General features: G+C 43.9%; 2 protein-coding genes and 1 pseudogene across 2 annotated transcripts; all 3 read right to left on the bottom strand.

Annotated features, from left to right (window-relative positions):
- Window positions 1-43694: 43694 nt before the first annotated feature.
- LOC125541375 (equilibrative nucleotide transporter 3-like) lies at window positions 43695-45856 on the bottom strand. Its single transcript, XM_048704803.1, has 9 exons — window positions 45809-45856; window positions 45569-45673; window positions 45303-45458; window positions 45083-45226; window positions 44849-44954; window positions 44570-44745; window positions 44318-44478; window positions 43973-44231; window positions 43695-43802 (listed from the first exon to the last, which is right to left on the bottom strand). The coding sequence occupies exons 1-9, from the start codon at window positions 45854-45856 to the stop codon at window positions 43695-43697; spliced, it is 1263 nt and encodes a 420-aa protein (XP_048560760.1).
- A 1053-nt stretch (window positions 45857-46909) lies between these two features.
- LOC125535667 lies at window positions 46910-48122 on the bottom strand (annotated as a pseudogene).
- A 7806-nt stretch (window positions 48123-55928) lies between these two features.
- On the bottom strand, window positions 55929-57325 carry LOC125541374. The gene is made up of 3 exons (XM_048704802.1): window positions 57183-57325; window positions 56425-56623; window positions 55929-56329 (listed from the first exon to the last, which is right to left on the bottom strand). The coding sequence occupies exons 2-3, from the start codon at window positions 56617-56619 to the stop codon at window positions 56081-56083; spliced, it is 444 nt and encodes a 147-aa protein (XP_048560759.1). The 5' UTR covers window positions 56620-56623; window positions 57183-57325; the 3' UTR covers window positions 55929-56080.
- Between the last annotated feature and the right edge of the window lie 14764 nt (window positions 57326-72089).

Here is a 72089-nt window from a genome sequence, read left to right as displayed (position 1 = left end):
TGTGCAAGAGAAATCAAGTCAACACAATTTTTGGAAACGATTAGATCATGAAACAATTTGCATCGGATGGTTAAATGACCACGTTCATTGCAAAGTTCACAAGTACGGCCAAGAAAATTTAAATTTTCAGCACAAACATCTAGCCTTTCTTGCAACCATTTAGTTTCTAAGTACTTATGCCTCTTGCAAATTATATCTTCCCTAATTGGTGTGTACTTGCAAACTCTATGCACTCCACAAAAATCGACATGCTTATAAGAGACATTTTCATCATAACTAGTGCAATCATCATTAGTACTATGGATATTCAAAGAGTTCATACTAATAACATTGCAATCATGCTCATCATTCACAGATTTAGTGGCAAACATTTTAATGCATTCTTCTTCTAACGCTTTGGCACAATTTTACTTTCCATCATACTCACGAAAGATATTAAAAAGATGAAGCGTATGAGGCAAACTCAATTCCATTTTTTTTGTAATTTTCTTTTATAAACTAAACTAGTGCTAAAACAAGAAACAAAATATTCGATTGCAAGATCTAAAGATATACCTTCAAGCGCTAACCTCCCCGGCAACGACGCCAGAAAAGAGCTTGATGTCTACTACACAACCTTCTTCTTGTAGACGTTGTTGGGCCTCCAAGTGCAGAGGTTTGTAGGACAGTAGCAAATTTCCCCCAAGTGGATGACCTAAGGTTTATCAATTCGTGGGAGGCGTAGGATGAAGATGGTCTCTCTCAAGCAACCCTGCAACCAAATAACAAAGAGTCTTTTGTGTCCCCAACACACCCAATACAATGGTAAATTGTATAGGTGCACAAGTTCGGCGAAGAGATGGTGATACAAGTGCAATATGGATAGTAGATATAGGTTTTTGTAATCTTAAAATATAAAAACAGCAAGGTAACTAATGATAAAAGTGAGCACAAACGGTATTGCAATGCGTTGAAACAAGGTCTAGGGTTCATACTTTCACTAGTGCAAGTTCTCTCAACAATAATAACATAATTGGATCATATAACTATCCCTCAACATGCAACAAAGAGTCACTCCAAAGTCACTAATGGAGGAGAAAAAATGAAGAGATTATGGTAGGGTACGAAACCACCTCAAAGGTATCCTTTCTGATCTATCTATTCAAGAGTCCGTAGTAAAATAACATGAAGATATTCTTTCCGTTCAATCTATCATAGAGTTCGTACTAGAATAACACCTTAAGACACAAATCAACCAAAACCCTAATGTCACCTAGATACTCCAATGTCACCTGCAGTATCTGTGGGTATGATTATACGATATGCATCACACAATCTCAGATTCATCTATTCAACCAACACAAAGAACTTCAAAGAGTGCCCCAAAGATTCTACCGGAGAGTCAAGACGAAAACGTGTGCCAACCCCTATGCATAGGTTCATGGGCAGAACCCGCAAGTTGATCACCAAAACGTACATCAAGTGGATCAATAGAATACCCCAATGTCACCACGGGTATCCCACGCAATACATACATCAAGTGTTCTCAAATCCTTAAAGACTTAATCCGATAAGATAACTTCAAAGGGAAAACTCAATCCATTACAAGAGAGTAGTGGGGGAGAAACATCATAAGATCCAACTATAATAGCAAAGCTCGCGATACATCAAGATCGTACCAACTTAAGAACACGAGAGAGAGAGAGAAAGAGAGAGAGAGAGATCAAACACATAGCTACTGGTACATACCCTCAGCCCCAAGGGAGAACTACTCCCTCCTCGTCATGGAGAGCACTGGGATGATGAAGATGGCCATCGGAGAGGGATTCCCCCCTCCGGCAGGGTGCCGGAACGGGTCTAGATTGGTTTTCGGTGGCTACGGAGGCTTCTGGTGGCGGAACTCCCGATCTATTGTGTTCCTCGAAGTTTTTAGGGTATATGGGTATATATAGGAGGAAGAAGTACGTCGGTGGATCTCCGGGCTGTCCACGAGGCAGGGGGCGCGCCCAGGGGGTGGGCGCACCCCCCACCCTCGTGGGCAGCCCGGGACTCTCCTGGTCCATCTCCAATACTCCGTGGGCTTCTTCTAGTCCAAAAATAAGTTCCGTGAAGTTTCAGGTCAATTGGACTCCGTTTGATTTTCCTTTTCTGTGATACTCCAAAACAAGGAAAAAACAAAAACTAGCACTGGGCTCTAGGTTAATAGGTTAGTCCCAAAAATCATATAAAATAGCATAAAAATGCATATAAAACATCCAAGGTTGATAATATAATAGCATGGAACAATAAAAAAATAGATACGTTGGAGACGTATCATGGAGCACTGGAGCTTGCATACCTTGTCAGCATTCTTAGGATCGACAAACCTTCCGGCTGCATCATATAAAATTCTTCCTTAAGGAAACCATTAAGGAATGCCGTTTTGACATCCATTTGGCATATCTCATAATCGTAGAATGCGGCAATTGCTAACATGATTCGGACGGACTTCAGCTTTGCTACGGGTGATAAGGTCTCATCGTAGTCAACCCCTTGAACTTGTCGATAACCCTTAGCGACAAGTCGAGCCTTATAGATGGTCACATTACCATCCGCGTCAGTCTTCTTCTTAAAGATCCATTTATTCTCTATGGCTTGCCGATCATCGGGTAAGTCTGCCAAAGTCCATACTTCGTTTTCATACATGGATCCTATCTCTGATTTCATGGCTTCAAGCCATTTGTTGGAATCCGAGCCCGCCATCGCTTCTTCATAGTTCAAAGGTTCACTATTGTCTAACAACATGATTTCCAGGGCAGGGTTTCCATACCACTCTGGTGCGGAACGTGTCCTCGTGGACCTACGAAGTTCAGTAGCAACTTGATCCGAAGTTTCATGATCATCATCATTAACTTCCTCTCTAGTCGGTGCAGGCACCACAGAAACATCTTCCTGAGTTGTGCTACTTTCTGGTTCAACAGGCAGTACCTCATCAAGTTCTACTTTCCTCCCACTTACTTCTTTCGAGAGAAACTCTTTCTCTAGAAAGGATCCATTCTTGGCAACAAAGATCTTGCCTTCGGATCTGAGGTAGAAGGTATACCCGATAGTTTCCTTAGGGTATCCTATGAAGAAGCATTTTTCCGACTTGGGTTCGAGCTTTTCAGGTTGAAGTTTCTTGACATAAGCATCGCATCCCCAAATTTTCAGAAACGACAGCTTAGGTTTCTTTCCAAACCATAATTCATACGGTGTCGTCTCAACGGATTTTGACAGAGCCCTGTTTAAAGTGAATACGGCAGTCTCTCAAGCATAACCCCAAAATGATAGCGGTAGATCAGTAAGAGACATCATAGATCGCACCATATCTAATAGAGTCTGATTACGACGTTCGGACACACCATTTCGCTGAGGTGTTCCAGGCGGCGTGAGTTGTGAAACAATTCCACATTTCCTTAAGTGTGTTCCAAACTCGTGACTCAAATATTCCCCTCCACGATCTGATCATAAGAACTTCATTTTCCTGTCACGTTGATTCTCTACCTCACTCTGAAATTCCTTGAACTTTTCAAAGGTCTCAGACTTGTGTTTCATTAAATAGACATACCCATATCTACTTAAGTCATCAGTGAGGGTGAGAACATAACGATAGCCACCGCGAGCCTCAACGCTCATTGGACCGCACACATTAGTATGTATGATTTCCAATAAATTGGTTGCTCGCTCCATTGTTCCGGAGAATGGAGTCTTGGTCATTTTTCCCATGAGGCATGGTTCACACGTATCAAATGATTCATAATCAAGAGACTCCAAAAGTCCATCTGCATGGAGTTTCTTCATGCGTTTGACACCAATGTGACCAAGGCGGCAGTGCCACAAGTATGTGGGACTATCATTACCAACCTTACATATTTTGGCATTCATACTATGAATATGTGTAACATCACATTCGAGATTCAATAAAAATAAACCATTGACCAGCGGGGCATGACCATAAAACATATCTCTCATATAAATAGAACAACCATTATTCTCGGATTTAAATGAGTAGCCATCTCGCATTAAACGAGATCTTGATACAATGTTCATGCTCAAAGCTGGTACTAAATAACAATTATTGAGGTTTAAAACTAATCCTGAAGATAGATGTAGAGGCAGCGTGCCGACGACGATCACATCGACCTTGGAACCATTCCCGACGCACATCGTCACCTCGTCCTTTTCCAGTCTCCTCTTATTCCGCAGCTCTTGTTTTGAGTTACAAATATGAGCAACCGCACTGGTATCAAATACCCAGTAGCTACTACGAGTGCTGGTAAGGTACACATCAAGAACATGTATATCATATATACCTTTGGTGTTGTCGGCCTTCTTACTCGCTAAGTACTGAAGGAAATATGCCCTAGAGGCAATAATAAAGTTGTTATTTATATTTCCTTATATCATGATAAATGTTTATTATTCATGCTATAATTGTATTAACCGGAGTGTCCCTAGTATGCCTCTACTTGACTAGCTCGTTAATCAAAGATGGTTAAGTTTCCTAGCCATGGACATGTGTTGTCATTTGATGAATGGGATCACATTATTAGAGAATGATGTGATGGACAAGACCCATCCGTTAGCTTAGCATAATGATCGTTCAGTTTTATTGCTACTGCTTTCTTCATAACTTATACATGTTCCTCTGACTATGAGATTATGCAACTCCCGAATACCGGAGGAACATCTTGTGTGCTATCAAACGTCACAACGTAACAGGGTGATTATAAAGATGCTCTACAGGTGTCTCTAATGGTGTTTGTTGAGTTGGGATAGATCGAGATTAGGATTTGTCACTCCGTGTATCGGAGAGGTATCTCTGGACCCTCTCGGTAATGCACATCACTCTAAGCATTGCAAGCATTGTGACTAATGAGTTAGTTGTGGGATGATGCATTACAGAACGAGTAAAGAGACTTGCCGGTAACGAGATTGAACTAGGTATGAGGATACTGACTATCGAATCTCGGGCAAGTAACATATCGATGACAAAGGGAACAACGTATATCGTTATGCGGTTTGACCGATAAAGATATTCATAGAATATGTGGGAGCCAATATGAACATCCAGGTTCCGATATTGGTTATTGACCGGAGATGTGTCTCGGTCATGTCTACATAGTTCTCTAACCCGTAGGGTCCGCACGCTTAACGTTCGGTGACGATCGGTATTATGAGTTTATGTGTTTTGATGTATCAAAGTTTGTTCGGAGGCCCAGATGAGATCGGGGACATGACAAAGAGTCTCGAAATGGTCGAGACGTAAAGATCGATATGTTGGAAGGCGGTTCCGAGTGATTCGGGTATTTTTGGAGTACCGGAGAGTTACGGGAATTTGTATTGGGCCTTAATGCGCCATACGGGAAAGGAGAGAAAGGCCTCAAGGGTGGTCGTGCCCCTTCCCCATGGACTGGTCCGAATTGGGCTAGGGAAAGGGGGCACCCCCTTCCTTCCTTCCCCTTCTCCCTTCCCTTTTTCCTATTCCATGTGGGAGGTGGAATCCTACTAGGACTAGGGAGTCCTAGTAGGACTCCACACTTTGGGCGCGCCCTATGAGGGTGGCCTCCTCCTCCCTCTATCATTTATATACGTGGCCAGGGGGCACCCCATAGACACACAAGTTGATCATTGATCTCTTAGCCGTGTGCGGTGCCCCTCCACCATAAGCCACCTCGGTCATATAGTAGCGGTGCTTAGGCGAAGCCCTGTTCCGGTAGCATCATCATCACCGTCATCATGATGTCGTGCTGACGAAGCTCTCCCTCGACACTCAGCTGGATCGAGAGTTCGTGGGATGTCACCGAGCCGAACGTGTGCAAATCACGGAGGTGCCATACTTTCAGTACTAGGATCGGTCGATCGTGAAGACGTATGACTACATCAACCACGTTGTCATAACGCTTCCGCTTACGGTCTACGAGGGTACATAGACAACACTCTCTCCTCTCGTTGCTATGAATCACCATGATCTTGCGTGTGCGTAGGAAATTTTTTGAAATCTCTGCGTTCCCCAACGGTGGCATCAGAGCCAGGTTTATGCATAGATATTATATGCACGAGTAGAACACAAAGGAGTTGTGGGTGTGGGTATATACATATTGCTTTCCGTCACTAGTTGTTTCTTGATTCGGCGGTATTGTTGGATGAAGCGGCCCAGACCGACATTACGCGTACGCTTACGCGAGACTGGTTCTACCGACGTGCTTCGCACACAGGTGGCTGCTGGGCGTCAGTTTCTCCAACCTTAGTTGAATAAGATTCAATGAACAGGGTTCTTTCTGAAGATCAAAAAGCAATCACTATACCGCGTTGTGGTTTTTGATGCGTAGGTAAGAACGGTTCTTGCTCAGCCCGTAGCAACCACATAAAACTTGCAACAACAAAGTAGAGGACGTCTAACTTGTTTTTGCAAGGCATGTTGTGATGTGATATGGTCAAGACATGATGCTAAATTTTATTGTATGAGATTATCATGTTTTGTTAAAGTTATCGGCAACTGGCAGGAGCCTTATGGTTGTCTCTTTATTGCATAAGATGCAAGCGCCATATAATTGCTTTACTTTTATCACTATGCGATAGCAATAGTTGCAAAAGCAATAGTTGGCAAGACGACCATGTGACGAAACGTTGATAAAGATCAAGATGATGGAGATCATGGTGTCATGCCGATAATGATGGAGATCATGATGGTACTTTGGAGATGGAGATCAAAGGCACAAGATGATGATGGCCATATCATGTCACATATTTTGATTGCATGTGATGTTTATCTTTTATGCGTCTTATTTTGCTCAGTATGACGGTAGCTTTATAAGATGATCCCTTACTAAAATTCCAAGGTATAAGTGTTCTCCCTAAGCATGCACCGTTGCGACAGTTCTTCGTGCTGAGACACCACATGATGATCGGGTGTGATAAGCTCTACGTTCGCATACAACGGGTGCAAGCCAGTTTTGCACATGCAGAATACTCGGGTTAAACTTGACGAGCCTAGCATATGCAGATATGGCCTCGGAACACTGAGACCGAATGGTCGAACGTGAATCATATAGTAGATGTGATCAACATAGAGATGTTCACCATTGAAAACTACTCCATCTCACGTGATGATCGGACATGGTTTAGTTGATATGGATCACGTGATCACTTAGATGATTAGAGGGATGTCTATCTAAGTGGGAGTTCTTAAGTAATATGATTAATTGAACTTAATTTATCATGAACTCAGTCCTGATAGTTTTTGCATATCTATGTTGTAGATCAATAGCTTGCGATGTAGCTCCCTGTTTATTTTTTGATATGTTCCTAGAGAAAAATAAGTTGAAAGATGATAGTAGCAATGATGCGGACTGGGTCCGTGATATGAGCATTATCCTCATTGCTGCACAGAAGAATTATGTCCTTGATGCACCGCTAGGTGATAGACCTATTGCAGGAGATGCACACGTTATGAATGTTTGACAAAGCTCAGTATGATGACTACTTAATAGTTTAGTGCACCATGCTTTACAACTTAGAACCGGGACTTCAAAAATGTTTTGAACACTAAGATGTTCTAAGAGTTGAAATTGGTATTTCATACTCATGCCCGTGTCGAGAGGTATGAGACCTCTGACAGTACTTTGCCTGCAAGGTGGAGGAGAATAGCTCAACCAGTGAGCATGTGCTCAGATTGTCTGGGTACTACAATTGCTTGAATCAAGTAGGAGTTAATCTTCTAGATAAGATAGTAATTGATAAAGTTCTCTAGTCACTATCACCAAGTTACTAGAACTTAGTGATGAACTATAATATGCAAGGGATGACGAAAGTAATTCCCAAGCTCTTCGCGATGCTGAAATCAGTGAAGGTAGAAATCAAGAAATAGCATCAAGTGTTGATGGTTAACAAGACCACTAGTTTCAAGAAAAGGGCAAATGGAAAGAAAGAGGAACTTCAAATAATAAAGGCAAGCAAGTTGCCACTCCCATGAAGAAGCTCAAAGCTAGACCCAAGCCTGGAACTGAGTGCTTCTACTGCAAAAGAAATGGTCACTTGAAGTGGAACTGCCCTAGATACTTGGCGGATAAGAAGGATGGCAAAGTGAACAAAAGTATATATTTGATATACATGTTATTGATGTGTACTTTACTAGTGTTTATAACAACACCTCAGTATTTGATACTAGTTCAGTTACTAAGAGTAGTAACTCGAAACAGGAGTTGCAAAATAAAGAGAGACTATTTAAGGGTGAGGTGATGATGTGAGTTGGAAGTGATTCCAAGGTTGATAAGATCACCATCGCACACTGCCTTTACCTTCGGGATTAGTGTTGAACCTAAAATAAATGTTATTTGGTGTTTGCGTAAAGCATAATATGATTGGATCATGTTTATTGCAATATGGTTATTCATTTAAGTCAAGGATAATTTTTATTCTGTTTACATGAATAAAACCTTCTGAGGTCATACACCCAAGGTGAATGGTTTATTGAATCTCGATCGTAGTAATACACATATTCATAATATTGAAGCCAAAAGATGCAAAGTTAATAATGATAGTGCAACTTATATGTGGCACTGCCATTTAGGTCATATTGGTGTAAAGCGCTGCAACCTCTTGAGCACTGCGTTGGTTTTCCCTTGAAGACGAAAGGGTGATGCAGTAAAGCAGCGTAAGCATTTCCCTCAATTTTTTAGAACCAAGGTATCAATCCAGTAGGAGACCACGCACGAGTCACCTTGTACCTACACAAACAAATAAGAACCTCACAACCAACGCAATAAAGGGGTTGTCAATACCTTCACGGCCACTTGCAAGAGTGAGATCTGATAGAGATGATAATAATAAGATAAATATTTTTGGTATTTTTATGATATAGATTGAAAGTAAAGATTGCAAAATAAAATAGATTGGAAACTTGTCTGATGGAGAATAGACCCGGGGGCCATAGGGTTCACTAGTGGCTTCTCTCAAGATAGCATACGTATTACGGTGGGTGAACAAATTACTGTTGAGCAATTGATAGAAAAGCGAATAATTATGAGAATATCTAGGTATGATCATGTATATAGGCATCACGTACGTGACAAGTAGACCGACTCCTGCCTGCATCTACTACTATTACTCCACACATCGACCGCTATCTAGCATGCATCTAGAGTATTAAGTTCATAAGAACAGAGTAACGCCTTAAGCAAGATGACATGATGTAGAGGGATAAACTCATGCAATATGATGTAAACCCCATCTTTTTATCCTCGATGGCAACAATACAATACGTGGCGTTTCCCTTTCTGTCACTGGGATCGAGCACCGCAAGATTGAACCCAAAGCTAAGCACTTCTCCCATTGCAAGAAAGATCAATATAGTAGACCAAACCAAACAGATAATTCAAAGAGACTTGCAAATATAAACCAATCATACGTAAAAGAATTTAGAGAAGATTCAAATATTGTTCATGGATAAACTTGATCATAAACCCACAATTCATCGGATCTCGACAAACACATCGCAAAAGAAGATTACATCAAATAGATCTCCAAGAGAATCGAGGAGAACTTTGTATTGAGATACAAAGAGAGAGAAGAAGCCATCTAGCTACTAGATATGGACCCGAAGGTCTGAGGTAAACTACTCACACATCATCGGAGGGACCATGGAGTTGATGTAGAGGCCCTCCGTGATCAATGCCCCCTCCAACGGAGCTCTGGAAAAGGCCCTAAGATGGGATCTCTTGGGTACAGAAGGTTGCGGTGGTGGAAATAGGGTTTCGTGGTGCTCCTGGATGTTCTCGGGGTATATGGATATATATAGGAGGAAGAAGTAGGTCGGTGAAGCAACGAGGGGCCCACGAGGGTGGAGGGCGCGCCCAGGGGGTGGGCGTGCCCCCTTCCTCGTGGCCTCCTCGATTGTTTCTTGACGTCCACTCCAAGTCCCCTGGATCACGTTGTTCCAAAAATCACGCTCCCGAAGGTTTCATTCCGTTTGGACTCCGTTTGATATTCCTTTTCTACGAAACACTGAAATAGGCAAAAAAACAGCAATCTGGGCTAGGCCTCCGGTTAATTGGTTAGTCCAAAAAATAATATAGAAGTGTAAAATAAAGCCCATTAACATCCAAAACAGATAATATAATAGCATGGAACAATCAAAAATTATAGATACATTGGAGACGTATCAAGCATCCCCAAGCTTAATTCCTGCTCGTCCTCAAGTAGGTAAATGATAAAAACAGAATTTTTGATGTGGAATGCTTCATAACATATTTCTCAATGTAATTTTTCTTTATTGTGGCATGAATGTTCAGATCCGAAAGATTCAAGATAAATGTTTAATATTGACATAAAAATAATAATACTTCAAGCATACTAACTAAGCAATCATGTCTTCTCAAAATAACATGGCCAAAGAAAGTTCATACCTACAAAATCATATAGTTGGTTCATGCTCCATTTTTGTCACACAAGAATGCTCTCATCATGCACAACCTCGATGACAAGGCAAGAAATTGTTTCATACTTTACTAATCTCAGACTTTTTTCAACTTTCACGCAATACATGAGCATGAGCCATGGATATAGCACTATGTGGAGAAGACAAAAAGGAGAAAGTCTCACATCAACACGGCTAATCAATGGGCTAGGGAGATGCCCATCAATTGATGTCAATGCAAGGAGTAGGGATTGCCATGCAACGGATGCACTAGAGCTATAAATGTATGAAAGCTCAACAAAAGAAACTAAGTGGGTGTGCATCCAACTTGCTTTCTCACGAAGACCTAGGGCACTTGAGGAGGCCCATTGTTGGAATATACAAGCCAAGTTCTATAATGAAAAATTCCCACTAGTATATGAAAATGACAAAACAAGAGACTCTCTATCATAAAGATCTTGGTGCTACTTTGAAGCACAAGTGTGGAAAAAGGATAGTAGCATTGCCCCTTTTTTATTTTTTATTTTTGGGGGGCCTTCTTTTTTTGGCCTTTTTCTTTTTTTTATTTGTTGTGGGACAATGCTCTATTAATGATGATCATCACACTTCTATTTATTTACAACTCAATGATTACAACTCGATACTAGAACAAGATATGACTCTATATGAATGCCTCCGGCGGTGTAAAGGGATGTGCAATGACTCATGAGTAACATGTATGAAAGAATTATGAACGGTGGCTTTGCCACAAATATGATGTCAACTACATGATCATGCAAGGCAATATGACAATGATGATGCGTGTCATAATAAACGGAACGGTGGAAAGTTGCATGGCGATATATCTCGGAATGGCTATGGAAATGCCATAATAGGTAGGTATGGTGGCTGTTTTGAGGAAGATATAAGGAGTTTTATGTGTGATAGAGCGTATCATATCAGGGGGTTTGGATGCACTGGCGAAGTTTGCACCAACTCTCAAGGTGAGAAAGGGCAATGCACGGTACCGAAGAGGCTAGCAATGATGGAAGGGTGAGAGTGCGTATAATACATGGACTCAACATTAGTCATAAAGAACTAACATACTTATTGCAAAAATCTACAAGTCATCAAGAACCAAGTATTACGCGCATGCTCCTAGGGGGATAGATTGGTACGAAAAGACCATCGCTCGTCTCCGACCGCCACTCATAAGGAAGACAATCAAATAACACCTCATGTTTCAAATTTGTTACACAACGTTTACCATACGTGCATGCTACGGGACTTGCCAACTTCAAAACAAGTATTTCTCAAATTCACAACTACTCAACTAGCACAACTTTGATATCACTATCTCCATATCTCAAAACAGTCATCAAGTATCAAACTTCTCTTAGTATTCAATGCACTTATATGAAAGCTTTTTATTATGCCTAAAAGAAAATTGCCATGTTGTTCTAAAGGACTCTCAAAATAATATAATTGAAGCATGATAGATCAATTATTTTTATAAAATAAAACCACCACCGTGCTCAAAAAGATATAAGTGAAGCACTAGAGCAAAAACTATATAGCTCAAAAGATATAAGTGAAGCACATAGAGTATTCTAATAAATTCCTATTCATGTGTGTCTCTCCCAAAAGGTGTGTACATAAAGGACGATTGTGGTAAACTAAAAATCAAAGACTCAAATCATACAAGACGCTCCAAGCAAAACACATATCATGTGGCGAATAAAAATATAGCTCCAACTAAAGTTACCGATGAACAAAGACAAAAGAGGGGATGCCTTCCGGGGCATCCCCAAGCTTAGGCTTTTTGGTGTCCTTGTATTTTACCTTGGGGTGCCTTGGGAATCCCCAATATTAGGTTCTTGCCACTCCTTGTTCCATAATCCATCAAATCTTTACCAAAAACTTGAAAACTTCACAACACAAAACTTAACAGAAAATCTCGTGAGCTCCGTTAGCAAAAGAAAAGAAAACACCACTTCAAGGTACTGTAATGAACTCATTCTTTATTTATATTGGTGTTAAACCTACTGTATTCCAACTTCTCTATTGTTTATAAACTCTATTACTAGCCATAGATTCATCAAAATAAGCAAAGAACACACGAAAAACAGAATCTGTCAAAAACAGAACAGTCTGTAGTAATCTGTAGGTTTCGAATACTTCTGGAACCCCAAAAATTCTAAAATAAATTTATGTACATGAGGAATTTATCTATTAATCATGTGCAAAAAGAATTAACTAAATATCACTCTTTAGTAAAAAAATGGCAGCAATTCTCGTGAGTGCTAAAGTTTCTGTTTTTTACAGCAAGATCAAAAAGACTTTCCCAAAGTCTTCCCAACGGTTCTACTTGGCACAAACACTAATTAAACACAAAAAAACAACCAAAACAGAGGCTAGATAAATTATTTATTGAATAACATCAAGGAAAAACATTGGGTTGTTCCCAACAAGCGCTTTTCTTTAAAGCCTTATAGCTAGGCATAAGATTTCAATGATGCTCACATGAAAGACAAGAGTTGAAGCACAAAGAGAGAATCATAAAACACGTGACAAACACATCTAAGTCTAACATACTTCCTATGCATAGGCATCTTATAGGCAAACAAATTATCAAGGCAAGCAAAAACTAGCATATGCAAGGAAGTGGAAAGAAACAATAGCAATCTCAACATAACGAGAGGTAATTTAGTAACATGAAAATTTCTACAACCATATTTTCCTCTCTCATAATAATTACATGTAGGATCATAAGCAAATTCAAAAATATAGCTATCACAAAACATATTCTTAACACGATCCACATGTATGCAAAAGTTGACACTCTTCCAAAATAGTTGGATTAACATTAACTAAAGTCATGACCTCTCCAAACCCACTTTTATCAAAAAATTCATAAGATTGAACATTCTCCAAATATGTGGGATCTAAAGTTTACACTCTTCCAAACTCACTTTCAATAATATTGCAAACACTATTATCAATCTCATATTCATCATGGGGCTTAAATAAATTTTCAAGATCAAAAGAAGAATCACCCCAATCATGATCATTGCAACAAGTAGTGGACATAGCAAAACTAGATCCCCAAGCTTAGGGTTTTGCATATTATTAGCACAATTGACGTTAATAGAATTTATAATAACATCATTGCAATCATGCTTTTTATTCAAAGATCTATCGTGAATCACTTCATAAAGCACTTCATCACAATTTTCAGATTCACGAATTTCAAGCAAAACCTCATAAAGATAATCTAGTGCACTCAACTCACTAGAAATTGGTTCATCATAATCGGATCTCTTAAAAAGATTAGCAAGAGGATGAGGATCCATATCAATAGATTTTAGCAAGTGAAAAGATGCAAGCAAATAGAAGGCAGATGGTAAGCACGAGCAAACAGAAGGACGAACGGAAGAGGGGCGAATAAAATGGCAAAGGTTGAAAGTGGGAGAGAGGAAAACGAGAGGCAAATGGCAAATAATGTAATGCGAAGGATAAGAGTTGTGATGGGAACTTGGTATGTCTTGACTTGGCGTAGATCTCCCCGACAACGGCGCCAGAAATCCTTCTTGCTACCTCTTGAGCACTGTGTTGGTTTTCCTTGAAGAGGAAAGGTGATGCAGTAAAGCAGCATAAGTATTTCCCTCGGTTTTTGAGAACCAAGGTATCAATCCAGTAGGATACACGCGCGAGTCACCTCGTACCTACACAACAAATAAGAACCTCGCAACCAACGATAAAGGGGTTGCCAATCCCTTCATGGCCACTTGCAAGAGTGAGATCTGATAGAGATGATAATAATAAGATAAATATTTTTGGTATTTTTATGATATAGATTGAAAGTAAAGATTGCAAAATAAAATAGATTGGAAACTTGTATGATGGCGAATAGACCCGGGGCCCATAGGTTTCACTAGTGGTTTCTCTCAAGATAGCATAAGTATTACGAGGTGGGTGAACAAATTACTGTCGAGCAATTGATAGAAAAGCGAATAATTATGAGAATATCTAGGTATAATCATGTATATAGGCATCACGTCCGTGACAAGTAGACCGACTCCTGCCTACATCTACTACTATTACTCCACACATCGACCGCTACCCAAGCATGCATCTAGAGTATTAAGTTCATAAGAACAGAGTAACGCCTTAAGCAAGATGACATGATGTAGAGGGATACCTCATGCAATATGATGTAAACCCCATATTTTTATCCTCGATGGCAACAATACAATACGTGTCGTTTCCCTTTCTGTCACTGGGATCGAGCACACGCAAGATTGAACCCAAAGCTAAGCACTTCTCCCATTGCAAGAAAGATCAATCTAGTAGGCCAAACCAAACTAATAATTCGAAGAGACTTGCAATATAAACCAATCATACATAAAAGAATTCAGAGAAGATTCAAATATTGTTCATAGAGAAATTGATCATAAACCCACAATTCATCGGATCTCGACAAACACACCGCAAAAGAAGATTACATCAAATATATCTCCAAGAGAATCAAGGAGAAAATTGTATTGAGACCCAAAGAGAGAGAAGAATCCATCTAGCTACTAGCTATGGACCCGAAAGGTCTGAGGTAAACTACTCACACATCATCGGAGGGGCCATGGATTTGATGTAGAGGCCCTCCGTGATCAATGCCCCCTCCGGCGGAGCTCCGAAAGAGGCCCCAAGATGGGATCTCTTGGGTACAGAAGGTTGCGGCGGGGAAATAGGGTTTCGTGGTGCTCCTGGATGTTCTCGGGGGATATGGATATATATAGAAGGAAGAAGTAGGTCAGTGGAGCAACGAGGGGCCCACGAGGGTGGAGGGCGCGCCCAGGGGGGTGGGCGCGCCCTTGCTCATGGCCTCCTAGATTGTTTCTTGACGTCCACTCCAAGTCCCCTGGATCATGTTTGTTTCAAAAATCACGCTCCCGAAGGTTTCATTCCGTTTGGACTCCGTTTGATATTCCTTTTCTACGGAACACTGAAATAGGCAAAAAATAGCAATTGGGTTTGGGCCTCCGATTAATATAATATAAAAGTGTAAAATAAAGCCCATTAGCATCCAAAACAGATAATATAATAGCATGGAACAATCAAAAATTAAGATATGTTGGAGACGTATCAAGCGCATGAAGAAACTCCATGCTGATGGGCTTTTGGAATCACTTGATTATGGATCATTTTGGTGCTTGCTGAACCATGCCTCGTGGGAGATGACTAAAACTCCGTTCTCTGGCACAATGGAGCAAGCAACTACTTATTGGAAATAATACCATACTGATGTATGTCAATCCGATGAGTGTTGAGCTCGCGGCGGTATCATTATTTTATGATCTCACGGATGATTTGAGGATATGTATAATCTACTGATGAAACATAAGTCCTGAAACATTGAAAGTTCAGAGAACTTCAGAGTGAAGTGGAAAATCATCATAACAAGAAAATAAAGTTTCTGCGAATCCTGATCGTGGAGAGAATTCTTTGAGTTACGAGTTTGTCTTCATTGAAACATGCAGAATAGTTTTTGCAACTCACGCCACCCTGGAACACCACAGCGTAATGGTGTGTCCGAACGTTCATAACCGTTAACTTTATTAGATTATGGTGGCAATCTATGATGCCTCTTACCGATTTATCACTATCTGTTTTGGGTTATGCATTAGAGACAGTTGCATTTCACGTTTAAATAGGGCACATCTAAATCCGTTGAGACGACCACCATATGAACTTTGGTTTTAGCAAGAAACCTAAGTTGTCGTTTCTTAAAGTTGGGGCTATGATGCCTTATGTTGAAAAAGTTTCAACCTGATTAAGGCTCGACCGAAATCCGGAGAAATGCGTCTTCATAGGATACCCAAAGGAGACTATTGGTACACCTTCCTATCACGGATCCGAAGGCAAGATATTCGTTGCTAAGAATGGATCCTTTCTAGAGAAGGAGTTTCTCTCGAAAGAAGTGAGTGGGAGGAAAGTAGAACTTGATGAGGTAATTATACCTGTCCCTTATTGGAAAGTAGTTCATCACTGAAATCAGTTCAGTGATTCCTACACCAGTAAGTGAGGAAGTTAATGATGATGATCATGAAACTTCAGATCAAGTTACTACTCGAACCTCGTAGGTCAACCAAAATACGTTCCGCACCAGAGTGGTACGGTAATCCTGTTCTGGAGGTCATGTTACTTGACCATGACGAACCTACGAACTATGAGGAAGCGATGATGAGCCCAGATTCCGCGAAATGGCTTGAAGCCATGAAATCTGAGATGAGATCCATGTATGAGAACAAAGTATGGACTTTGATTGACTGCCGTTGATCGGTGAGCCATTAAGGATAAATGGATTCTAAGAGGAAGACACACTTATAGTAGTGTTACCTATCTACAAAGCTCGATTGTCACAAAAGGTTTTCGAGTAAAGTTCAAGATGTTGACTACGATGAAATTCTCAGTCGTAGTGATGCTTAAGTCTATCTGAATCATGTTAGCAATTGCCACATTTTATGAAATCTGGCAAATGGATGTCAAAACTGCATTCCTTAATGGATTTCTTAAAGAAGAGTTGTATATGATGCAACAAGAAGGTTTTGTCAATCCTAAAGGTGCTAACAAAGTGTGCAAGCTCCAGCGATCCATCTATGGACTGGTGCAAGCATCTCGGAGTTGGAATATATGCTTTGATAAAGTGATCAAAGCATATGGTTTTATACAGACTTGCGGTGAAGCCTGTATTTACAAGAAAGTGAGTGGGAGCACTACAACATTTCTGATAAGTATATGTGAATGACATATTGTTGATCGGAAATAATGTAGAATTTTCTGGAAAGCATAAAGGAGTGTTTGAAAAGAGTTTTTCAAAGAAAGACCTCGATGAAGCTACTTACATATTGAGCATCAAGATCTATAGAGATAGATCAAGACGCTTGATATATTTTCAATGAGTACATACCTTGACAAGATTTTGAAGTAGTTCAAAATGGAAAAGTCAAAGAAGGAGTTCTTGCCTGTGTTGCAAGGTGTGAAGTTGAGTAAAGACTCAAAACCCGACCACGGCAGAAAATAGAAAGAGAATGAAAAGTCATTCCCTATGCCTCAGTCATAGGTTCTATAAAGTATGCTATGCTGTGTACCAGACCTATTGTGTACCTCACCATAAGTTTGGCAAGAGGGTACAATAGTGATCCAGGAGTGGATCACTGGACCAGCGGTCAAAAATATCCTTAGTGGAATAAGGAAATGTTTCTCGGTTATGGAGGTGACAAAGAGTTCGTCGTAAAGAGTTACGTCGATGCAAGCTTTGACACCGAATCTGGATGACTCTAAGTCTCGATCTAGATACATATCGAAAGTGGGAGCAATTAGCTAGAGTAGCTCCGTGCAAAGCATTGTAGACATAGAAAATTTGCAAAATACATACGGCTCTGAATGTGGCAGACATTGACTAAATTTCTCTCACAAGCAAAACATGATCACTCTTTGGGTGTTAATCACATAGCGATGTGAACTAGATTATTGACTCTAGTAAACCCTTTGGGTGTTAGTCACATGGAGATGTGAACTAATCACATAAAGATGTGAACTATTGGTGTTAAATCACATGACGATGTGAACTAGATTATTGACTCTAGTGCAAGTGGGAGACTGAAGGAAATATGCCCTAGAGGCAATAATAAAGTTGTTATTTATTTTCCTTATATCATGATAAAATGTTTATTATTCATGCTAAGAATTGTATTAACCGGAAACTTAGTACATGTGTGAATACATAGAAAAATAGAGTGTCCCTAAGTATGCCTCTAGCTTGACTAGCTCGTTTATCCAAGAATGGTTAAGTTTCCTAGCCATGTACATGTGTTGTCATTGATGGAACGGGATCACATCATTTAGAGAATGATGTGATGGACAAGACCCATCCTTAAGCTTAGCATAGTGATCGTTCAGTTTTATTGCCTACTGCTTTCTTCATAACTTATACATGTTCCTCTGACTATGAGATTATGCAACTCCCGAATACCGGAGGAACACCTTGTGTGTTATCAAACGTCACAACGTTAACTGGGTGATTATAAAGATGCTCTATAGGTGTCTCCGATGCTGTTTGTTGAGTTGGCATAGATCGAGATTAGGATTTGTCACTCTACGTATCAGAGAGGTATCTCTCGGCCCTCTCGGTAATGCACATCACTCTAAGCCTTGCAAGCATTGTGACTAATGAGTTAGTTGTGGGATGATGCATTACGGAACGAGTAAAGAGACTTTTCAGTAACGAGATTGAACTAGGTATGAGGATACCGACGATCGAATCTCGGGCAAGTAACATACCGATGACAAAGGGAACAACGTATATCGTTATGCCGTTTGACCGATAAAGATCTTCGTAGAATATGTGGGAGACAATATGAACATCCAGGTTCCTCTTTTGGTCATTGACCGGAGACGTGTCTCGGTCATTGTCTACATAGTTCTTGAACCCGTTAGGGTCGCACGCTTTAACGTTCAGTGATGATCGGTATTATGAGTTTATGTTTGATGTACTGAAGTTTGTTTGGAGTCCGTATGAAGATCGGGGGACATGACGAGGAGTCTCGAAATGGTCGAGACGTAAAGATTCGATATATTGGAAGGCTATATTCGGACATCGAAAAGGTTTCGAGTGAATTCGGGTATTTTTTCAGAGTACCGAAGAGTTACAGGAATTCGTATTGGGCCTTAAATGGGCCATATGAGAAAGGAGAGAAAGGCCTCAAGGGTGTCGCCGCCCTTCTCCATGGACTGGTTCCAAATTGGGACTAGGGAAAGGGGGTGCCCCCTTCCTTCCTTTCTCCTTCTCCCTTCCCTTTTCCTATTTCATGTGGAGGTGGAATCCTACTAGGACTTAAGGTCCTAGTAGGACTCCCACACTTTTGGCCGCGCCCTATGAGGGCGGCCTCCTCCTCCCCTCCATCCTTTATATACCGTGGCCAGGGGGCACCCCATAGGACACACAAGTTGATCATTGATCTCTAGCCGATTGTGCGGTGCCCCTCCACCATAATCCACCTCGGTCATATCCGTAACGGTACTTAGCGGAGCCCTGTTCCGGGTAGCATCATCATCACCGTCATTCATGCCGGTCGTGCTAACGAAGCTCTCCCTCGACACTCAGCTGGATCGAGAGTTCGTGGTCGTCACTGAACCGAACGTGTGCAGATCACGGAGTGTCCGTTACTTTCAGTACTAGGATCGGTTGATCCTGAAAGACGTATGACTACATCAACCATGTTGTCATAACGCTTCCGCTTATGGTCTATGAGGGTACGTAACAACACTCTCCCCTCTTGTTGTTATGCATCACCATGATCTTGTCGTGTGCGTAGGATTTTTTTGAAATCATGCGTTCCCCAACAATTACTTGGGGCAGTTCCGCTTCCAGTGACCATTTCCCTTGCAATAAAAGCACTCAGTCTCAGGCTTGAGTCCATTTTTTGGCTTCTTCCCGGCCACTGGCTTACCTGGTGTGGCAATTCCCTTGCCGTCCTTCTTGAAGTTCTTATTACCCTTGCCTTTCTTGAAACTAGTGGTCTTATTCACCATCAACACTTGATGTTCCTTATTGATTTCCACCTCCGTTGATTTCAGCGTTGAATATAACTCAGGAATGGACTTATCCATCCCTTGCATATTGTAGTTCATCACAAAGCTCTTGTAGCTAGGTGGAAGCGACTGGAGGATCCTGTCAATGACCGAGTCATATGGAGGATTAACTCCCAGCTGAGACAAGCGGTTGTGCAACCCAACATTTTGAGTATATGCTCGCTGACAGAACTGTTTTCCTCCATCTTACAACTGTAGAACTTGTCAGAGACTTCATATCTCTCGACTCGGGCATGAGCTTGAAAACCATTTTCAGCTCTTGGAACATCTCATATGCTCCGTGCTGCTCAAAACGCTTTTGGAGCCCCGTTCTAAGCTGTAAAGCATGCCGCACTGAACCAGGGAGTAATCATCACTACGCGACTGCCAGGCGTTCATAACGTCTTGAGTTGCTGGGAAAATGGGTGCTTCACCTAGCGGTGCTTCAAGGACATATGCTTTCTTGGCAGCTATGCGGATGATCCTCAAGTTACGGACCCAATCCGTATAGGTTCTACCATCGTCTTTCAACTTGGTTTTCTCTAGGAACGCATTGAAATTGAGGGCAACATTGGCGTGGGCCATTGGATCTACAGGCCATTGGATCTACAAGATAGATTGTAAAGACAAATTTAGACTAAGTTCATGATAATTAAGTTCATCTAATCAAATTATTAATGAACTCCCACTTAGATAGACATCCCTCTATTCATCTAAGTGATACATGATCCGAATCGACTAGGCCGTGTCCGATCATCACGTGAGACGGACTAGTCATCAACGGTGAACATCTCCATGTTGATCGCATCTACTATACGACTCATGTTCGACCTTTCGGTCTCTTGTGTTCCGAGGCCATGTCTGTACATGCTAGGCTCGTCAAGTCAACCTAAGTGTTTTGCATGTGTAAATTTGGCTTATACCCGTTGTATGCAAATGTTAGAATCTATCACATCCGATCATCACGTGGTGCTTCGAAACAACGATCCTTTGAAACGGTGCACAGTTAGGGGAAACACTTCCTTGAAATTTTGTGAGGGATCATCTTATTTATGCTACCATCGTTCTAAGAAAATAAGATGCAAACATGATAAACATCACATGTAAATCATAAAAGTGACATGATATGGCCAATATCATCTTGCTCCTTTTGATCTCCATCTTTGAGGCGCAGCATGATCACCTTCGTCACCGGCATGACACCATGATCTCCATCATCATTATCTCCATCATCGTGTCTTCATGAAGTTGTCTCGACAACTATTATTTCTAATATTATGGCTAACGGTTAGCAATAAAGTAAAGTAATTACATGGTGTTTTCCATTGACACGCAGGTCATACAATAAATTAAGACAACTCCTATGGCTCCTGCCGGTTGTCATACTCATCGACATGCAAGTCGTGAATCCTATTACAAGAACATGATCAATCTCATACATCACATATATATAATTCATCACATCCTTTTGGCCATATCACATCACATAGCATACCCTGCAAAAACAAGTTAGACGTCCTTTAATCTCTTTTGCATGTTTTACGTGGCTGCTATGGGTTTCTAGCAAGAACATTTCTTACCTACGCAAAAGCCACAACGGTGATATGCCAATTGCAATTTACCCTTCATAAGGACCCTCTTCATCGAATCCGATCCGACTAAGGTGGGAGAGACAGACACCCGCTAGCCACCTTATGCATCAAGTGCATGTCTGTTAGTGGAACCAGTCTCACGTAAGCGTACGTGTAAGGTCGGTCCGGGCCGCTTCATCCCACAATACCGCCGAATCAAGATAAGACTAGTAACGGTAAGCAAATTGACCAAATCATCACCCACAACTACTTTGTGTTCTACTCGTGCAAAATATCTACGCATAGACCTAGCTCTGATGCCACTGTTGGGGAACGTAGTAATAATTCAAAATTTTCCTACGTGTCACCAAGATCAATCTAGGAGATTCTAGCAACAAGAGAGAGAGGGGGATTGCATCTTCATACCCTTGAAGATCGCTAAGTGGAAGCGTTACAAGAACGCGGTTGATGGAGTCGTACTCACGGCGATTCAAATCGCGGAAGATCTGATCTAGCATCGAACGGACGGCGCATCCGTGTTCAACACACGTACATCCCGGGGATGTCTCCTCCTTCTTTATCCAGCAAGGGGAGAGGAGAAGTTGAGGGAGAACTATAGCAACACGATGGCGTGGTTATGGAGGAGCTCGTGGTTCTCTGGCAGGGCTTCGCCAAGCACTACGGAAGAGGAGGAGTAGTTGGAGAGGGGGAGGGCTGCGCCAGGGGAAGGGTATGGCTGCCCTCCCACCCCCTCATTATATATAGGGGGAAGGGGAGAGGGGGAGGCTCCCTAGGGTTTCCCCTAGGGGGCGGCGGATAGGGCAGATTGGATCTCCCTAGGGAAACCCTAGGGAGACTTGCCCCCCAAGCCAAGTAGGTGGAGGCCTGCGTCCCAAGCCAGGTGGATGCGCCCCACCTCCCCAAGTAACTGGGAAAAGGGTGTGGGGGCGCACAGCCCCTTAGTGGGCTGGTTTTCCCCCTTCCCTTGGCCCATGAGGCCCTGCAACACTTGACGGGGCTCCCGAAACACCTTTCGGTCATGCTGGCCATAGCTTGGTACCCCCGGAACACTTCCGAATTCCAATACCCTTTGTCCAATATATCGATCTTCACCTCCGGACCATTCTGGAACTCCTCGTGACGTCCGGGATCTAATCCGGGACTCCGAACTACCTTCGGTAACCACATACTATTCCCGTTACAACTCTAGCGTCACCGAACCTTAAGTGTGTAGACCCTACGGGTTCGGGAACCATGCAGACATGACCGAGACCCCTCTCCGGCCAATAACCAATAGCAGGATCTGGACACCCATATTGGCTCCCACATATTCCACGATGATCTCATCGGATGAACCACGATGTCGGGGATTCAATCAATCCCGTATACAATTCCCTTTGTCTATCAGTATGTTACTTGCCCGAGATTTGATCGTCGGTATCCCAATACCTTGTTCAATCTCGTTACCGGCAAGTCTATTTACTCGTTCTGCAATGCCTGATCCCGTGACTAACTCTTTAGTCAAACTGAGCTCATTATGATGATGCATTACCGAGTGGGCCCATAGATACCTCTTCGTCATACGGAGTGACAAATCCTAGTCTCGATTCGTGCCAACCCAACAGATACTTTCAGAGATACCTGTAGTGCACCTTTATAGTCACCCAGTTACGTTGTGACTTTTGATACTCCCAAAGCATTCCTACGGCATCCGAGAGTTGCACAATCTCATGGTCTAAGGAAACGATACTTGACATTAGAAAAGCTCTAGCGAACGAACTACACGATCTTGTGCTTGATACGTCTCCGTCGTATCTACTTTTCCAAAACACTTTTGCCCTTGTTTTGGACTCTAACTTGTATTGATTTGAATGGAACTACCCGGACTGACTGTTTTCAGCAGAATTGCCATGGTTTGTTTATGTGCCAGAAAACAAATATTCCTGGAATGACCTGAAACTTTAGGGAACATTCTTAGAAAAAAACAATAAAAAATCCTCGCCAAAGATGAAGACCAGGGGGCCCACACCCTTCTCATGAGGTGGGGGACGCCCCCCCCCCCTAGGGCCGCCGCCCTACCGACGGTGGGCCCCCCTAGTGCGCCCCTACCTCGTGGGCCCCCTGGAAACCCTCCGACGCCAACTCCAACTCTATATATTTGCTTTCGGAGAGAAAAAAATCAGAGAGAAGAAATCATCGCGTTTTACGATACGGAGCTGAAACCTCTCGGGAGGGCTGATCTGAGTCCGTTCGGGGCTCCGGAGAGGGGGATTCATCGCCGTCGTCATCATCAACCATCCTCCATCACCAATTTCATGATGCTCACCGCCGTCCGTGAGTAATTCCATCATAGGCTTGCTGGACGGTGATGGGTTGGATGAGATTTACCATGTAATCGAGTTAGTTTTGTTAGGGTTTGATCCCTAGTATCCATTATGTTCTGAGATTGATGTTACTATGACTTTGCTATGCTTAATGCTTGTCACTAGGGCCTGAGTGCCATGATTTCAGATCTGAACCTATTATGTTTTCATGAATATATGTGAGTTCTTGATCCTATCTTGCAAGTCTATAGTCACCTATTATGTGTTATAATCCGGCAACCCTGAAGTGACAATAATCGAGACCACTCCCGGTGATGACCATAGTTTGAGGAGTTCATGTATTCACTATGTGCTAATGCTTTGTTCCGGTTCTCTATTAAAAGGAGGCCTTAATATCCCTTAGTTTCCAATAGGACCCCGCTGCCACGGGAGGGTAGGACAAAAGATGTCATGCAAGTTCTTTTCCATAAGCACGTATGACTATATACGGAATACATGCCTACATTACATTGATGAATTGGAGCTAGTTCTGTGTCACCCTATGTTATGACTGTTACATGATGAACCGCATCCGGCATAATTATCCATCACTGATCCGGTGCCTACGAGTTTTCCATATACTGGTTTACGCTTATTTACTTTCCCGCTGCTACTGTTACAATCACTACAAAATACCAAAAACATTACTTTTGCTGTCTTTACTTTTGTTGCTGCTACCACCACTATCATATTACTTTGCTACTAAACACTTTGCTGCAGATACTAAGTTTCCAGGTGTGGTTGAATTGACAACTCAGCTGCTAATACTTGAGAATATTCTTTGGCTCCCCTTGTGTCGAATCAATAAATTTGGGTTGAATACTCTACCCTCGAAAGCTTGCGATCCCCTATACTTGTGGGTTATCAAGACTAATTTTCTGGCGCCGTTGCCGGGGAGCATAGCTCTATTCTTTGAGTCACTTGGGATTTATATCTGCTGGACACTATGAAGAACTTGAGAGATCCAAAAACCAAGATCTATCCCTCAACTACGAGGGGAGGTAAGGAACTGCCATCTAGCTCTGCACTTGATTCACCTTCTGTTATGAGTAAGTTAGCGACACCTACACCTGCTTCTGCTATTCGTTCTGATATGTCGCATGTTATTGATGATGCCACTTCTGCTATGCATGATACTTATGATGAAACTGCTTCTATGCCTGATACTACTGTGCCCCTTAGTGAATTTCTTGATGAACAAATTGCTAGGGCTAGAGAAAAAGAAATTATTGAATCTGAATACGATGATGATAGTGATGATGAAAATATGCCTGTTATTCCTGAGGGCTATCTTTTTGATATGGAATCTTCTGCCGCTATTTTAGCTTGCAAAGATAGATATGAGCTTAAGAGGTTATTAATTAAATGGAACAAAGAATCACTTAGAGATAAAATGAAACCTGACCCTGCTTTTGCTACTTCACCTATTTGTGTTCCTGATAAGGATTATGAATTCTCTGTTGATCCTGATATAATTACTTTGGTTGAATCTGATCCGTTTTATGGCTATGAATCTGAAACTGTTGTGGCACATCTTACTAAGTTAAATGATATAGCTGCCCTGTTTCACTAATGATGAGAGATCGCGTTACTTCTTATATACTCAAAATATTTCCGTTCTCATTAAAGGGTGATGCTAAGATATGGTTTAATTCTCTTGATCCTGGTTGTGTGCGTAGTCCCCAGGATATGATTTATTACTTCTCTGCTAAATATTTCCCTGCTCATAAGAAACAAGCTGCTTTGAGGGAAATATACAACTTCGTGCAAATTAAAGAAGAGAGTCTCCCACAAGCTTGGGGGAGGCTTCTCAAGTTACTTAATGCTTTGCCTGATCATCCTCTTAAGAAAACCTGAAATACTTGATATCTTTTATAATGGACTAACCGATGCTTCCAGAGATTACCTGGATAGTTGTGCTGGTTCTCTTTTCAGGGAAAGAACACCGGATGAAGCTGAAATTCTATTGAATAATATGTTGACAAATGAAAATAATTGGGCACCTCCTGAGCCAGCTCCTGAGCCATCTCTGCTCCAATTACTGAGCCTATTCCTAAACCAACTCCGAAGAAGAGAGGTGTTCTATTTCTCAGTCCCGAAGATATGCAAGAGGCAAAGAAATCTATGAAAGAAAAAGGTATTAAAGCTGAAGACGTTAAGAATTTACCTCCTATTGAAGAAATACATGGTCTTAATATACCGCCTGTTGAAGAAACATATGATCTTAATTATTTATTTACTGAAGAACCTCCTGATCCCGATATCCCGACACAGGTAGTAAAGGTAAATTCTCTCTATAGATATGATAAAGCTGAAGTCCCTCCTACTAAAATTGCTAGTCAGTGCTTGGATGAGTTTGATAACTTTATGTTTAAGCAAGACGACTTCAATGCTTATTTTGGTAGACAATTAAAAGAAAATGCTTATATGATTAGACGCTTGGGTGATTATATGGCTAATATTAAAGGTGAACTTAAACTTGTTAGCAAACATGCTTCTATGGTTACCACTCAAGTAGAACAAGTACTTAAGGCTCAAAAAGAAGTGCTTAATGAAATGAATAGTAAGAAAAATGATTATGCTGTTAGAGTGGCTACTAGAACTGGTAGAATGACTCAGGAACCTTTGTATCCTGAAGGCCACCCTAAGAGAATCGAGGAAGATTCTCAAAGAAATAATATTGATGTTCCTAGTTCTTCTAAAAAGAAGAAGAAGAAAAATGATAGAACTGTGCAAACTTCTAGTGAACCTATTGCTGAACCACCTGATAATCCAAATGATATTTCTATGTCTGATGCTGAAACACAATCTGGTAATGAACATGATCCTAGTAAAAATATTAACGATGATGTTCATGATGATGCTCAACCTAGTAATGATAATGATGTAGAAATTGAACCTGCTGTTGATCTTGATAACCCACAATCAAAGAATCAACATTATGATAAAAGAGACTTTGTTGCTAGGAAACATGGTAAAGAAAGGGAACCTTGGGTTCAGAAACCCATGCCTTTTCCTCCGAAACCATCCAAGAAACAGGATGACGAGGATTTTGAGCGCTTTGCTGAAATGATTAGGCCTATCTTTTTGCGTATGAGATTAACTGATATGCTCAAAACAAATCCTTATGCTAAATATATGAAGGATATCATTACTAATAAAAGAAAGATACCGGAAGCTGAAATTTCCACCATGCTTGCTAATTATACTTTTAAGGGTAGAATACCAAAGAAACTTGGAGACCCCAGAGAACCTACTATACCTTGCTCCATTAAAAATTATATTAAAACTGCTTTATGTGATCTTCGAGCCGGTGTTAGTGTTATGCCTCTCTCTTTATATCGTAGACTTGACTTGAATAAGTTGACACCAACTGAAATATCTTTGCAAATGGCTGATAAATCAACTGCTATACCTGTCGGTATCTGTGAGGATGTGCCTGTTGTGGTTGCAAACGTTACTATTTTAATGGACTTTGTTATTCTTGATATTCCCGAGGATGATAGTGTGTCTATTATTCTTGGAAGACCTTTTCTTAATACTGCAGGGGCTGTTATTGATTGCAACAAAGGCAATGTCACTTTTCATGTTAATGGTAATGAGCATACGGTACACTTTCCGAGGAAACAACCCCAAGTTCATAGTATCAATTCTATTGGGAAAATTCCATCGATTATATTTGGAGGTTTTGAATTTCCTCTTCCTACTGTCAAGAAGAAATATGATATACTTATTATTGGGGATGTGCATATCCCCGTTGAGGTAACTTAGTGTTATTCGAAATTTCTCCGGTTTCATGATTATCGGAATGCATTTGTTAACAAGACTTGATCAACCTTATTAGTAGATTCTTTTTGATGAGCATGAGATGGATGAAACTAGAAGCACAACCTTCTGTACCCCACTTTTACTTTCTGTTATTTATATTAAATAAAGTAAAAATAGTATTTTTCACTCTGTTTCCTGACTTATCCGTGCAATATAAAAATATCCCGAAAATAAAAGTCCTCGGAATGCCATGCCAATTTAATATGATTTTTTTGAAAATATTTGAGGATTTACTGTGCAAAAATTACCGCGGGAGGAGCCGCCACCTGGCCACGAGGGTGGTGCCCCCCCCTAGGGCGTGCCCCCTGCCTCGTGGGCCCACGGTGGCCCTCCTCCACTTATCCCAACACCCATCTTCTTCCTATGTCTCACACAAACCCGAAAAACCAACTCAAGCACGAGTTCCAACCACTTTTGCTACAATTTTCGATCTCCTTGCTCAAAGCACCTCTCGCAAAACTGCTTGGGGAGATTGTTCCTTGGTATGTGACTCCTCCATTGGTCCAATTAGTTTTTGTTCTAGTGCTTTATTATTTGCAAATTTGTGCTGCATAGGTGACCATGTTCTTGAGCTTGCATGTCAAATTTATATGGTTCTAAGTAGTTCTAATGCTTGATATAGGCTCTAGGCACTTGTAGAAATAGTTGCTATCAGTTTTATTAAAGTTGGTTCACTTTTTTTTGAAGTTACTAAAAATTTCAGAATTTTTCAGAGAAAAACAATATGTTTAGGAAGATGTTCCAAGCTGGTTCCTCTAAGAAGCAAGGACCCAGGATTGCTATGCGCGATGCTGACGAGGATCCACCAAGAGACGCTCCAGTACGGCCTTGCGAATGGCCGTCGGAAAATTTTATGGACCGTGCGAGAATTAAAGAAGAATTCAAATCATATTTGTGCAATGCCGGTCTTGAGGATTTTGAGGCTAACAAATGCCCCCAGTATCATGATCTCACAAGTTCATTTGTGAGGAGGTTTGAGTATTCATCTTCGCGTAATTCTCCTTCAGTCATGTTTGATCTTTATGACAAATCTTATACCATGGACCTAGAGGAGTTCACTCTTTCATGCAAACTTCCATCATGGGGTAGTGTTAGGGATCCCCCTAAATCTGAATTTAGAAATTTTCTTGCTAGTATAACTGTAGGGGAATCTAGAGATATAACGCAGGCTACCATAGGGAGCATTCACTTTCCTGCTATACATTATTTTGCTCTCTTCATCGGTAGATGCATAAATGCTAAGGATGAAGCATGTCACATGTGTGTCCCTGATCTTAGCATTCTTAGGAGTGCTGTGTTAGGAGACCAATCTTATCATATGGGAGCCATTGTAGCTCGTAGGTTGCATCATAATAGGCATAATGGAGATTTCTTTGGAGGAATTTATGCAACCCGCTTAGCTCATTTTCTTGAGATAGACATTCGTGAGGGTGATATGGAGTTGCCTCCTGCATATTTAGATTATGACTCTATGGCTTCGCACCAGTTTGTCGAGAGGCCTGAATCACCTCTCTTATATCGCTTAATTTTTGATAAACGATGTGTTTTCCGTATTACTCTCCCTGCTCCTGCCTTCTTTGATTCACAGGCAAAAGGAAGATATGTTATTACCAGAGAGGAGGCAGAAGAGTACGAGAGGAGAGCGGAGGCAGCTCGACTCCACGCTGCAGCACAGCAGGCGATAACCGCTGCACATCAATATGATCCCAACTATTCCTCCTCATCACAGTACGACCCCAACAACTATTATTATGGATATCCGCCAGGCCAGCCATGGCCATGGACCAACTTAGGCCAAAAGCCTAAGCTTGGGGGAGTACGTATATCTCACCGACATTACATTTATGCTCACACACACTCATTGCTAGATGTCGGTGCTCATACTTTTTCACTGTAATATCCATGCTAGTTTATTTTCTTTTTCCTGTTTTCTTCTTGTGTGTTTGTTAAACCTTAAAAAAATTAGTAGTAGTTTATTTTTCTGCTGTAGTAGTAATAATTAAAAAGAAAACCCAAAAATATTTCCCGTTCTTCTTTTGCTTGTTTGGAGCTTTCCCGTGTAAATAGTTTTATTTCTTTTCTTTTCTTTGGGGGTCAGTGGGAGAAGACCATAATTAAATTGTTGAAGTGGCTCTTATATGCATTATTGATTGATTTAACCAAGAGCCCATATTACCTTGTCTTCTCCTGTTTATTGAATGCTCGCAGATTCCAGCTTAGTCCAATGCACGTGCACTCTTATTATTATTCACACCGTTCGGTCGTGCAAGTGAAAGGCAATTATGATGATATATGATGGACTGACTGAGATGAGAAAATCTGGTATGAACTCGACATCTTTCGTTTTTGTAAATATGATGAGTCCCTCATTCTTGATTCAGCTTATTATGAATAAACATGCTTGCAATGACAATTAGAGATCATAGTTGCTTGTGCCATGCTTGATTAGCTATGAGTTATAATGATTTACCTTGTACGCCAACATGCTATTGAGATGATTATGATGTGGTATGATGGGGTGGTATCCTCTTTTGAATGATTTAAGTGACTTGACTTGGCACATGTTCACGCATGTAGTTGAAACAAAATCAACATAGCCTTCACGATATTTATATTCATGGTGGATTATATCCTACTCATGCTTGCATCCAATGTTTATTAATTTTAATGCATGTACATGGCTGTTGTCGCTCTCTAGTTGGTCGCTTCCCAGTCTTTTGCTAGCCTTCACCTGTACTAAGCAAGAATACTGCTTGTGCATCCAATCCCTTAAACCCCAAAGTTATTCCAGATGAGTCCACTATACCTTCCTATATGCGGTATCTACCTGCCGTTCCAAGTAAATTTGTATGTGCCAAACTCTAAACCTTCAAATAAACATTCTGTTTTGTATGCTTGAATAGCTCATGTATCAACAAAGGCTGTCCTTATCTTCCGTGCCGACCAATCACGGTTTGCCATGTGGCGACTGCTCACTGGTCGGAACCGCCCCGGAAGGGCAAAAACACAAGGTGAGTGAAGTGAGCTGGGCAAAACCACAATTGTTGAAAAAATAGGGGCAAATCAGTCGAGCATGACCCAACTAGGGGCACGAATACAAAAATCCCTATTCTCAAGAGGAGTGGACTCCGCTCCTCACTCACGAGAAAATGGCTGGTCACCGGGATACCCAGTCCCATGCCTTATGCAAACTAAATCAAAATTAATTGCAAACAAAAGTCCCCCTGGGACCTGATGTATGTTGGAGGCACTCGTTGTTTCGAGCAAGCCATGGATTGATGATTGTTAGTGGAGGGGGAGTATAAACTTTACCATTCTGTTTGGGAACCGCCTATAATGTGTTTAGCATGGAAGATATTGCCATCTCTTAGTTGTTACGTTGACAATAAAAGTATACCGCTCAAAATACAATTTATCTCTATTTCAAAACCGAGCTCTGGCACCTCTACAAATCCCTGCTTCCCTCTGCGAAGGGCCTATCCATTTACTTTTATGTTGAGTCATCACCCTCTTATTAAAAAGCACTAGCTGGAGAGCACAGCCGTCATTTGCATTCATCACTGTTAATTTATATTGGGTATGACTATGATTGGATCTCTTTTACCATGAATTACAATGTCTAGTCAGTCCTTGATCTTTAAAGGTGCTCTGCATTTATGTTTTGCGGTCTCAGAAAGGGCTTGCGAGATACCATCTTGTTATATCATATTATGATTGTTTTGAGAAAGTGTTGTCATCCGAGATTTATTATTATGACTTGCTAGTTGATTATGCTATTGATATGAGTAATTGTGAGACCTAAGAATTATTGCAAATGTGGTTAGTTATGATCTATGCTAAAAACTTGAATGCTGGCTTGACATAGTTACAACAACAAGAGCAAACAGAGTTTGTAAAAGTTTTTTCTTTCTTTCAGTTTGTCAACTAAATTCCTTGAGGACAAGCAAGGGTTTAAGCTTGGGGGAGTTGATACGTCTCCGTCGTATCTACTTTTCCGAACACTTTCACTCTTGTTTTGGACTCTAACTTGTATGATTTGAATGGAACTAACCCGGACTGACGCTGTTTTCAGCAGAATTGCCATGGTGTTGTTTTATGTGCAGAAAACAAATATTCTCGGAATGACCTGAAACTTTACGGAACATCTTAGAAAAAACAATAAAAAATCCTCGCCAAAGATGAAGACCAGGGGGCCCACACCCTTCTCACGAGGGTGGGGGGCGCGCCCCCCTACCTCGTGGGCCCCCTGGAAACCCTCCGACGCCAACTCCAACTCAATATATTTGCTTTCGAAGAGAAAAAAATCAGAGAGAAGAAATCATCGCGTTTTACGATACGGAGCCGCCGCCAAGCCCTAAAACCTCTCGGGAGGGCTGATCGGGAGTCCGTTCGGGGCTCCGGAGAGGGGGATTCGTCGCCGTCGTCATCATCAACCATCCTCCATCACCAATTTCATGATGCTCACCATCGTGCGTGAGTAATTCCATCGTAGGCTTGCTGGACGGTGATGGGTTGGATGAGATTTATCATGTAATCGAGTTAGTTTTGTTAGGGTTTGATCCCTAGTATCCATTATGTTCTGAGATTGATGTTGCTATGACTTTGCTATGCTTAATGCTTGTCACTAGGGCCCGAGTGCCATGATTTCAGATCTGAACCTATTATGTTTTCATGAATATATGTGAGTTCTTGATCCTATCTTGCAAGTCTATAGTCACCTACTATGTGTTATGATCCGGCAACCCCGAAGTGACAATAATCGGGACCACTCCCGATGATGACCATAGTTTGAGGAGTTCATGTATTCACTATGTACTAATGCTTTGTTCCGGTTTTCTATTAAAAGGAGGCCTTAATATCCCTTAGTTTCCAATAGGACCCCGCTGCCATGGGAGGGTAGGACAAAAGATGTCATGCAAGTTCTTTTCCATAAGCACATATGACTATATACGGAATACATGCCTACATTACATTGATGAATTGGAGCTAGTTCTGTGTCACCCTATGTTATAACTGTTACATGATGAACCGCATCCGGCATAATTATCCATCACTGATCCGGTGCCTACGAGTTTTCCATATACTGGTTTACGCTTATTTACTTTTCCGCTGCTACTGTTACAATCACTACAAAATACCAAAAACATTACTTTTGCTGTCTTTACTTTTGTTGCTGCTACCGCCACTATCATATTACTTTGCTACTAAACACTTTGCTGCAGATACTAAGTTTCCAGGTGTGGTTGAATTGACAACTCAGCTGCTAATACTTGAGAATATTCTTTGGCTCCCCTTGTGTCGAATCAATAAATTTTGGTTGAATACTCTACCCTCGAAAGCTATTGCGATCCCCTATACTTGTGGGTTATCAAGACTAATTTCTGGCGCCGTTGCGGGGGAGTATAGCTCTATTCTTTGAGTCACTTGGGATTTATATCTGCTGGACACTATGAAGAACTTGAGAGATCCAAAAACCAAGATCTATCCCTCAACTACGAGGGGAGGTAAGGAACTGCCATCTAGCTTTGCACTTGATTCACCTTCTGTTATGAGTAAGCTAGCGACACCTACACCTGCTTCTGCTATTCGTTCTGATATGTCACATGTTATTGATGATGCCACTTCTGCTATGCATAATACTTATGATGAAACTGCTTCTATGCCTGATACTACTGTGCCCCTTAGTGAATTTCTTGATGAACAAATTGCTAGGGTTAGAGAAAAAGAAATTATTGAATCTGAATACGATGATGATAGTGATGATGAAAATATGCCTATTATCCCTGAGGGCTATCTTTTTGATATAGAATCTTCTGCCGCTATTTTAGCTTGCAAAGATAGATATGAGCTTAAGAGGTTATTAATTAAGTGGAACAAAGAATCACTTAGAGATAAAATGAAACCTGACCCTGCTTTTGCTACTTCACCTATTTGTGTTCCTGATAAGGATTGATCCTGATATAATTACTTTGGTTGAGTCTGATCCGTTTTATGGCTATGAATCTGAAACTGTTGTGGCACATCTTACTAAGTTAAATGATATAGCTGCCCTGTTTACTAACGATGAGAGATCGCGTTACTTCTATATACTCAAAATATTTCCGTTCTCATTAAAGGGTGATGCTAAGATATGGTTTAATTCTCTTGATCCTGGTTGTGTGCGTAGTCCCCAGGATATGATTTATTACTTCTCTGCTAAATATTTCCCTGCTCATAAGAAACAAGTTGCTTTGAGGGAAATATACAACTTCGTGCAAATTAAAGAAGAGAGTCTCCCACAAGCTTGGGGGAGGCTTCTCAAGTTACTTAATGCTTTGCCTGATCATCCTCTTAAGAAACCCGAAATACTTGATATCTTTTATAATGGACTAACTGATGCTTTCAGAGATTACTTGGATAGTTGTGCTGGTTCTCTTTTCAGGGAAAGAACACCGGATGAAGCTGAAATTCTATTGAATAATATGTTGACAAATGAAAATAATTGGGCACCTCCTGAGCGAGCTCCTGAGCCATCTCCTGCTCCAATTACTGAGCCTATTCCTAAACCAACTCCGAAGAAGAGAGGTGTTCTATTTCTCAGTCCCGAAGATATGCAAGAGGCAAAGAAATCTATGAAATAAAAAGGTATTAAAGCTGAAGACGTTAAGAATTTACCTCCTATTGAAGAAATACATGGTCTTAATATACCGCTTGTTGAAGAAACATATGATCTTAATTATTTATTTACCGAAGAACCTCCTGATCCCGATATCCCGACACAGGTAGTAAAGGTAAATTCTCTCTATAGATATGATAAAGCTGAAGTCCCGCCTACTAAAATTGCTAGTCAGTGCTTGGATGAGTTTGATAACTTTATGTTTAAGCAAGACGACTTCAATGCTTATTTTGGTAGACAATTAAAAGAAAATGCTTATATGATTAGATGCTTGGGTGATTATATGGCTAATATTAAAGGTGAACTTAAACTTGTTAGCAAACATGCTTCTATGGTTACCACTCAAGTAGAACAAGTACTACAGATGCTTGCTTAGGTTTGCACATCCTTCTCACTAATGATTGTGATCCGTTAACCAACATCCAATTCCATAGGTAGGAACGCATAGACTCTAATTAGTCAATAGGAGCTATGTAACTAAGTACTAGGGATGTTTGTCATCTATAGTATTCACACAGGTCTATTCAGTTCCGGTTTAATTAAGATAAAGTATTACATTTCATGAAAAGGTATAATATACATATTACTTTTATAATTGCCAATGCTAGCACCGAGATATTACAAAACACCTATTTGACGAAGATTTGGAAGGAGTACCACGAGCAAAAGGAGTATGTAGAGCCGCATCCTATCGTGACCACTCGCAATGTGGTATCTCTCTAACATCGTTGGGGATCATTCAACGGGAAGTGAACAAGTATGTCGGCTACTACTCACAAGTGACCAAACGCCCTCAAAGTGGGATGCGAGTCGCAACTCACGTAAGCTCGATTGCCTCATCTCGTCTGATACGTTCATCGTATCTATAATTTTTGATTGTTCCATGCCAATATTCTACAACTTTCATATACTTTTGGCAACTTTTTATACTATTTTTGGGACTAACATATTGATCCAGTGCCCAGTGCCAGTTCCTGTTTTGTTGCATGTTTTTTGTTTCGCAGAAATCCATATCAAACGGAGTCCAAACGGGATAAAAACTGATACGGGGATTTTTTTGGAATATGTGAATTTTTGGGAAGTGGAATCAACGCGAGATGATGCCCGAGGGGCCACGGGGGGGCGCGCTGACCCTCGTGGACACCCCGTAAGGCGGTTGGTGCCTTCTTTCGCCGCAAGAAATCTAATATCTGGATAAAAATCGTGTTCAAATTTCAATCCAATCGGAGTTATGGATCTCCGGGAATAAGAAACGGTGAGCAGATCAGGTGAGGCAAGAGCACAAATAGGAGAGCGAGAGAGAGCAGATCCAATTCGAAAGTGGTATCGCCCTCTCACCGATTATGTGAGGCCATGGACAGAGGGGACGAATCTTAATCACATATCTAGAGGAAGGATCAATATAAGGAGAAGAAGAAGGGGTCTCTCTCCCCTCTCTTCCGGTGGCGCCGGAACGCGAGGCCATCATCTAATGCAGATCTACACCACAATCTATACCAACATCACCGCCATCATCACCAACTCTTCCCCCTCTATGCAGCGTGTAACCCCTCTTTTACCCTTGTAATCTCTACTTAAACATGGTGCTCAACGCTATATATTATTTCCAATGATGTATGGCTATCCTATGATGTTTGAGTAGATGTTTTGTCCTATGGGTTAATTGATGATCGTGATTGGTTTGAGTTGCATGTTTTATTATTGGTGCTGTCCTATGGTGCTCTCCGTGTCGCAAGCGTGAGGGATCCCCGTTGTAGGGTTTGCAATATGTTCATGATTTGCTTATGGTGGGTGGCGTGAGTGACAGAAGCACAGACCCGAGTAAGTAGGTTGTTTGCGTATGGGAGTAAAGAGGACTTGATGCCTTTAATGCTATGGTTGGGTTTTACCTTAATGATCTTTAGTAGTTTGGATGCTTGCTAGAGTTCCAATCATAAGTGCATATGATCCAAGAAGAGAAAGTATGTTAGCTTATGCCTCTCCCTCAAATAAAATTGCAATAATGATTACCGGTCTAGTTATCGATTGCCTAGGGACAAATAACTTTCTTGTTGACAAAAGCTCTTTACTAAAACTAATTTAGTTGTGTCTTCATCTAAACAGCCCCTACTTTATATTTACTTGCTCTTTATTATCTTGCATACCTATCCAACAACACCTACAAAGTACTTCTAGTTTCATACTTGTTTCCGGTAAAGCGAACGTCAAGTGTGCGTAGAGTTGTATCGGTGGTCGATAGAACTTGAGGGAATATTTGTTCTACCTTTAGCTCCTCGTTGGGTTCGACACTCTTACTTATCGAAAGAGGCTACAATTGATCCCCTATACTTGTGGGTTATCACGTCCATTTGTATATGCTTCTTGTGTTGATTCTCGTGCTCATACATATGTTGTTTTGCTGAAACGGCGGTGGCGGCCACTTTGTATCACGAGGTGGAGAAGAAGCCATTTGCTTTTAGCCATTGTTGGGTCATATTGAATGGCAAGCCGAAGTGGAACCAACTATGGCCGACCTCAAGTCGGCAAGAAGAGGAATGATGGCTCAAGCTCCACCAATCAATTGGGTTGGTACGATGAAGAGGACGATGTTGTTGTGGTGAATGAAAAATCCACCGTGCCAAAGGATAACCGTCAAGTCATGGAAACAAGTGGGAGAAGGAATGTGCCGTCCGTGATGCCGTGACTATGCAAATGTCACCACATATTGGGTGGGAGAACAAGATGGAGGAGAGGTAAAAACCTATGTTGGATGCACAGAAATAGAGAATGGCGAGTGGGAAACGAAGGGAGGAAGAGAAAGCTTCGAAAATTGACAGGGAGAAGATCAGTGTGGAGAGCCAGCGCACAAATGGGTCATCGGAAGGCATAGAATTTGGCGAATAGAGCCTTGAGAAGAGAGGCTGTCAACTCGTTCGGCATGAATAGGCGAAGATGCGAGGTTTGTTGGGGGCGACACTCTTAAGTGAATGAGATACTACCTATCATAGAGAGAAAAAATGTGGTGCTTGCGGACACAGAAGCATGGGATCACCGTACGAGCGCAGAAACTCAACGCGTGGGGGAGGGGGCTAGCGGCGGATGCGTGGGAGGCCACGAGGACGAGGAGCTCAATGGCAGGCGAGAAGCAGCCTGGATGATGGCGGCGGAGGAACTTGGATGCAGACGAGGAGGCTCCGGATGCATGCGGAGGAGGTGAGAGGTCACATTCGCTGGAGGAGAGGAGGAGGAGGACGCATTTTGCTTGGAGCGAGGCGCCCAGCCAGTGCTCCGAGGCCATCCGTCACGCTCGGCATTGATGTTCATTTTGCCATGTCCGGTTTGGTTGAACTATGATTTGCTTTGTTTGTCTCGGAACTTTGGCATTCGGGCAGTTTGTACCTATGATCTACGTGCATAGGATCGAATGATGGAATTTGGGTTGTGAATCGTGGGAGCCACGTATGTACATTGAGGGGTGCTAGTTGCCAGATGAAGGCCGGGAGAGATAGATCCAGGGTCGATATTGAGGGGTTGATGGCTGGTACAGAAATTTGAGGGGCGGATTATTGGCCAAGTCTGGCTGTAGCAATGTATCTTCATATAGTAAAATGATTAGACACTCAAGGATGTAAGATCTATCCCACAAAAAATACATAATCAGACACAGCAGCGTGGGGGAGAGGCCGGGGCGGTGTGAGCGGCGCCCGGGACGGCCGCGGGTGCGGTAGTTAGAGTGGTGTATGGGGGAGGAGCGCCCGAAGTCAGGCCCGAGGATATAGGCATATCGGTGAACGTTAACAAATTTGATGTCGTTGCTCATGTGATTGCTTAGCCTTGATAGTCACTATGCGCTCAGATTAATTCGTAACAAATGGTATCAGAGCAAGGTTACAAATAGATTGCGATCGTGATGATTTAGAGGAACAATTGCATCCGATAGGGTTAGTGCTCATTCAGTAGATAGACTAAATAATGTGGGATAAATTGAAGACATGAAGGCAACGAAACGGAGCGGCATGGAAAGGCGAAGAGCCAGATCATTCATAGGGAAGGCAGATCAAGACAAGGACAGTGGAGTACGTGTTGGCGATGCCCTAGAACGGTATCATTACACAAAGCCACATCTCAAGGAAAAGCACAAGAAATAACGAGTTGAGAGAAATGGCCATGTATCGACAGAGCCTGGAGATGTGCCAATCTCGGCGAAATTGCGAGGTTTTAGCAGTGTACGTCAGGCTACATAGATCAATTATGCATTACGGAAAAACAAGGCGTGTGTGGAGCGATGTCAGGATGTGTGGATTCCGGATAGTGCGGTGCTCAAGTAGGGGAAGATCCGATTGGCGCAGAGGCCCAGGTGGAGGTTGGCCTAAGCAGGCGAGTCATGCGTCAGAAAGGCTGTGGGTGGAAGCGTTCCATTCAGAACGCTCGCATACTAAACAAATGAGCATTCAAAAAAGTGTAATGAATGCTAAACAAAGTGTTCATTGAGGCATCTACAGGACTATACTGACACTAACAAAATATGCCAAGCTCTCCCCACCCACGGGTCTCTCGCAAGCTCTCCCTCTACAGCTTCCCGTTCTTGTGTCTACCGGGCGGTAGACCAAGCAGGTGGTGGCCTTACTTAATTGCTTCGCTTACCCTTAATGCGCAGTTTTGACCTTGTTTTTCTAGAAGGGATTCGAGCGTCATTTTCGCGGGTGGTTCCAGCCGTTTTAGCATGCCTTCAGGACTACTGTTTATGGGAACCTTCTATGATGTTTCTAGGGTTTTTTGGTTTTGGAACCTTCTAGTAGGTTCCTGCGAACCGGTTTTTCCTTTTTGTTTTTCGTTTTCTTTTTCTATTTCTCTCTTTTAGTTTTTTCTTTTCTTTTTTTTTTTCTTTTTTCTTTTTATTTTTTTGCTACTTTTTTTTTAGTTTTATTTAAAATTCATTAAAAAACAAATCTTCAGAAATTCCAAAAAACTAGAATTTCAAATTTTGTTCGCTTCAATAGAAAAAATGTTCGGAATTCTAAAAAGTTTAAAATTTCAAGTTTTGTTCGCTTTTTGAATTGTTTCCTAAAATTCATAAAAACAGAATTTGAAAAAAGGTCCGCATTTTAAATTTTATCTTCACAAAATAAAAAGTATTCAAGAACTTCAATACATAAATTCAAAATTTTATTCAAGGTTGTTTTTAAATTCTGTTCGCATATTATAAGAATGTTCATGATTCAAAATTTGTTCATAAATGCAAAAATTGTTTGTATTTTAAAATCTTGTTCACAAATCCAAAAATATTTGACAACTTTAAAAAATGTTCCTATTATCCAAATTTGTTCACAACTTCAACAAATGCTACAGTTGTGAAAAAAATTCTGAACTTTTAAAAAATGTCACATTGAAAAATTCATGAATTCAAAAAATGTGCGCGGGAATTGCAAAAAAGGTTTTGTGTTTTGGTAAAAGTTGTCCGTAATTTTTAAAAAAGTTCACCTTTTAAAAAAATATTGTTTTTCAAGAAATGTTTGCATATTCAAAAATTTGTTCAGAATTTCGAAAAATGTTCTCCTATTCAACTTTCTTCCTTTTTTCCATAAAAATAACGAGTTTCACAACTAATGTTCGCGTTTCAAAATTTTAGAAAAAGACCAAATCTTCAACGGCTTATGGTATCTTTTCAGAACTTTCACAACTTTCCAGAAAATGTTCAGAATTTCAAAATTTTGTTTGCATTTAATCTGTTTATTCACAAATTTACATAATGATTGGGAATTCCAAGAAAGTTCTCACTTTCAAAATATGTTCAAAAATTTGAAAATTCATCTTTTTGAAAATTAGTTCTCAAATTTAAAATATGTTCAAGGAATTTGAATAAATGTTCTCATTTGTAAAATTTGTCATAAATTCGAAAAATGTTCTCTAATTTCAAAAAATGTTCCAGCTTGTCCAATTTTGTTCACATATTCCAAAAATGTTCATGTTTTTTGAACTTTTGAAAAAATGTGTTTTGAATAAATTGTTCGTAATTTCAAAAAATGTTCATGTTTTGAAAAAAATGTTCATAATTTCTATAACTATTTGTGTTTTCAAATTTTGTTCACAACTTTAGAAAATATTCAGGTATTTCAAATCATGTTCCAGCTTTTCCAAAAAAAAATCACATATTCAAATCTATATGCTGCAGTACACGTACAGAAAATAACATGCAAGGGAAATATCCCGCAATAGAGAGTTCTTAAATATAATCGCGATGCGGTATTGTTCAAATGCATCCATTTAGTCCGGTGGTTAGCAGAGCTTGTTGAACACACCTCGGGGTCCTTATAGGTTCGATTCCTGGTGGCGTCATTTCTGGTTTTGCGTTTTTTACCGCTGTAGAACACACCTCGGGGTCCTTATAGTGGGCCGGCCCAGTCGGACGCCTCCTGTGTGCGTCACGCTGGTGCGCCGCAAAATGCGGCACATAGGACCTCTCGAGGTACGTGGCTGTACGTGAGGCCAGGATTGGGGCTAGCTTGTTAGTGTGTGCCACGGTAATCTTTTACCGCTGTAGACACACCTCGGGGTCCTTATTATGTGTGTCATGCTGACTATGCGCCGCAAAATGCGGCACATAGGACCTCCCGAGGTACGTGATTGTACGTGAGGCCAGGATTGAAGCTAGCTTGTTAGTGTGTGCCACGGTATTTTTTACCGCTGTAGACACACCTCGGGGTCCTTATAGTGGGCCGGCCCAGTCGGACGCCTCCTGTGTGCGTCATGCTGGCTATGCGCCGCAAAATGTGGCACATAGGACCTCCTGAGATACGTGGCTGTACGTGAGACCAGGATTGGAGCTAGCTTGTTAGCTGTGCCACGGTATATTAGCTGCTGGAGGCAGGCGAGATTTTGTTAAGGAAAAAAAGGTCCATGACGGTACATGCGAAGCTATGAGCAGATGAAGACAAGGAGGCGTCATTTCTGGTTTTGCGTTTTTTACCGCTGTAGAACACACCTCGGGGTCCTTATAGTGGGCCGGCCCAGTCGGACGCCTCCTGTGTGCGTCACGCTGGTGCGCCGCAAAATGCGGCACATAGGACCTCTCGAGGTACGTGGCTGTACGTGAGGCCAGGATTGGGGCTAGCTTGTTAGTGTGTGCCACGGTAATCTTTTACCGCTGTAGACACACCTCGGGGTCCTTATTATGTGTGTCATGCTGACTATGCGCCGCAAAATGCGGCACATAGGACCTCCCGAGGTACGTGATTGTACGTGAGGCCAGGATTGAAGCTAGCTTGTTAGTGTGTGCCACGGTATTTTTTACCGCTGTAGACACACCTCGGGGTCCTTATAGTGGGCCGGCCCAGTCGGACGCCTCCTGTGTGCGTCATGCTGGCTATGCGCCGCAAAATGTGGCACATAGGACCTCCTGAGATACGTGGCTGTACGTGAGACCAGGATTGGAGCTAGCTTGTTAGCTGTGCCACGGTATATTAGCTGCTGGAGGCAGGTGAGATTTTGTTAAGGAAAAAAAGGTCCATGACGGTACATGCGAAGCTATGAGCAGATGAAGACAAGGAAAATAAATTTACTTATGAATGAAGATGCTATTTTACTTATGAATGAATAAAAGAGAAGAAGTTTATAAAAAAAGACAAGGAAAAGAAATTGTGCATACAGATAATCAGGGTCAGTTTTGCATGGAAGGATTTTTCTTCTAGTGGGTCTAGTTTGCCAGGAGGGCTTGGAGCATGTGCGGCAAGAATGACGATGTGTGTAAAAGGCCCAGAGGAGTCCGGAGCGCATTGTGTCAGGATCACCGATTAAGATAGCCCGCAAAATTGCCGCGATAGCTGCGCTATAGCTACCCGGGAGCCTTGCCGCTACGCTATGTTTGCTGCCGCGAAATCCTCGACATATCCCTCTAAATGCTCAGAAATCAGCAAAATCCTCCAAAAATTATCTCTCCCATCAAAAAAATCTCCGCTATTTGCCGCGATTGCCCGCTATGGCCGCCGCTATAGCTGCTGGGAGAGGCCACCGCGAAATCGTTTCTCCCGCGATTTAATCTATGGTCAGGATCATGCAAATGCGTCAAGCAATGCACAAAGATGTGCGGGGCGGACACGGCGCAGAGTGGAGCATGGTTGTAGTCGGACATACACGACTAGGATCGAACTAGCCAGTTTGATGGATCGACATGGATGTCAGTCAAAGCAGAATATGGCGGTGATTTCAACGACGACGACATAAGAGCGTGATGCTAATGGTGGCCACCTTCTGGGCGTGAAAACGCATGGTGTAGGCCAGAGGGCTTGTGTGGCTTCGACAAAACTATGGCGCTGAGTTGATTTAAGGCAGTGTACACATGAGAGCTTTGAAGCCAGGCATTTATGCATTTTGCCTATGAAAAATATATGTAGCGATGTTGTCTCCTTCACCTTTCGCAATGATGATGTCGGGAATATAAACCCTAGGGAAATCATGACTAATCTCCTCTTCTTATTGGCGTGGTTAGAAATGGCGGCAACAACGAAACCTCTAATGAAAATGATGGTAGACACAGTGGTCACTTGTTGGCCCTGAAGAGGGTCTTTGTGTGAGAGGTGGAGTTGCATGTTAATCGTTTGTTATTAATGGTGATGAACTGATTATTATTGCATGCCACAGTTTGATGGTGAATATGACCGAAACATGAAAGAAAATTACCTTACTCCAAATTTTTTCATTAGAGGTGAAGTTTTGGTGCCCAAATATTGATGATCCACCCAAATTTATGTCCAAATTTTTTCATTAGAGGTGAAGTTTTAAAACCCTTCACCTCTATAAATTTGATGACTTATACACCTAGACAGAGGGAGTACTTAATACCCTTCGTAGTGGCGCCTTCACTGATCTCAAATGTAACAACAGCTTGCTCCCTATGGTTACTCGTGTGCATCATACCACACAATCTAGGACGGAGCGAGTTGTTGAGCAGACCAGGGAAGGACCACGACAGAAGTACTTTCTTTTCAGCTGCCCTCTCTTTTAAAAAGAGGTCTGGATTTTTTTTTTTTTTGCAGAGAAGAAACTATAGTTGGCCAATACTACAATATTAAAATCTCAGTTTTTAGGGGCAACCAAACAACTCATTGTAAATAAAATTATGGTAACCTTCAAAACTGTAGTATTAAGGCGCACAAAAACCGTAATCATCTATTTGCCTGCAGAGCACCAACACCAAAAGGAAATAAGAAAATAAAGAGGAAAGATGAAAAGTGTTTTTCAGTTTGGAACAAGTCTGGATGACATGCGGGCCATGGGTTTGATCACCATCCTTTGCCTATGAGCCACAGCCAGTCAAGAACAGCCCCTAAACATATGCCCGCCAAGAGGCAGAACACGAGCAGGTTTCCGAGAGCATTCTGTTCTGGCCCCTGGACAAAGACACCAAGCTACAACTCAGTCAGTAGTAGCACCGCCATAAAAAAAGGAAGGAAACAGAGCCCTTTTTTTGCGAAACAAAGGAAACAGAGCCTTGGGCCTCCATGCAATGTCTAACGAGTTGTAGCTACTGGCTAGCGTGGAATGATTGTGCAACGCTAACCTTGTACGGCTTCGGCGCCTCGGTCAGGACGCAGACGGTCAGGCACCCGTTGCTGAGTCCCAGAACCGATACGAGCAGGATCATCCAGGCCTCCCCTCCGTACCTGGCGGCGCAGTAGAACGCCGGGAGGAGCAGGTACCGGGCGAGCACCGCGGCCAGCAGTCCCCTCCGGGACGTCACCTTGATGATCTCCACCAGAGGCACGTATCTCCCGGCCAGGTCCGAGCCGTTGTAGGTCGCGATCAGCACCAGCGCGTACCTGCGCGCGTTTCCATTCCATCGTTCCTAGTAAGAGTAGTAAGCAAAATTTGGATGCATGCCAAAATGGGATGGTGGCTTAATTACCAGGAGCCCAGGCTGTGTGATCCGAGGTCTTCGGCGAGAAATCCCGGGAAGATGGACAGCGTCAGCAGGTAGATGAGGAACATGTCCAAGGCGTAGTCCATGTTCTGCATAAGGAGCTGCTTGTTGCTCAAACGTTCAAGGATGGCTGGGTCGTCTTCAGCCTGAAACGTACGTATGGATCTTTCATTTGCCGTCGGGCGGGAACCAGATTACAGGTTAAGGGGACATATGAACAGTTGTGTACAGATGTGCCGATAGTTTAGGCTGTCCCTGGAGGCCAGCGGCAGCAAGGTCGGCAACGACCGTCAGTGATCCCTCGGAAGCCGCCTTTGCACGGTAGAATTTCACTATTGGCAGCTTGGGGAAGACGTGGGCGTACAGCACGACGCACAGCAGCTCAAAGAAGCATGATGCGGCGAAGAACAACACTGGAACTTATATGAATGAGCAGCAGCACAGCTCGGTGGATATGGATAAACCATCGTACTAGCAGAAACTCAGCGAATGAATTGGAGGTTTGATGCGACATACTAGCTCCCCTGCGAAGGCCGTCTCTGGATTTCTCGAAGGCCGCCTTTGTAACGAGCCTCAGGGCCGACGTTATTGCGCCAGATGCAGCCATGCCAGCAGAAAATGACTGGATCCAAACAAGTTATATCAAATTACTGTCTCCTATTTCTCAAAGAAAAAAAAATGTCTCATGCACAGAAACAAACTGCCTCGCTAGTACGAAAACCCTGTATGTTCTGGCACAAGAAATGGCACCTGTATGAACTCCGGGCACATCAAGGACAGGTCCCCGGTCATGGCACCTTCTACATGACCTTCCGGGACGCCGAACACCGCCACAACCGTACACACGCCGATGAAGGTTGCGATTCCACCTCTTCCCGACGTCGCAAGATCCAGCTACGGCGCAGGGGAGAGGAATCGAGCAGTTAATGTTTAATAGTTCAGAACACGGAGTTTCTGAAAATGTGCTTACGATGATGAGAGCGAGCGAGCCGAGGAAGAAGAGTGAGTACCCCACCAAGTTGCGCACCCTGGTGTTTACTTTCGCCTCATGGTAGGCAAACACCGCAGCTATCACGAGCACAAACGGCTGATAGGTGAGAGTGATGACTCTAACCGGATGGTAGTTCTGAATTTACAAGTGTCAAAAGTTAGTTCTCTGTGTGTGTGCGTGTGTGTGTGGCATACTCGATGTGGAAGAAGAACAGCATTCATATACTAGTAAAAAGTTTGTTATACTGGGAAGAGGTGGACGAGGTGATCTTCGATGGTGAGCATGCTGTTGTACCCGAAGAGGCATCCGTTTCCCAGAAACCAGCAAATGAAAACGCCCAAACTCTTGCCCTGATCAGCGCATGCATATCATATATACTGTATGTGTTTGCAGAAATAAATAGATGTTCGAGGTGATTCAAGGGAGCGAGCAATCAAGCACGGAATTATCTCAGGAGGAAAATGATGATCCATGATGCAACAAACCTCCTGAGTTGTGTGCACCCCGCGATGGTCAACTTCGCCGTACGCCATGCCTGGTTTGCTTTGGTGGCCCAGTAGAACGAGAACAAGCGACACAAATGAGAAAAGAAAGACTTTGGGTCGACGGCTAGCATCGAAAGCGTCGTGAAAGGAAAATACTAATAAGAACCCTAGCTAGCATATGCGCTTAGGATAATCAGACGACACAGCTACGCCTCTTTCTCGGTTAGAATAGAACATCCAGGACAGAAGTACTAGTCCGTGAAACTAACTGCCGCGGTAAGCACGCATGTCATCTAATCCACAACGTATTTTCCTTTCTTTTCTTATAAGAGCATCTACAACCAAACCCCTCAAATCTTCATATACATCCAGACGAACAACCCGATCAATAACCGGTTACAAAATTGCTACGCACCCAACCGGCTCCCTCAAACTGGCCGGGCATCCCGCAAATCGAGCGCATATGTGGGGCGGTCCGGACATACTTAGACGTGTCGGATCCAGCACATATGTGGGACAGTTCGGACATACTCAGACGTTTCGGATCCAGCCCATATGGGGCGGTCAGGATGCGTCGGATCCGGCACATGCTGGCCCATCCAGCTCCCACTCGTCCGCACGATACCCACCTCAGACCAAACCCTAGCCAAAATCCACTCTTCTCGATCGCTCCTTTCCACTGCCTAGACAATTATTTTTCAAATTCATAATTTTATAAATTTGAAACATCCTTTAATTCGCATTTTAAAAACTCACTACCATTTTTTAATTCATGTACATTTTTTAAAATCCAGGAACACTTTGTAAGAATTTGAGGACATTTTTAAAATTTCCTAAAAATTTGTCCACTTTTTTTGAATTTTAAACATTTTTAATTCCATTAAGAATACAAAAATGAAAACAAAAATTAAAATGAGAAATGAGAAAAAACAAAAAAGAAAAAGAAAAGAGAAGAACAGAGGCCCTGCCCTGCACAAGGCCAGCCCAAAGCGCGCGGGTGGGTGAGCCGTTGACAACAGATACTGTACGCACCTTGAAGGAAAATAATGTAGGATAACTATATGGTCTCAGTCGTCGATTGAGATTTAGCAATTCCGATAGTCAAGCGAAGCTATAACGTCTGTCGCTCAACCTGAGGTCGCCGTCCGGCCTCCACCACTGCTGGAGCTCGTGTGCGGCCAGCGACTGCTGGACAGGTTGGCGTCTCTATCCATGCTCGAGTTCTTCCACAGTGTCGCGGATGGCAGGAGGTGCGGCCGCTCTTTCTCCTTGCCGAGCGTGAAGAAGAGCATGTCACGGTACGACAGCGTGGTGGCCGACTTGGCGCCACGGCAGCGCTCCTCCAGCTGCTGCTGCTGCTCGAAGTAGCCTATGAAGCCCTGGCAGATGACGTCCCTCTCGTGCACGTACAGGTTTGGCGCCCACGGGGACAGCCGCTCAAACAGCCTCTCCATGAGCTTCCGGTGGGGGCTGAGGACCAGCCAGAGCCCGACCTTGACGAGGTTGCTCTTGGCGAGCAGCTCCCTCCTCGCACCCTCGGACGGGAGCACCATGTCGATCGCCGGAATCGGCGACACGTGCGGCGGGTTGAAGAGGAAGGTCGGGAGGCTGCGGCCCTGCTCCGCCATCATGGTCCGCCCTACCTCCAGCGCCCCGCGAGCCACACGGCGCCGCCGCTGTCGGAGCGCTTGGCGATGGTCGCGAGGAGCGTGTCCACAGCCCGGTGCGCATGCTCGGAGCGCTTGGAGTCCGAGAGCGTGTTGGCCATGATCTTGAAGTCGAGGAACAGGTCGTGTATCGCCTTGGGGTGGGGCAGTCCCTCGGAAGGCCACGATGTACTGCGGAGCAGAAGGATGGCGGTGTCCGCCCGCCACGGGGACGTGCTCGTAGATGGCGTCGAAGATGAGCTTGTCGCACTTGCGCCTAAAGGATTCCTCTGTAAGCACGCCGCTGAGGCGGAAGTGGAAGCTCTCCCACCACGGCGGCGCGCGCGAGCACCTCCTTGTGCACCCTGCACATGGTTCTGTTGTTCTCGAGGACGTAGGTGCCCTTCACGATGCAGGCGGCCACGTAGGCCGATCCCCACGCTTATGGTGCTTCATAAGATCGTCCTGCTGGATATGAGAGGACGACCCCCTCCCCTCCGGCCGAACCTCCCCTCCAGCCACCCCCCTTCCTCCCGCCGCCGCCAAAAGCTTATGCCGGGTGAAGCCCGCACGGATCTGGCGGCGGCGGGCCATCGTTCCTCGTGCAGACTGCTCGTGGGCCGGGGGAGCTCCGTGGGGCGGCGGGCGGTGCGGCGTGACTCCGGCATGCGTCGCTTCTGCTGGTGGTGGTCGGAGACAGTGGGGCCGATGCGTTCGCGGCTCCCTTCCGCTGGCCTTCCCCGAATCAGCGTCTCCCTACTGTGTTGGCGACCGGTGGGCGTCGGGGATGGCTGCTGGTTTCGGTTCAGATGTGTCCAGCGGAGGTCGCTGTGAGGCGCGGGGTGGCGGTGCTCGCCCTTCCCCGAGGCGCCACCGTCCGCTCTAGCTTGTGGTTCTGCCTTCTGGCGGCGCTGGCGTGGGCGGCGCGCCTATCGGCTTCGGCTTGGCCCGATCCGGTGGGGAGCGGCGGGGGGCAAGTTGGATCCTGCCGGATCTGGCCTGCGGCAACCCGGATTTGGTCATGTGTGGCGATGGGGCTGCAGTGGCCCTTCTCTGTGGTGGTGCAGGGAGCGGTGCTGCGAGATCAATTCGATGCTTATTGGAGGTGGTCTGCTCATTTGGGCGAAAGCCCTGCTCCTGCCGGCGCCGGCGCCGGCGACGACTGCGGGCGCCACTAACCTCCTTGGAGGCGGCGCTGTCATGGTGACTACCCCTTCACATCCCAGGGGAAACCCATGTTCCAAGTCCGTCTGGAATGGACGATGGCGACGCACATTGTGTCGCATCCCTTGTTGAAGGCATCGTCTGGGGTAGGCTCGGTTGGTCTTTATGGTGGCTGCTCGCTACAGGTTTGACGGTTGTGGTGGTGTGGACGGCTTGGTGCTGATGGTGGTTTGTGCTTTGTTGGCGAGGAGGTGGTGCTCTGTATGCGAGATCATGGCTCAGCTTTGCTCTGGATTGGTTCTGATTTTCATCCGAAGCCGGGTTAGCGGGGTCGTTATCCTACTCAATGGATCACCTCGTTCCCATATGACACCTCTACCTCTGCTGGGTGTTGTTGGGTGGTGACCAGACGGCCAACGTTCAAGGCTCTCCTTGCTTGGTCAGATGAAGATGTAAGTTGAGGTCCTCCTCCCGGAGGGTTGTGCTGATGAGATTTGTGATGGCGGTTGGTGGTGTTGGTGCATCCAACTTCAGATCGTCGAAAGGCCTTCTTCTCCCTGTGTGCCCTTTTCTCGGCGGGTCTTCCAGTGGTTCTGTTGGATGTGTGTGTGTGTGTGTGTTTTCGGTTGCATCTCTTGTCTTGTTTTCCCCGTCTACTCTGGTTCATTTGAACCTATCTTGTATGGAGCCGCGAGTCTTCTAGGCAAATTCGATTGAATATATTCAGGTGCGGATCCTTCCCTCCCGGTGGCCATTCAAAAAAAAGATCGTCCTGCTGTTGATCCCCACCGTCAGCACCACCATCATTGTCTTTGCCTTCGTTAGTGTCCTTTGCCATCGGGTACCCCTCGATCTCAATCTTAAGATCATAACTCAAACCCTCATAAAACCAGGATAGATAAGACGGCACCACATCCACATCAATCACTGCAACGCGCATCCTCGCAATGCCATGCGTGTGAGTGGAAGGCAATCAACTTCCTCGATTTTCTCAATAAGAGATCTAATGCTTCAAGTCTCGAGGAAGTCATTGAGCAGTTTGGGGGGAACCCCCAAAAAATCTGACCCAAATCTGAATCAGGGGATGCCCAACTGGCATGTTTCGCTTCCACTCCTCAAGCTCAAGGAAGCAAGAATTGTCAGGCACTCTGCTCATGCCGAAGTGATTAATCCTCTCAAGATCAACTTTCGTAGGGTAGTCGACCTTAAGCTACTCATAGTGGGGAGTAACATACACTAGTATCATGCATATGATACTAGTATATGATACTACCTCCATAGTGCATAGTATCATAGATGGCCATATTTATGTTGGGGAACGTAGTAATTTCAAAAAAAAAAATCCTACGCACACACAGGATCATGGTGATGCATAGCAACGAGAGGGGAGAGTGTTGTCCACGTACCCTCGTAGACCGAAAGCGGAAGCGTTAGCACAACGCAGTTGATGTAGTTGTACGTCTTCACGATCCGACCGATCCAAGTACCAAACGTACGGCACCTCCGAGTTCAGCACACGTTCAGCTCGATGACGTCCCTCGAACTCCGATCCAGCCGAGCTTTGAGGGGAGGGGAGTTTCGTCAGCACGACGGCGTGGTGACGATGATGATGTTCTACCGACACAGGGCTTCACCTAAGCACCGCTACGATATTATTGAGGTGAATTATGGTGGAGGGGGCGCCGCACATGGCTAAGAGATCAATGATCAATTGTTGTGTCTATGGGGTGCCCCCTCCTCCGTATATAAAGGGGGGAGGAGGAGAGGGCCGACCAAGGGGAGAGGCGCGCCCAAGGGGGGGCAATCCTACTCCAAGTAGGTTTGCCCCCACCCCCCTTTCCTATTCCAACTAGGAGAAGGGGGAAGGAGGAGGTGCAGAGAAGGAAGGAAAAGGGGGGCGCCCCCTTCCCTTTCCCAATTCGGATTGGGGCAAGGGGGGCTGCGCGCCACCTCTTGGCCTCCCTCTCTCCTTTCCACTAAGGCCCATAAAGCCCAATAGCTTCCGGGGGGGGGTCCGTTAACCCCCGGTACTCCGATAAATATCCGATAACCCTCGGAACCATTCCGGTGTCCGAATATAGTCGTCCAATATATCAATCTTCATGTCTCGGCCATTTCGAGACTCCTCGTCATGTCTATGATCACATCTGGGACTCCGAACTATCTTCGGTACATCAAAACACATAAACTCATAATATAACCGTCATCAAACTTTAAGCGTGCGGACCCTATGGGTTCGAGAACTATATAGACATGACCGAGACACGTCTCCGGTCAATAACCAATAGCGGAACCTGGATGCTCATATTGGCTCCCACATATTCTACGAAGATCTTTATCGGTCAGACCACATAACAACATACGTTGTTCTCTTTGTCATCGCTATGTTACTTGCCCGAGATTCGATCGTCGGTATCTCAATACCTAGTTCAATCTCGTTACCGGCAAGTCTCTTTACTCGTTCCGTAATACATCATCCCACAACTAACACATCAGTTGCAATGCTTGCAAGGCTTATAGTGATGTGCATTACCGAGTGGGCCCAGAGATACCTCTCCGACAATCGGAGTGACAAATCCTAATCTCGAAATAGGCCAACCCAACAAGTACCTTCGGAGACACCTGCAGAGCACCTTTATAATCACCCAGTTACGTTGTGACATTTGGTTGCACACAAAGTGTTCCTTCGGTAAACGGGAGTTGCATAATCTCATAGTCATAGGAACATGTATAAGTCATGAAGAAAGCAATAGCAGAATACTAAACGATCGTGTGCTAAGCTAACGGAATGGGTCAAGTCAATCACATCATTCTCCTAATGATGTGATCTCGTTAATCAAATGACAACTCATGTCAATGGCTAGGAAACATAACCATCTTTGATCAACGAGCTAGTCAAGTAGAGGCATACTAGTGACACTCTGTTTGTCTATGTATTCACACAAGTATTATGTTTCCGGTTAATACAATTCTAGCATGAATAATAAACATTTATCATGATATAAGGAAATAAATAATAACTTTATTATTGCCTCTAGGGCATATTTCCTTCAATTTATTGCCATGCATGACACAAAGTAGCATAGCATTTAACATGATACGGTATCTACATATGTTACTCTAACCATCGCTCTCTTATTTAATTGTGTGCCACATAAGCATGTTTGCTAGTCCCAAGTGCATGTTACCAGTTATGTTACCCCCACTATGTCCAGCCTTATACAACTGCTCGTCAATCCGCACTAAGGACTGTTGAAACGATGCGGAGACCAACCTCCGAAGCTGCAAAATGACTTGGTCCTCAGTCAAAGTACCATGAGTAACCCGATTCAACCCCGTCCTGGCATTCTCGAGACACGGCCTGCACGAGTTCATATGTATCGTTGATCAAAACGAACCGACACGTATGTATCGTTGCTATTAAGGATAAAACGATGGGGGTCTATTTCTACATAAATAGATCTTGTCTACATCATGTCATCGTTCTTATTGCATTACTCCGTTTCTCCATGAACTTAATACACTAGATGCATGCTGGATAGCGGTCGATGTGTGAAGTAATAGTAGTAGATGTAGGCAGGAGTCGGTCTACTAATCTTGGACGTGATGCCTATATAATGATCATTGTCTGGATATCATCATGATTATTTGAAGTTCTATCAATTGTCCAACAGTAATTTGTTCACCGACCGTTTGCTTTTTTTCTCGAGAGAAGCCACTAATGAAATCTACGGCCCCCGGGTCTCTTCTTTATTATATTTTCCTTTGCGATCTACTTTCCTTTGCTTTTATTTTCAAATCTATTAAACCAAAAATATAAAAATATCTTGCTGCAATTTATTTTATTTGGCGTTCGATCTATTAATCTATTACAACTTCACCCCGTCTCCGTGCCAAATTCTGGCACCGTTACCCGAAAGGGATTGACAACCCCTTTTAACATGCCGGGTTACGAGTATTTGTTATTTGTGTGCAGGTGTTGTTTACGTAATGTTGCTTGGTTCTCCTACTGGTTCGATAACCTTGGTCTCATCACTGAGGGAAATACCTACTGTTGCTGTGCTACATCATCCCTTCCTCTTTGGGAAAATACCGACGTAGTTCTATCAGGCATCAACCACCGCCTCTTACTTGGATCGAGTTGAGGATGATCGCTTGCTCCGCCTCGAACTGCACCGCCGCCTCTGCTACTTGAACGTGTTGGAACTCGGCCTCCACCACCTGCATAACAAAGTTGATAGAGTCAACCTCAATCCCAGCGCATCCTCCTCCTCCTCCTCATCCTCCGACACCTCATCTTCCCATGGCACCTCCTCATCCTCCCTCCAATACATCCTCCTGCTCCGTCGCAATTTGAGTGGCGCGGCGCTTATCGACGACAATCTCTGTCTGGCACTCAGGCATGATAATCTTGTAGTAGGTTATTTTCTTTCGGACCATGGCAATGACGAAGTTAGAGCGTAAGGGGAAGCAGACGGTGGGAGTGGTGGCTAGGGTTTCCCTGGCCGACTGGCTTAATAGTCAAACTTGGACCCTCGAATGGCGAGCCAAAGTGGCTGCATGAATGTGTTTTAACCAAATCGAAGGAGGGAGATATAATGATTGAGTCTTATGCTCACAGTATCTGATGAACTCCATTTTATCCTATTGAATCCTAAAATTTTGATTGAAATCTTTACTCGTATCACTGGCTTTCTTGGCTAAAACACACACACTATCATGAAGTGTAACACTGCATGGTGATGCTTTCATGGACCCACTCAACTATGACAGAAGACACAATTCATTTCGGTCACCGTCATTTTCTAACAAGCCAAAGTTAGCACTCGTGTCACACGATAGTAGCACTACGGAGGACATCCATGCACTAACTACTGGCGCTCAAATCTTTGATCTTCTATCCTTTCAATGCAACGGGAAACTAAATGTGTCCGCCAAGAGTAGATAAATGCAACTAGCTGTAAAAATATTGTTTGCTTTTCAGTGTTTTCCTTTTCAGTCTTGACGGGAAACCACCAGAGAACAGCTAGATAAACGATGGACTGGAGACGACATCTGATCCTACCCAACGGGCACGTGGCTCACTCTACAAAGGAGCCCCCCACGCCACCGCCTCTCCCTCACCTGCTCCTCCTTCCTCCTTGTGCCATCCTCCGCTTGCATACCGGCCCACGCCAATCTCTCCTTCGCTCGCAAAGCAAGATTCCACCCCTTCTCTCCATGGAGGAGGCCAAGACCATCGTGATCGACGAGGGGAGCACGAACGCGAGCGCGTCTGCCTCCAGCTACGACATCCCCAAGAGCGTCGCACCCCTATCCTGGGTGATCCTCGGCACAGTGGCGCGCACCGCCTCCGACCTCCCTCCCTAGCTGGACCTCGCCCTCGTGCTCAAGACGCCCCCGAGGATCACCGTTCTCGACATTCCCAAGGCCATGTTCCTTTCGTCGCTCACCTTCCATAACCATCCATCGGTACTCGTCGCCAACCCCCCGGCCTCCTCCTCCTGGATGCCAACCAGGTCAACCTGACAAGCCGCCCTCTTGTCGAAGTACCTAGCTGCTAGTGCGAGATCTTTTGGAGCCCTATCGCCACGGGCATCTTCGTCCTCAGCGCCTTGACGGCCATGGCCGTTTTCCATCAAAAACCCTGAGCGCATGAAGCACAAAGGTCATCTCGGCCTCCTGGCTTCCCCCAATGGTGACGGACACTACATGGTCATGAAGCTCCAAACTCAGGAGAATCAAACTGTGGTTCTATGCTTCTCCTCTCAGGTCGGCCAGTTGGTCCAGAAGAATCTCCTCTGACCCCTCCCACCCCGGACCCTCACCAGGGCTGATTCAGACAATTTTTAGACCCAGGCGTAGTAAAAGATATATCTTTATAATAAACTTTTGTACTTATTTAAGCTAGTTGTATAATATTATAGCTTTAATTAGCATACTTTTATATTACTTAGCTAGCATAGTCAACAACATAAAAGTTCGGTAACTTTACAGTGTTTTCTGTTTGATATGCAGTTTAAATGTATATCGCAATTTTTTTTGCTTCTCTAAATTTAATTGTATAATATAAAAAGTTCTCTTTGAATTAATTTTTAAAATTTTTATTAACTATATAGTGTATAAATATATGTTCCATGTGTGTGTGTTCATATACATTAATATAATTAAATATCATGATGGAGATTTGTAAAGCATACAATCTAGCAAAATATTAATATTGGTTTCTAGCGTATTATTAGGTAAGCTTATATAAACGTCTAGGGTATGCCAAATGTGTCTTGCAACTTGGGTTCATTAACAAATTGGTAACATATGCATGACTTGTACTTGTACTTCAAATAACACAGTTATTGAAATTATCGAAGGACATAGAAAATTACATACTCTACTTACACACATATGATTTGATATTTGATAAGCTCATCTAGATGTGACTAGTTTAATGTGGGGTATACAAATGCTTCCACTAGTTTATAAAATAAAAAGTTATTCATTAACTTGAATATAGAAATCTAGTTAATATATATTTCATTATGACATGCATGACGTATTGACGTATGAATTTGCTCCCAGATTATATACACTATTAGTATGCGGTGTGAATTTGCTCCCCTGAAAATTGAATCTTCTTAGGTATTCAAAAATCTTCCAGACATACGGGCACTGATGGACCTCAAGGATCCATGGCTGCTCTGCTTCATCGTGAGCAACCGCGAGTGAATTTCGTGTTTTGACCCTTTTTGCAAACAAAATCAAGATCTGACCCCCGTTTGAATTTTTTTCGGGATTTGACCCTTTTGCTACCGCCAGAGCCCCTGGCGGTAGGGTTAGACAGGCTACCGCCAGATTCCCTGGCGGTAGGGTGTGACGGAGGCGGACGGGGGCTGTCACCGCACGCTGACGTGGATAAGTACCTTACCGCCAGACACCCTGGCGGTAAGCTGTCTAACCCTACCGCCAAGGGCTTTGGCGGTAAGGTGTGGTAGGGTTTTGCCGTGCATGCCTTCTGTAACGAGATATGCAAGCGCCCTGGCGATAGGTTCACCCTACCGCCAGGACTCACGGCGGTAGGCTGTCTGACCCTACCGCCAGGGCGCCTGGCGGTAGGGTCCTATGTTTCGTGTAAAGTTTCGTAGACATAAGAAGTTTGATCACATCCAAATAGTTTGACCACAATTTCATAGACATCCAAATAGTTTGATCACAATTTCATAGAAATATGCAAGGGCCCTGAACATAAGAAACAATAAGCACAATTTCATAAACATATGCATAATTAGTTTTGCCATTATGGATTAAGAAACAAGTACCAAATAACATAGTTTGATCACATCGAAATAGTTTCACGAAGCCAACATAAGAAGTTTAACAAGTTCAACGGTCATCGACCACATAAAAGGTTTCATCCATAGGTAGCAATCAAACATGACGATCATCAGCAGCCACACGCATATATAGTTTAGATGATATCGATGACGATCATCATCTTCAAGCCTTGATGGTTGGTGTTGCTGATAGTAATAAGGATGGCCTGTCCAACATGAAGATTCTTGTCAACGAGGAAGCTCTTCCACCCATCTATGCTTAAATGTGTGCGACCGTCCGTGTCCACGCCGTACGCACAAGTAGTGACGGGGCCCCTTGCGGTAAGGCGTATTCCAGCATAGCCTTCTTCATCAGCCTTGATGCCACAACTCTCAGATAGGCTCTTTGGCAATTTTTAAATAAGAAAAACATATCAATTAATAAGTATGGATTATCTAAACTATTAACAATTCCTTGGATTCTACACTAATAACATACCATGTCATGTCGATCGATCATGGTACTTGTCAGACGGGTCACGAATGGCGCCCCGATCAAGTCAGCACGTGGTAGGAAGTTGTCCCATAGGTTGCACACCTCCTGTTCGCTCAGCCTCACTCTTTGAGCACAGATGGCTTCCTCAAGTGGGTCTTCATAGCCATCATCCTCATCAAGTGGTGGTGGTGGCGCCATATTCCTTATATAAGCATTGATTGGATAAAGTTAATTAAACAAACATCACATATGGAGATATATAGCAAGACAAATATCTACAATATTCACACAAAAAATCATCACATATGGCTATAAGAAAGACTAAACCTAGGGTTCATACATTTGCAACTATATGAAATAGAAATACACACATTTTCACACTATGCATTAACCACCTACCAATTTTGCAAAACATCCATCTTCACAAATTTGCAATACATTAACCATCTACGAATTTTGTTATGCCTTCATCCTCACAATCTTGCATTCAACATACAGAAAGATTTCTTATAAAATTCATATATACATAACAAGACAAAATGGACCAACATATATGCATTCACCAACATATCCTCACATATCTTGCAATTGTTTCACCCACACATCCTCACATAGGCCTACTACTAAATCATATACTCCTAAACAACTAAAACATCATAAAAAAACCAACACCAAAACCTAGGCTGCACCTAGTGCCAAAAATAGCTTCAAAAATAAAAAAACCATTGCGAAAACTGATTGGGGGGAATGGAGGAGCTTACCGGCCTCTTCGATTTGCCCCAAAGATCCGCGAAAATAGTGAAGGGAAGAGGGAGATCGAGGGAGGGGATCGGGAGGAGGAGAGAGGCGGCGCTCGACTCTGTTCAAGTCGAGGGGAGGAGGAAGAATGGGCTGGTGGGTGGGGTAGAGCCCGCCCGCAGCATTAGTTGCCTCTTCGGTACCTACCGCCACCACCTCGGGCGGTAGGCCACCGAACCCTACCGCTGCAGACAGTGGTGGTAGGCCCTTTTCCCCGTCAATACGCGCCGACGGCCGTCAGTCGCCGTTAGAGGGCCTACCGCCACTGCTGATGGCGGTAGGACGTGCAAACCTACCGCCGGCCCTCCTGACGGTAGTCAAAAGGGTCAAATCCCGAAATAGTTTCAGACAAGGGTCAGATCTTGAATTTCTTTACAAAAAGAGTCAAAACACGAAATTTTGGCAGCAACCGCATCTTCAGCTTCAAACATGATTGCCACACGGCGCCTCTGCTTCGCTCACGCACGCCCCGCGTCCTGTACGCTGGTATGGCAGTCGCCCGCGCAGTCCTGCGCTGGCCTGTCGTCGCGGCCGCGTGGCCCGCGACCACTCATGGTCTCGCGCGGGCATGTTTGGCGGCTGGAGCACCCCCGTTGGTGCCCATCGATGCACACCATGTTCCGTGCAACTTTGCGTGTACATGGCTGGTCGTACACGTTCCACTGGTCTTGGCTCCTCGCATGCTCAGGTGTGGCTGCTCTTGTGCATACGCGTTCGGCGGCCTCCCTGTACATCGTTTTGTCCGCTCGACTGCGCGCTTCTGTATCGTCCGGCCGCGTGGAGGCATCCGCGGGTACCTCATCATCTGTTGCACCTTCCGTCTGATTAATTGCATATGCGCGTCTCCGCCGGATTCTACGTCTCTCTGTCGATTGAGCAACGGGTTACCGCTGCATCACCCTGTCGGGCTATAGCGCCGCCGCCTTGTCGTTCTTCCCGCGGCTGCATCGACCGCCGCGCTGCCGCGGCTCGTGGTCCACCGCCGCCTCGATGACATCCGTTCCAGGCCGTTTCTGTGGCTGCACCGACCCCGCGCTGCCGCTGCATTGCCCCATCGGGTTGTAGCGAGCATGGCACGCGGTCCCTGCTGCCGCCCCGTGGCTCTCCCCGCGTTTGCACCGATCCGCGTGCTGCCGCTGCGACGTAGCTGCGGGCCGTAGTGCCGCAGCCCGCGGTCCACCACCGCCCCGAGGCCGTCCGATTTAGGCCGCCCCTATGGTTGTACCGACCCTCACACTGTCGCCGCGTCGCTCCATCGCGCCGTAGCGAGCATGGCACGCGGTCAACGCCGCTGCCCTGAGGTCTTCCCAGCCGTCTCCCCGACCCGCGTGTTCTCGCTGCATCGTCCCTCTGGGCCGTAGTGCCGCGGCACGCGGCCCACTCGATTGTCCCCGCGCGTTGACTTCTACGTGGTATGGGTCATACCGCCTCCCTAGGTGTGGGAACACTGTTGTCCGCGCCGATCTTCGTCACGTTGTCGGATTCTTCCTCGCCTACTTCGAGCATCACTGCTGCGCTCCTAACCTAGCCGCCGGCGCCGCCACCTCCGCCGCCGCCGCTCTTCTTCCCGGCCCACGGCGACTACCTCGACACCAGCCACCCCGACTCGACATCGGCCACATTCTTCGCGGCTACCTCGATCACGGCTATACCACCCTACACTCTCAGCTATCTCGACAATGGCACAAAGGGCTATCGCTTTGCTTGAGCAACCTTGTCGGTTTCCATTCCAGACACGATTTTCGTGATGCATCGACTGTTACGACTGTGGGGGATGTCCATCGGCTTACCTTCGGATTCTTCTTCAATCTCACCGTCTGCGTCACTACCGTTGTGACTGCGGGGGATGTTGAGTATATTGATTATTAAAAAGTATAGGATAGTCCAGGATTTGTTCATGCCTTGTCTTGTACTCCAAATTAATCATTGAACTCGTATATATATATCCACAAGACTCAAGCAATAAGACAATCGATTCCATCAATCCCTCTCTCTCCCTCTTAATAGTTGTGACCTGCGAGCGCATGGAGCTCACGATGCAAATGCCCAGCCGCTCCGTTCGGCCCTGGTTACTTCCAAATGCTCTTACCGCAGGTAACCACTCGTTCGTTCTTTTCGTATGAGAATGCATAGCCTTTGATTGCCTTTTATGCATTGTGGTTTTTTCTTGTCTTCATTCTGCACATGTTCCTGTTGGTCCTTGTGAAGTATGGGGGTAAAGCACATCAACGTGAATATTACTTGAAAATGCTCAATATTGTACTATCACGAATCACATGATCTAGAGCATGCAGAAGGAGTTATTCTCTTCCTTTTCAATTCGAATTATTATGATTTCACAAAAAAAATTGAATCATTATGAAAAGGAAATATGTCTTGGGTTGATGAGTATTTGTTTGCCTAGTCAATTTTGATCATCGGTCCGTCAACTTATACCCCCTCCATCCGAAAAAGCTTGTCTTTCATATGGATTTATCTAGCACCAAGTTAATGCTTAGATACATCCATTTGCGAAACAAGTTTGGGAAAAACTTTTTTGAACGGATGGAGTATATAGTTAGAGCATCTCTGGCCGTGCCCCCAACATGCCCGCCCCCAAGGCCCTTTTTCATCACCGGCGCAGAAAATACGGTCCAGTCGCGTCTCTAGAAGCCCAATTTTCGCCGGTTAAGGCCGATTTTGACGCCGGCGGACCCAGGCCGAATCCGGCACGCTGGGGGGTGCCCGGGGGCGCTGGGGGAAACGGTTTTGGCGCATAAAGGAGTGGGTCCACGGAGTCAGCGACTAGCTGCTTTCGTCATCCTCGTCGCCTCGGTTCCCGCGGGAATTAATGCCAAGGCTGCCGCTTTGCCGCGCCGGTCAGCCTTCCATTGATGCCTCACAGGCGGCGCAGTGAAGGCACGGCGACGCGCGTCCCGCCTGCTCCCGCCACGCGGCACACGATGACAGCTCTCCCATCGCCCATCCGCGGCTATAAAAGTCGTCCTCCCTCGCCGGTGAACACAAGCTCTCGCCACCGACGCCCTTCTCTCTACCTCTCACCGCCGACGCCTCTCTCTCCCACTCTCTCCCCCACCGACGGCAATGGCCGAGCGCTCTCCAGGCGAGGGCGGTGGCGAACGGTTTCGGCCGCCGCCATCTACACGAGGATGAGGCGCTCCTCCTTTATGAGGCCGACTACCCGGCGCCCCCGAACATGCGAGTGCCGGGTACCTGGAGGCTCAGCGCCGGCGGTGTCCCGGTGCCGCCCGCGCCCATCGGAGCGGCCCGGCACGCCGAAATCGCACGCATCCGGTCTTCGTTGCCGATGCCACAGCGGAACCAGCCGAGGTACGCCCCCGACAGCAACGCGTTGTGGACGTCGTACTTCGAGATGCGCCACGTGGAGCAGATCGCCGCCACCAACGGCGTCGAGCCCGGCGGCCGCCTCAACTCTGAGGGACGGCGCCTATGGTTGGGCGTCCCAGGCCGCACCCTCGAGGCCATCCTCGAGTACATCGAGGCCGGTAACATGCTGCGCCTAGAGTACCAGGCGCCCCCTCCTCTCGCCGCCGCGGCAGTTCCTAGACACTGCGGCGAATGGAGACGGCAACATCTTCGTCGTCGGGCTCTGGCTCTCTATCCTCTAGCTCGCCGGCGCTTCGTCCCGTCTAGCCAGAGCCGCAGGAGACGCCACTTGGGCGCCGCACCCGCGGCGGCACCCTCGTCATCAACGAGGGCGGCCGCCCCTCTCCTTCTTCCTACCGCCTCGTCCGGCCGAAGACCAAGCCGGGTTTGCTCCCCATGATGAAGGAGCACGAGGCCATGGCCGCCGCCGACGAGACCGCCCTCAAGTGGGCGAAGGCGGACTACATCCGCGAGCAGATGGAGCACCAGCGCCGGGCCTTCGAGGAGATCGCCACTCGGCGCCGTGGATGGAGGAGGGCGAGGTTGTCATCCTCGATAGCGACGACGAGGATGCGCCCGGGCCGTCCAACTCCCCGCGCATCAGCGACGCTGGTCAGGGGTGCAGCAGGGACGGTGGCGACGATGATGGCGACGACGGCGACGGCGGTGACTACACGCGGTTCTACTGACTCCTCGACATGTAGAAGGCGGGAGGCGGCGGTGGCTTGGTGTACTCATTTTTAGTTTGCGTTTTTAATTTGTGTTTTTAAATTTTTGTACAAATATCAATGAAAATCGCCTAGTTTGAACGAAATTGTGTCGTGTTTGGCCAATTTTACGTTTCAAAAAACGGCATCTACGGGCAACCTGGGGGCGGTGGCTGGGAACCTGACGGCCCCACACCGAAATTATCACCGGTTCACCCCCAGGCGGTGCTATCTCAAGCCCCTGGGGGGCCGAATGGCTGGAGACGCTCTTAGTGCTATGTGTATATTGGTGAAAGATTGTGGATGTCGCCTAGAGGGTGGGTGAATAGGCGCTATAAATAATTACGGTTTAGGCTTGAACAAATGCGGAATAAACCTAGCGGTTAATTTGTGAAGCACAAAACCTACAACAACTAGGCTTACCTATGTGCACCAACAACTTATGCTAACCAAGATAAACTACTAGGTGATAGCAAGATATATGACAAGAAACAATATGGCTATCACAAAGTAAAGTGCATAAGTAAAGGGCTCTGGTAAGAGATAACCGAGGCATGCGGAGAAGACGATGTATCCTGAAGTTCACACCCTTGCGGATGCTAATCTCCCTTTGGAGCGGTCTGGAGGCACAATGCTCCCCAAGAAGCCACTAGGGCCACTGTAATCTCCTCACGCCCTCACACAATGCAAAATGCCGTGATTCCACTAAGGAACCCTTGAGGGCGGTCACCGAACCTGTACAAATGGCAACCCTTGGGGGCGGTCACCGAACCCGTACACTTTGGCAACCCTTGGGGGCGGTCACCGGTACCCGTCAAATTGCTCGGGGCAATCCCCACAACCTAATTGGAGACCCCGACGCTTGCCTGGAGCTTTACACCACAATGATGAGCTCCGAACACCACCAACCGTCTAGGGCGCCCAAGCACCCAAGAGGAACAAGCTCAAGGGTACCAATCACCCAAGAGTAATAAGCTTCTCAACTTGTAACTTCCACATATCACCGTGGAGAAATAAAATCGATGCACCAAATGCAATGGCAAGGGCACACGGAGTGCCCAAGTCCTTCTCTCCCAAATCCCACCAAAGCAACTAATGCTAGGGGGAAATGAGAGGAAGAACAAGAAGAAGAACACCAAGAACTCCAAGATCTAGATCCAAGGGGTTCCCCTCACATAGAGGAGAAAGTGATTGGTGGAAATGTGGATCTAGACCTCCTCTCTCTTTTCCCACAAAAACTAGCAAGAATCCATGAAGGAATTGAGAGATAGCAAGCTCGAAGAAGGTCAACAATGGGGGAAGAACACAAGCTCAAAGGATAAGATTCATTGGGGAAGAAGACCCCCTTTTATAGGTGGGAAAAAATCCAACCGTTATGCTCATAGCCCGCACAGAGCGGTACTACCGCTAGGGGTAGCGGTACTACCTCAAAGGGTAGCGGTACTACTACTTGCGAGCGGTACTAAAAAAATACATCCGTGCCCACCACCGCTGGACTTGAGACGAGTTTTTGGTCCGGAGCGGAAGTAGCCACGGAAGTAGCCACGGTAGTACCGCTCCCAAGAGCGGTAGTAAAAATTACATCCCCTCCAAGTGGTAGTACCACTGCAGCCTTTTTAAGGAGACCAAAACTGACACAACTTCTGCAAACAGACTCTGAATTCAATGAAACCAAGTTTGTTGGAAAGCTAGTGACAAGGACTAACACAATCTTGATAGAAATAACAATAAGAAGGAAATTAGAAAAGGCCCATAATAAAATGGTGAGAACCCTTCCTCGAATAAGACCGGTAAAACCTCCAACACCGAAAACGCAATAGAAGAAGCATGTGAACTCCATATTCGATGAACTCGAGCTTGTCAAGAAGATGACCATAAGATCACAATCTCACAAGGAGAAAACCAAACACGAACCAAAAATATGATGCAAGCATATAATGGTTTGAGCTCTCTACGAACAACACGATCAAGCTACTCAGTTGAGAGCCCCCCTTGATAGTACGACAATCAATACTATAACCCGGTCTCCAAACTACCACCATGAGACCAGTAAAATAGAGAACCTATCAAGGCCAAACCTTTGCCTTGAACAAAGTCCACTTGAGCTAGATGTAGATAATCTTGACTTTCTCAAGTAGGACCACCTTTCTTGATTGCGTTGGCTCGGTGAAGACTAGTAGATTGCTCTCCCATACTCCACTATGGGTGAGCCACTCTTCGGCACATCTTCACAAGTCCATTGTAACCACAATGGATGGAAATCTTCATGCACTTGATCTCTTCGTGATGCATCACTTGAACGTGCACACTGCAACCTAACCCCACAAAGAACTCTCACGAAGACCATGGTTTAGTACACAAAGCGTAATTGACAAAGCTTACCATCTCATGGGATCACTTGATCCTCTTGGTACATCTTCTACGCTTTGTGAGTTGATCAAATTGATTCACTCTTGACTTGGTCTTGATCAACCTTGAACCTTTCCAAATCTCTTCATTTGGATGATGCCTTGAAGGTAAGCATGAATGATCACACAATTTTCTTCTTCAAGACATGCTTGCAATAAGCTAACTCTAACATGACCAATCTTTGGATAATTCCTTAATAGCACCTTGGTCAACACATAAACTCCTTGAAACCAACACATGGACTTCAAGAAATTCCTATGGACAAATCCTTCAAATATAACTCAATGCAACCATTAGCCCATAGAGAATGTCATCAACTACCAAAACTACACATGGGGGCACCACATGTCCTTTCAATCTCCCCCATTTTGGTAACTGATGACAATCACTTTCAAGAGAATTTATATAAGGAATTATGCATCACCATGCAATGCAACAACCAACGATGCATGAGTAAGAGATGCAAATACTTAGGAACAAAACCAAAGCAATGCAAAACTCTGAAAACTTCTCCACAAAACTCTCTGAAACTTCTCCCCCATTGGCATCGATTGCCAAAATGGGCGAAAAGCTTAGAAGGCCAATATAGAAAGTGTTCCTCCATAAATTATGTATTTCTCAACAAGAGAGTGGAATGTCATACACATATCCAAAAGTAAATACTTGGAGGAAGACAAACTATATTGAGGCACAAAGATTGCTAAAGAATGATATGCCACAAAGACATAACAAAGAGAGACAGAAGCAATCAAGCGCTCAAAAGATAGCAATTGAAGCAAGCAATCAACAGATATCAATTGAACCAACTAGACCAAAGATCCTATGAGCCACATGAATAAAGGATATTAAGATATGAGCAAAGGAGTGTTCTAAAGAAACTAGAGAAGCTCCCCATGATTTGTGAACAAATAAGAATTTTTGTATTTGGATACAAAGTGCACAAAATAGGATCATAGCTCCCCCAAAATCAATAGGAACTTACAACAAGTGCAAGTGAGCATATAGGAAACAAAGCCTAGCACTTGCAACAAACACATGGTTGAGCAACATGTAAAAGAGGAAACTTAAAAAAAGGTTAAACCAAAAAGAAATGTGTGAGTCTTGACAAAGCACTTGAGAAGACTAATGTAAGGATGAGCATTAAGCATCAACATAGTCTTGGATAAATGAGATACATGGTGCAATACATGACCTTCCCACACACACATAACAAGCAAATGGATACACAAGCTTACTAAAAAGCGAAATAACAACCAAGCTTGTGACAACCCATGGTGAAGATAGAAAGTGAAAGCCTCATCAAGACGAGGGATACCAATTAAGGTGGCAAAAAGCCTCGTCAAGACAAACATGAGGAAAAGGATCTTCACCACACAATAGTGCATCAAGATGCAACGAGATATGACCCGCACTCAAGGCACACACTTTCACGGAGCGACCAAAGAAATAACATGAGAAAGAAATAATGGACGTGAAAGAAAGGGATATCAACTAGATATGGAAGTTCTCTCAAGTGTATAAGATTCTAGGTAGATGACGATCATGATGATATCAATCCACAAAGAAGGATGTACACACGAAATAGTTACAAAAAGGAAAGAACAGGATATCCACAAGGAAGTCATAAATATACCAATAAGATATTTGCTTGAAAGCATAGCACTTGGCTAGATATGGTCTTACTGTATATAAATGAAGTCCAACCACACATCCATCAAAGACATCACAACTAGCAACAAGAGATCATCGTTTGGATGCTTGGAGAAGGGAAACAAGTATGACAAGATATGAAATATCATGACAAGATGCAACCTACACAAGGTTGAATGCAAGAGAGGAAAGCATGAATAGATACTTGTTATCGAGATAGCATTGGAAGGATGCAGAAGATACCAATTGAAGGTATTAGATAGTAAATCATTGAACATCCTAGCTTGACTCCAATAAGCACATGGTGACACCACCTTCCTTGTGTGTGAGCCGAGCATCCAATGTATCTCCAGTTGTTCCTAGAACAACAACACAAAAAAATGCTACCCAACCTCACTGGGACCAAATAGTTAGAGAACCAACAATACATAGGACAAACTCCACATAAATATGTGCATATAGATATGAAAATGAATTTCATGCACATCTCATCCAATTTGAGACTTGGTGGAGTTTCCCCTATATATTAGGTCAAAGAAAGAAAGCATGCCAAAGAGACTACATGAAGTTAATATGCATGCTCAATACTTTCAAGAACCGATACCAATTAACAAAGAAATACCTAGTGAAGAAAATATACCAAATGAATAAATCAACACTTGAAGGATATCCATAACAGATACATCGAGGAATGAGATATCCAATGATACACACTAAATAAAAGATATCAAACTCCCAAAAAAGAGGATGGTTCCAAACAAACCAAGCTCTCTACAAAGTTTCATTATGGCATAAAGTACCAAAAATAAAACGGCTTGCCTTCCACTAACACACACTTGGTAAGGATCACAAGATGGGTGTTTTATAGAAAATAGGATAGCTCCCCCAAGCATTGTGCATTATAGAGAATTTGCATTTGAATAAAAAAAGCACAAGATGTGATCACCACTTTCACTATATCTATACAAACACTAGACAAGCTTAAGGAAATAACAAGATCCACAAGTGGTATGGAATACAATGGGAGTTGACACAATCCTAGGCAAGAGATAAGGCAAATAAAAGCAAATGCCAATGTAAAGATGATAAATAATTTCTACCACACATAAGTGAGTACCAATTGTCAAAAGACAAGAAGTATTTGGATATAATTCCCGCTGGTAGATATCAAGGATATCCAACATAATCTTCACACCAAACACAAGCAAATTGCAACTTGTAGAGCTAACATGCCACCTAGGAACAAGATAATTTACAATGTCAATTCTAGGTGACAATATCTCAAATGTACACATTTTCTAGGCTTGTAATATGCACATAGCATATTACTTCCCCATAATGTGATACCAATAAAAACTTAACAAGAGGCAATAAGAGGATCCAACAAGAGATGATTAATGGACTATTTAGAATTTGAATTTCTCATGAGAAGACATACCACATAGCAACTAGATAATCTTGTAATATCAATACTAGATGGTATTCCTCATGTACACACATTTATAGGATTGTGAGGTGTACAAAGCACATCACTCCCCACAATGGGATATTCCATTAATCTCTCACAAGAGCCAACTAAGATACAAACAAGATGCATAAAGGCTCAACGTGACACACATGCACATGATGTGCAAACCAACACACACATACTTGATTACTCAAGACAAGCAATTGGAGGCACAACATATACAAACACATGCAAGGAAAAAAACCAAAACATGCAAAGGGGCAAGTAACTTTCAATGTAAACAATTTAAGTACAAGTTACCGCCAGGAGGCACATTGGATAAAAGATAGAAACTTGAAGACCCAATTGACTTGGCTTGAGATAATAAGAATGATGAAGTCCCCTTAATTCTTCATAATGTAGCCAAGTCTTCAATGCTCTCCAAAAACGCCTATTGATCAAGTTTGAACTTGTTGGTCCCCAACCAAGTTGGGTCCAAAGAGGCTAGTCACAATAGGCTTGGCTACCCAAATGGTTCTTTTCTTGACACCACTTTGAGTACCAACAACTTTGGCAAACACATTGCCAACCTTATCCTTCCCAAGAGAATAGATATCATCAATTAGAATAGGGTTGGATAAGGTACCATTCATGCATGAAGAAGTGACGTGACCTTTCTCACGACATAAGTAGCAACGTCTACTCTTCACTTTCTTCTCACTTGATTTCTCAACTTGAGAAGCATTAGCTTGAGTCTTCTTGGGAAGAGGCCTTCCTTCAACTTGAGGTTGGGCATGAGAATGAACTTGTGGCCTCTTCCCTTGTTGCTTGTCATTAATGGGCTTCTTCTTCAATGGGCAAGATCTAACATGATGCCCTTCAATTTTGCACTTGAAGCAAATAATCTTGGCCGAATTATTGACTTGTTCCTGGCCCTTCTTATTTCTCTTGGACTTCTTCTTCTTATTGGAGTTGAATCCAAGTCCACCTTTGTCATTGGGGGAATTTTGCACACTCAAGATATTATTGAGTGTGGACTTCCCTTCATGACACTTTTCCAAGTCTTTCTTCAAATAAGCGACTTGAGCCTTGAGCTCTTTAATTTCCTCTACATGGTTAGTATCGACACAAGTACTAGAGGAAGTATAAGCTTCATCGTTAGAGCAACAAGGCAAGGAAAGCAATTCATCACAAGAAGTAGAAACATTATGAGTGGATGAATTACGAGGACTAGCACATGGCACTATAGCATTTGGACTTGAAATAGTGCTAGTGTCCACATGAGGCTCACTAGATGTTACCTTAGTCATCATAGCCTCATGAGCTATCATTAGCACATTATGGGATACTAGAAGATCATCATGAGAGCTTGAGATCTTTTCATGACTTTCTTCCAATTTCCCATAGTTGCTAGATAGCAACGCAAGTTGAGCCCTTAGCTCAACATTTTCCTTCAACAAGCATGCTTCACAAGAAATAGAGTTAGTAGCACTAACATCATTATTAACAACAAGATGAGAAGGCAACTTTGCAAGCTATTTTGAATATGAAGCTTTAAGTTGAGAATGAGACTCAGTGAGTTTGATGAGCTCACTCTTAATGACCCTTGAGCCATTTTCGAGGTGCTCAAAATACTCAAGGGGTTTGGCATGCGCAAAATCAAGCTTATCATTTTTAGTTTTGAAAAACATTGGCCACCTCAAGGGCTCTATCAAGAGATTCCTTTATTCTAGATAATTCTAGGGCAAAGGTCTCCTCAAGAGATTCCTTGGTGGTTTGTGAAAGTGCGTTAAGTCGACTAGAGGGGGGGTGAATAGGCGATTTTTATGAATTCTTCACTGAGGAATTTCGGCGTGAGGAAATTCCTAAGCGAAGAACTACTTGCAGCGGAATAAGTACTCAGATGCAGACATGACATAACATAAGCATGGACATCATGATGAAATGAAAACATACACAGAGTACAGAAAGCGTAAGCGCGGGATAAAACAGGATGAAGACAAACAGACTGAAGAAATTGAACTGAGGAAATTGAGAAAGTCTTCAGTCAAAGTCTTCAAATAGATATGAACAAGCACACAACACATTAATGGGGAAATGAAAGGGTTGAGGAAATAGAACCAGTAGGCTTCGTGAAGACAGTGATTTGGTAGACCAGTTCCAACTGCTGTGACAGTTGTATGTCTGGTTGGAGCGGCTAGGTATTTAAACCTGATGACACACAGTCCTCACCGTATTCTCCTTGAGCTAAGGTCACATAGACCTCACGCAATCACTCAGGGCAAGTCTTCAGGTGACTTCCAAACCTTCACAAACTCGGTCACTCGGCGATCCATAATTTCCTCCTGGATGCTCTAGACCATGACGCCTAACCGTCTAGAAGATGCACAGTCTTCAAAGGTAACAAGCGTCGGATCCACACATGATCAATTTCTTCAGTGATGCTCAATCGCTTTGGGTTCGTAGGTGTATGGGTTTGGGTTTTCCTCACTTGATGATTTTCACTCAAAGTCCTCGGAGGATGGGATGCTCTCAATGACAAGTGTCAATTTCTCTCGGAGCAGCCAACCAGCTACTGGTTGTAGGGGCGGCTATTTATAGCCTAGGGAGCAGCCCAACATGATAAGACATAAATGCCCTTCAATGATATGACCGTTAGATATTTTGGGACAGCTGGCGCGTAGCACAACAACGGTCGGAAATTTGAGGTTCAAATTTCTCAGGGCTATCATGTTCCTCACTTGTAGGCAATCCGCACTGTCGATTTCCTAACTCCTTGGTCAGAACAAATTCCTCAGAGACCAGAAGAACTTTGTCTCTATCACTGAAGAAATTGACTGAACGGTATGAGATTTCCAATGGCTTCACTTGAAGGGATTGGTAGGTGTAGGTTTTTGAGTTGAGCATCACATGGAAATTTTTCCTTCGTTTTTTCTCGACCCCGTTTAACAGTACGGTGTTTCCTATGACTCAAGAAAGAAAAATGAAACTATGAAAACAAAAGTCTTCATGCTTCATGTTCCTCGCATGAATACCAAGTCTTCAGGGTCACACTAATTTCTTCACTTTCAAAGTCTTCAGAAATCCAAAGTCTTCAGTTGAAGACATTCATTTTTAGGGGTCAACTTTCTATGTAAATATCTAACTCCTCATAGACTTATAGACCTGTGTACACTCACAAACGCATTAGTCCCTTAACCTATAAGTCTTCAATACACCAAAATCACTAAGGGGCACTAGATGCACTTACAATCTCCCCCTTTTTGGTGATTGATGACAATATAGGTTAAGTTTTCAACGGGGATACACATATGAAGTGTAAATACTGATATTGAGGAATTTGATTGCAAGATATAGAAGAACTCCCCCTGATGCATGATGAAATATGGTGACTGATGTAATTCAGCATGCGTGCATTAACATATATGAGGAAATAACATGCAGAAGAACACAGCGAAAGTATCAGACCACCATCGGGTTTAAGTTGACAACTCGATCCAACAAAGTCTTCAAAAGAACGAGAGTTGTAACTTAGCAAAAAAACGCCCATAGATAGAGACCCGCTTGAAGACTAACTCAAATTTCTCCCCCTTTGTCATCAAATGTCCAAAAGGGTCAAAAAATGAGGACTAACGCCCCTGAAGAATATCACGAAGTCAATGGAGGAGCGCCAGCGTTGTTGGGGTCGGTTGTTGAAGTAGGGTCTGCCGCAGTGTCGTCCAAATCTTCATGCTCATCAGTCTCGCGTGATGAAGAATATGAGCTGGCCACCAAGTGAGGAACTTTGACTTTCTTGAATTTCTTCGACGGTGACTGAGACCAGTCAAAGTCCTGCTTGAAGCCCATCTGTTTCAGATCTTCTTCACCATAGAGATGAGATAGAGCAGCCCAGGTGCGATCAAATACTTCATGGAGATAGTAATGGTTCTTCTTCACTAAATTCTAAGTGATGGTCATGTTCTGAAGAATTGAACCAAACTGTCTTTTTACCCACTTATGGTTGCGATCGACCTTTTGGTGAAGACTGAGGAGTAGCTCACGATTAGTCATCACCCTTGGAGCTGTGCCTTGAGGATTTTGCTTTGAGGCATTGGCGGCAGAGTCATGAGTGGCAGAGTCATCATTGGTGGAGTAAGATGCAGCTTTGCGGAACTGACCATCCAATGGACGAACGCCTTCATCAATAACAGCAGGTGCCTTGCCCTTCTCATCAGCTGAGGAAAATGTCTGCTTGAGGACTTAGATAGGGGGCAAGTTGCTGAGATGGTTTTGAAAGTAAGCCTTGTAATCGATCGAAGACCTTGATCTGAGGAATCTCATAATCCAAGGAGCGTAAGGCTTCAATTCAAAAGGCGATAATGCAACATTTGCCAGAGTCCTCATGAAGAAATAATGGTAGTTGATTGGAACTCCATGGATGATGTTGAATAGCAAATTCTTCATGATGCCAACGACCTCTTCTTCATTCGAGTCGTGGCCTTTGATGGGACTCAATGTCTTGGTTAGAATGCGATAGACAGTTTGTGGCACATGCAACAATTCCTTCACGAGGAATTTGGTCCTTGGGGCTTGACCAGGCTTTAGAGGTTTCATCAAAACTTGCATGTAATGGTCAGATAGCTCAGGTTCATGATATATACAACATGCACCTTCAAGGGGAGGACTGACAGGCAGGGCATGAAGCAATTCAGAGGCCGGTGCTTTGTAGTGAGTGTTTTGTATCGTCCAGTCTAACACCCAAGAATTCACATCTTCAGCATTTCCTGTGATGTGCAGCGTTGTGTAGAACTGAAGAATTAACTCTTCAGTATACGATGTCGATGCAGAAGTTTAGCAGTCCAGCTTCATGAAGCACATTGAGGGCTGGTGTGAAGCAAGGCAGTGATTCCATGTCCACATGAGGAATATGCTCATGATCAAATACTTTGTCCTTATCGAAAAGCAATGAAGAATAGAAGTTAGCTTGGCTTGCGGTCCAGAAACGCTTCCTTCGCAGACGAGCAGAGTCATAAGGATTGTAATCTGTGAACAATACATGCTCATGGAAGAAATCATCTTCCTTGAAGTTCTGCTTCTTGGAGAAGGGATTCTTCGGCTTGGGCAGAGGAGTGTCAGTCAAAGTCATCACAACCTCAGGAATCACATTCTCAGGAACCACAGGCGGAGGAATTTTAGTTTCTGCTTCAAGTAGCAGCCTGGGTCTTCAATTCTTCATCAATATTGACATCCGCACTAGTGGCTGGAACTTCTTCAGGAATGGAAGGAGTGGA

This window comes from Triticum urartu, chromosome 2 (genome assembly GCF_003073215.2).
Source record: "Triticum urartu cultivar G1812 chromosome 2, Tu2.1, whole genome shotgun sequence".
Classification (NCBI taxonomy): Eukaryota; Viridiplantae; Streptophyta; class Magnoliopsida; order Poales; family Poaceae; genus Triticum; species Triticum urartu.
The sequence above is the reverse complement of the archived record's forward strand: the minus strand, read 5'-3'. Positions and strand labels throughout refer to the sequence as shown.

Excerpts from the sequence above, each read along its gene's own strand:
- LOC125541375 (XM_048704803.1), bottom strand. The coding sequence starts at position 45,856 with ATGGCGTACGGCGAAGTTGACCATCGCGGGGTGCACACAACTCAGGAG. Across the intron at positions 45,459-45,568 it reads ACCTCGTCCACCTCTTCCCA|AACTACCATCCGGTTAGAGT; the intron begins GTATAACAAACT and ends TTGTAAATTCAG. Across the intron at positions 44,746-44,848 it reads CGGCCTTCGCAGGGGAGCTA|TGTTGTTCTTCGCCGCATCA; the intron begins GTATGTCGCATC and ends TATAAGTTCCAG.
- LOC125541374 (XM_048704802.1), bottom strand. The coding sequence starts at position 56,619 with ATGGCGCCACCACCACCACTTGATGAGGATGATGGCTATGAAGACCCA. Across the intron at positions 56,330-56,424 it reads TGATCGATCGACATGACATG|AGCCTATCTGAGAGTTGTGG; the intron begins GTATGTTATTAG and ends AAATTGCCAAAG.